Source organism: Corythoichthys intestinalis, chromosome 1 (assembly GCF_030265065.1).
Source record: "Corythoichthys intestinalis isolate RoL2023-P3 chromosome 1, ASM3026506v1, whole genome shotgun sequence".
In the NCBI taxonomy this organism is placed as follows: Eukaryota; Metazoa; Chordata; class Actinopteri; order Syngnathiformes; family Syngnathidae; genus Corythoichthys; species Corythoichthys intestinalis.
Window position 1 is genome coordinate 49,717,798 of NC_080395.1, and position 71,930 is coordinate 49,789,727.

Consider the following 71,930-nt stretch of genomic DNA (forward strand, 5'->3'; position numbering starts at 1 on the left):
ATAATTTACAGAAAATATGGCATATTTTATAGATGGTTTGAATTCCGATTAATTACAATTAATTAATTTTTAAGCTGTAATTAACTCGATTAAAATTTTTAATCGTTTGACAGCCTTAACATATATATATATATATATATATACAGTGGGGCAAATAAGTATTTAGTCAAGTAGAGAGGCCTGTAATTGTCAACATGGGTAAACCTCAACCATGAGAGACATAATGTGGGGGAAAAAAACCAGAAAATCACATTTTTTGATTTTTAAATAGCTTATTTCCAAACTTGAGTGGAAAATAAGTATTTGGTCACCTACAAACAGGCAAGATTTCTGGCTGTCAAAGAGGTCTAACGTCTTCAAACGAGGTCTAATGAGGCTCCACTCATTACCTGTATTAATGGCACCTGTTTTAACTCATTATTGATATAAAAGACACCTGTCTACAACCTCAGTCAGTCACACTCCAAACTCCACTATGGCCAAGACAAAAGAGCTGTCGAAGGACACCAGAGGCAAAATTGTAGACTTGCACCAGGCTGGGAAGACTGAATCTTCAATGGGTAAAACACTTGGTGTAAAGAAATCAACTGTGGGAGCAATTATTAGAAAATGGAAGACATACAAGACCACTGATAATCCCCCTCGATCTGGGGCTCCATGCAAGATCTCACCCCGTGGCGTCAAAATGATAAGAACGGTGAGCAAAAATCCCAGAACCACACTGGGGGACCTAATGAATGACCTACAGAGAGCTGGGACCACAATAGCAAAGGCTACTGTCAGTAACACAATGCGCCGCCAGGGACTCAAATCCTGCACTGCCAGACGTGTCCCCCTGAAGCCAGTACACGTCCAGGCCAGTCTGCGGTTTGCTAGAGAGCATTTGGATGATCCAGAAGAGGACTGGGAGAATGTGTTATGTAGGAGTGGGAACCTCAGGGCACCTCACGATACGATACGATTCGCGATACAAGGCTCACGATAACAATTATACAGTGCCTTGCAAAAGTATTCGGTCCCCTTGAACCTTGCAACCTTTCGCCACATTTCAGGCTTCAAACATAAAGATATAAAATTTTAATTTTCTGTCAAGAATCAACAACAAGTGGGACACAATCGTGAAGTGGAGCATGGAAAATGAATGAATGAATGAATTTAAATTTTTTTAACAAATAAAAAACTGAAAAGTGGGGCGTGCAATATTATTCGGCCCCCTTGCGTTAATACTTTGTAGCGCCACCTTTTGCTCCAATTACAGATGCAAGTCGCTTGGGGTATGTTTCTATCAGTTTTGCACATCGAGAGACTGACATTCTTGGCCATTCCTCCTTGCAAAACAGCTCGAGCTCAGTGAGGTTGGATGGAGAGTGTTTGTGAACAGCAGTCTTCAGCTCTTTCCACAGATTCTCGATTGGATTCAGGTCTGGACTTTGACTTGGCCATTCTAACACCTAGATACGTTTATTTTTGAACCATTCCATTGTAGATTTGGCTTTATGTTTTGGATCATTGTCCTGTTGGAAGATAAATCTCCGTCCCAGTCTCAGGTCTTGTGCAGATACCAACAGGTTTTCTTCCAGAATGTTCCTGTATTTGGGTGCATCCATCTTCCCGTCAATTTTAACCATCTTCCCTGTCCCTGCTGAAGAAAAGCAGGCCCAAACCATGATGCCGCCACCACCATGTTTGACAGTGGGGATGGTGTGTTCAGGGTGATGAGCTGTGTTGCTTTTACGCCAAACATATCGTTTTGCATTGTGGCAAAAAAGTTCAATTTTGGTTTCATCTGACCAGAGCACCTTCTTCCACATGTTTGGTGTGTCTCCCAGGTGGCTTGTGGCAAACTTTAAACGAGACTTTTTATGGATATCTTTGAGAAATGGCTTTCTTCTTGCCACTCTTCCATAAAGGCCAGATTTGTGCAGTGTACGACTGATTGTTGTCCTATGGACAGACTCTCCCACCTCAGCTGTAGATCTCTGCAGTTCATCCAGAGTGATCATGGGCCTCTTGGCTGCATCTCTGATCAGTTTTCTCCTTGTTTGAGAAGAAAGTTTGGAAGGACGGCCGGGTCTTGGTAGATTTGCAGTGGTCTGATGCTCCTTCCATTTCAATATGATGGCTTGCACAGTGCTCCTTGAGATGTTTAAAGCTTGGGAAATCTTTTTGTATCCAAATCCAGCTTTAAACTTCTCCACAACAGTATCTCGGACCTGCCTGGTGTGTTCCTTGGTTTTCATAATGCTCTCTGCACTTTAAACAGAACCCTGAGACTATCACAGAGCAGGTGCATTTATACGGAGACTTGATTACACACAGTTGGATTCTATTTATCATCATCAGTCATTTAGGACAACATTGGATCATTCAGAGATCCTCACTGAACTTCTGGAGTGAGTTTGCTGCACTGAAAGTAAAGGGGCCGAATAATATTGCACGCCCCACTTTTCAGTTTTTTATTTGTTAAAAAAGTTTAAATTATCCAATAAATGTTGTTCCACTTCACAATTGTGTCCCACTTGTTGTTGATTCTTGACAAAAAAATTAAATTTCATATCTTCATGTTTGAAGCCTGAAATGTGGCGAAACGTTGCAAGATTCAAGGGGGCCGAATACTTTTGCAAGGCACTGTATCACGATACAGTGATTATCGATATATTGGTCAGCAATTGGATACATGACATTCTACGATACAACTGTTGAAACGAAAAAAAAAAAAAATTAAAATAGAAAAAATACTGTTTAAGTCATTTATTGAACAGTGACACCTTTTCTGTGCAACATTGCTGTAAAATATAAATCTACTGCAAATTGTGCCCCTGCACATATAGAGGAAACAAACCACGACCACTGATATCGCTTGGAGAGATCATGATGAACGGCACCCTTAATTTCTTTAAAGTTTTAAATCTTTAAAAAAATAAAAAGTGCCCTAGGTGTCAGCAGTTGAGCTTGGAGTGGGGCAATGATAAAATTGGTGGGTCTTTTCTTCGTATATGACCTTTGTTGCTTGGTTTGAGCACTTCCGCTATCTGCTTCAGCATTTAAGATGTCAGACTTGCTCAGTCACAGTCTTCCTCACCTTAAAAACAACAAAATAAAACAAAAAATATTAGCTACTTCATAGCGTTTGAGTTGAAATCCTGATTTTTTTTGTGTTGGAAGTATTGAATTTTAAAAAATTATGAATTGAATGTATAGAAATTAAAAATTCAATAATTACCAATTTTTTATATTAAGGCTACATTAATTATCATGCACATCACTTTATATATCTTGGAACCTATTCAAACCATTTTTTATAGCTTATTGTATCAAAATGACAGTAATAGCAGTTTGTGTAGTAAACTAGATGGAAAGTGGTTCTCAAATAATATCAAATAAATCGGTAAATTCATGTGGGCTTCGATATTCATTTTGATCCAGTTTAGGGTCCTGGTTTATTTTATATCATTCAACACCAAATGTCATCAAAATAATGCATGTAAATTAAAAAGTCAATTACATTGCAAAACTTTCTTACCTCAAGTGATGAAAGCGAAGCTCACAAACTCCGGTGTCCACTACGTCACCAGCTCCCAGTGAAACTTATTTTTCTTAGACAATTCTTGCATACAGCAAAGTCCTTGTTCACCTTACTTCCTTTCTTATTGGTGTAAAATCTAAAATGTGTCCCCATGTGTGATCTGTAGCAATATTTTTCTAATTTTTTCCTCCACCGTACTCACGGAGCTTTTTTATTTTTTCAACCCACTTGGAGCTTCCTTTCTTCTTCTCTAGACAACTTGTGCGCACTTTACCCTCACCGCCACTCCCGAGCGCCCCTAGTGGACCGCCAAGGAATTGTTCAACAAACATTGAGCAGTTTACAGCATCCATACTCCATTGTATGGCCAATATGTTAAATAAAAGTATCGATACTTGGCGGGAGCATATCGATAACTCATCGGGTTGCAAAATATCGCAATATATCGCTGTATCGAGATATTGTCACACTCTTAGTGTTATGGTCAGCTGAAACCAAAATAGAACTTTTTGGTAGAAACACAGGTTCTCGTGTTTGGAAGAGAAAGAATACTGAATTGCATCCGAAGAACACCATACCCACTGTGAAGCATGGGGGTGGAAACATCATGCTTTGGGGCTGTTTTTCTGCAAAGGGACCAGGACGACTGATCTGTGTAAAGGAAAGAATGAATGGGGCCATGTATCGAGAGATTTTGAGTGAAAACCTCCTTCCATCAGCAAGGGCATTGAAGATGAGACGTGGCTGCGTCTTTCAGCATGAGAGTGATCCCAAACACACAGCCAGGGCAACAAAGGAGTAGCTTCCTAAGAAGCATTTCAAGGTCCTGGAGTGGTCTAGCCAGTCTCCAGATCTCAAACCCATATAAAATCTGTGGAGGGAGTTGAAAGTCCGTGTTGCCCAACGACAACCCCAAAACATCACTGCTCTAGAGGAGATCTGCATGGAGGAATGGGCCAGAATACCAGCAACGGTGTGTGAAAAGCTTGTGAAGAGTTACAGAAAACAATCAAACAATGTGATTTTCTGGGTTTCTTTTCCACATTATGTTTCTCATTGTTGAGATTTACCCATGTTGACAATTACAGGCCTCTCTAATATTTTCAAGTGGGAGAACTTGCACAATTTATATATATATGTATATATATATCAATAACATTCTAAAATTGAAGAAAAAAAAAACAATTATCACAACAATTATCATAACAAAAACATTATTTAACTAATTTACAATGAGATTCATTTCAATTGGGTTGTGAATGCTCATGTTCCAGTGCCATTGACAACACTAGATGTCCAATCCGTTTTGACTGTGAGAGCAATTATTTGCTGCCAGCCTCTCACAGTGTTAGGGCCTCCATCCCCTGAGCCCTGCTCCTCCTCCTTGTTTGTGTGTGTGCGTGCGTGTCTTGATTGCAGGATTGGGCAGATGGGTGAGCCTGGGACCAGGTGCGGTCGATCATCGTTAGCAGCCTACTTAAGCCCGTCCCTGGCATCACTTCATCGCCAGATCAACTACTCTACTTGACGAGTTTGTGACTCTAGCATTTGCTTTGTTCCAAGTGTCGTTGATATTCTACTCACTTTGCCTTGCTTACAGATTCTGTGTTGCTCGCCTGCCTTGACAACTTACCTGGTCACTCAACAACTGCCGCCTGACTTTTTGGACACAGACCATCTTTATATTCTGCAATAAACATTTGTTATCTCTGCCAACTTGCCTCCCTGTCTGCATCTGGGTCCCCCGCTCACTCAGAAACGTAACACACAGTCAAAATGCGTTGTACATTTACCACCGTCGATGGCGGGCAGTGAGTTGAATGGAAGGGTTGAAAGAGTAAAATAATAATAATAAAACAAAATTCCAGACGATGAATGAGAAAAGATTTTTTTTTTTCCAATCACAACCTGTCTTTTTCCAGGACACCTCATTAGAATACAATTCATTCAAATTCTTTTGACATTTGTTTGTTGAGCAATCTTACTGAAGGGTTTCTTTGTATGCAACTCAGTGTAATAACATATCAATCACTGTTATCAATGCACACAAAAAAAAGCTCTACAAAGTACTTTCACTTTGAAGTCACAAGGGGGCACTTGAAGCCTGAACTACGCAATTATATGTGGGGGGGGAGCTTTCATCAGGGTAAGACTTTCAGACATGAGGGAACAAATGAAGGACAATAGGTGCATTGTGTTCTGCCCCATGACATTATTCCTCTCAGGTTTTATGTGTTTTATTTCTCTCACATTTGACATTCAAGGATATTCCGCCACCAATTAAATCAAACGTCTACATGACACTCATAAGGTTAAAGCCAGATTAATTTCAAAGATCACATTCATCACGTTTTGGAGGAATATATATGTGGGATTAAACTCATGACAAATATAGATCTTCATCTATATTACCCTTAAGACTACATGCTGTTCATTTTAAGTGGGATCACTGAGAACATAAAACTATAATAGGGGAAGCACAATGTCAACAACTGAGTGTGTGGACAGCCCAGGTGCTGCTTAGTCTTTTGTGGAAATGAAAAAAGGCAAAGATGAGCTAATACAGGATCGTTTGCGCACACCATTTTCCTGACTTTTAATGTGTGTTGATTCATTGTTCACCAAATATAATTTATTATTTTGTTTGCCCGAAGTCATCATCCTACCACCCTACTGTCGTTTTAAATGCACTGGAACCCAGCCAAAGGCTGAAAATACTTTTTTGAAATCTTTTTTTCCCCTGATGTTAACACTGTTGATTGATAACGGTCGGGAATCCAGTGCTAATTGCTAACTTTTAATACAACCTGTCACTACACAAAGTAATAAAATGTTGACTGCATTACCGCTAAATTAACAAAGTTGGATTAACATTTTGTATCAAATTGCACTCAATGACTGATGTCATGAAAGGATGTTTGTTGTGTGAAGCGCGTCACCACTTTGGGCGTGCTCCAACCAACAGCATCTATATAGATGTGAGGTGATCTCCAGAACTCAACACAGCCAGTTTTTTTTGCAGACCATTCAAGAGCAATCCCACCTCCAGTACACAACCATGCAGGCTGAGGAATATAACCGACGAGGTAATACGTTGTACGTACTTTGTCATATACAGCTGCTAAATCAGTGATATGTAATTTTCCTAACCAGGTAAGGAGTTGGTGGACTACATCACAAAGTATTTGGGCTCCATCCGGGAGAGACGGGTGATTCCAGATGTGAAGCCGGGTTATATGAGGGCGCTACTCCCAGACACTGCCCCCACAGAGCCGGAGAACTGGGAGAGCATATTTGATGACATCGAGAAGGTCATCATGCCAGGAGTAAGTTTCGATTCTGTCGATACTGAAACCTGTAATCGGTGCATGTTATTAAAGCGGGATTGTATTCACACGTGGTGCAGGTGGTCCACTGGCAGAGTCCTTTCATGCATGCCTACTACCCCAGTCTGACTTCGTGGCCTTCCATGCTGGGGGACATGTTGGCGGATGCCATCAACTGTGTTGGTTTTACTTGGGTGAGGAAAGAAAAAGAGGAAGTGTCCCTATTCATTGGTCATTTCAGAATTGGCAAAAAAAAGCCCTGACACTTATGGGTTGTGGTGCAAAATTTGGAGAAGAAAATGCCCAACAATTGTGGAGCAACCCTCTAATATAGCGGCGTTAAATTCATCTTTGTCACGGACCAAATTGTACTTATGGTTTCCTTCATGTCTCTAAGGCTGATCTGGCCCTCAGAGCTTGAGGACCTGTTCTCTAATAGATCAGATCTAATCAATAGATCTAATGGATCTGTTTTTTTTTTTGTTTTTTTTTCACCAAACAGGCCTCCAGTCCCGCATGCACAGAATTGGAAATGAATGTGATGGATTGGCTTTGTAAAGCATTGGGGCTTCCAAATTTCTTCCTCCATTACCACAGTGAGAGCCGGGGAGGAGGTATAATACAGGTAGACCTCGCCTAAGCATCTGGTGACGTCGTAGGCGTCACCAAATGCCAGCATTTTGCAACTCTCCGTATAGAGCACAGTAAGCGAGAGCACACTGGTTGCTCTGCTGGCAGCCAGGAAAGACAAAATTCTGCAGCTGCGAGCCGATTTGGACCATGATATGGATGACTCCGTCTTGAATTCAACACTGGTGGCTTATGCTTCAGATCAGGTCAGTACTCGGACACTAATACTCGGATGCAATTCCAGTAAAATGGTACTGTGTTCTCAGGCACACTCTTCAGTGGAGAAGGCAGGTCAGATCTCGCTGGTGAAGATTCGGTTTCTTCCCACGGATGAGCATCTCTCTCTGAGAGGAGACATGTTGAAAAAGGCGATACAAGAGGACAGGAGGAGAGGACTGGTTCCTTTTCTGGTACTTAAATAAACAGACTGCAGATAATGTGTTGCACTACATTGGTACTTATGTTTTTTATATCCTCAGCTATGTGCCACATTGGGAACCACGGGGGTGTGCGCCTTTGATACTCTCTCCGAATTGGGACCAGTGTGTACGTCTTCATATTTGTCCTCACACATTCTATTAACTCTGTATACACCAGCTATTATGACAAAAGACAACCCCTAGAGCAGTGGTCTCGACCCAGTCCTCCAAGGCCCGCTGTGGGTTGTGGTTTTTGTTCCTGCTGATCCAGCACAGATAGTTGAACCAATGAGATTTCTGCTAAAATAAGCAGAACCTGACTGGAATCAACTGATTGCACTTGTAAAACACCAGATTGCTTTAAAATGTTGGCATTTGTCTGGTTGGAATGAAATCCTGCAACCACAGCGGGCCTTTGAGGACCGAGTTGGAGACCACTGCTCTAGAGTGCTGGCTGATTTAGAGCATTCTGAGTGATATTTTAAGGTCTGTACAATAATGTTTTTCTTTGCTATGTTGACAAATTGAATACAAAATAAAAGACCAAAGGCTCTTCTTTCATCCAAAACAATAAGTTTGTCATTGTTGCTACCTTATTCCATTCTTTCGTAAACAGCAGTAGAACATTAGTTGCTTTCGCAAAAATCCCCTTTTTTGGATAGAAAACCTGAGAAATTTTCTTTTAGCAAATATGTATTTTTTTTTTGCACAACAGTGACTCTAATACTATTTTAATTTAGTTGCAGTCCAGATGCTTGACGAAACATCTGAACAGTGCGTTTCTACCCATCACAAAAAAAAAATGTACCTGAAGACAAGTCATCAATGGGACACAACTTTTCATTCCTGTTGACAACCTTTGGCATCTCTGGTGTTGAACGCGTTAATGATGATCTTTGCAAAGTCAAGCACTGTGTGTTTTTTGGGACACCTTTTACAGGTGCAGAAGAGGGACTTTGGCTCCATGTGGATGCTGCGTATGCTGGCTCAGCATACTTCTGTCCAGAGCTGCGCTGGTCTCTTGAAGGAATTGAATTCGCACACTCGTTTGTCTTCAACCCATCAAAATGGATGATGGTTCATTTTGATTGCACAGCTTTTTGGTGAATTGACATAGTCAATGTGCTGCAGTTATTTTTGGTACTTATCCATTGTTATTTTTTTCCATGTTTGAGTGAAGGGTCAAGGACAAACTGAAACTCCAACAGACATTCAGTGTTGACCCTGTTTATCTCAGACACGAAAATTCCCAAGCAGCCACAGACTTCATGGTACGACCACTTTATGAACATTATGTACAGGTTTCTGGCTGCTCAATTTTGTCTTTTTCATTGCAGCACTGGCAGATTCCACTCAGTCGTCGCTTCCGCTCTCTGAAGCTTTGGTTTGTCATGCGTTCCTTTGGACTGAAAAACCTCCAGGGACACATCAGACATGTAAGCCCAAGTTGATGTTCTTCACAGGACTTAGGATTTTTAATGACAATATTTCTATTAAATCCCCTATCCTTCCAGGGTATTGAGATGGCAAAGCTGCTGGAGTCTTTGATAAGAAGTGACCCGAACTTTGAGGTTCCTGCAAAGAGATATCTTGGTCTGGTTGTTTTCTGTCTCAAGGTGGGTATATCCGTTTTGATTTTAAAGTAGTAAACTATAAACTTTATTAGTTAACTGGAGTTGTTCAACAAGTTCTACAACGGCTAATCATTGTTGAGATGTACAAACTTCCCAGGCGCACCTTGTTCAAAGGTAGGGCAATGTGTTCTTTTTATCACATAAAGGTGAAGGACAGCGTGATTATGATCAAAAACCTTTAACCGCTGAAGAAATTCATTCATTCATTTATATTTCTCCTCCAGGGAGGTAATGCTTTAACCCAAGAACTGCTACGGAGGCTGACACGCTCTGGTGCCATGTACCTCATTCCAGCAGACATTTACACCAAGCGCATCATCCGATTCACCGTGACCTCACAGTACACCACGGCAGATGACATCCGCAGAGACTGGAACTTAATATCCAAAATAGCTTCCAATTTAGTTGCTGAAACACATGCTCCTAATAGTTCTAACATGTCAGGAGGCAGGGGGAAAGGTGATGAGGAGAACGCTGGCGTCAGGCCTCAGGAGACTGAGGAGACGGCACCAAGAATGGACAAAGCCCAAGTAGAGCTTTGGATAGATAAGGCTTGGAATCAATCCAGGAGGCCGATGCGTTCTCTGAGCTGCAACAGCGAGCCGCTGCCATATAGTTACTTCGGTCCAAGAACCGGTTACGCCTTCGAAACAAAGCTGAGCCCTCATGATGAAGTCATCCCCGCGACGACAGAGGTTGCCCTTTCGGGAAAGACGGCAGAGATGCCCTCCAAGCAAATCGTGAAAAAGCTGACCAAGTTTAACAGTGTTCCGAGTTTCTGCAATCAATGGGTGCAGGGGAGCCGTCACCAACTGTGTTGTTCAATAAGAGTGTCACAGGCACCAAAACACTTGAGCTCTACTTGTAGAAGGATAAACTGTACACCTTCAGCCAATGAAAACACAACAGCATCTCTTACTCCAATGGAAACTACTACTGCTCCCAAACTGTGAAAGAATCACTGTGTAAATGTTCCTATTATGTGTAACGTTGCTGTGGCTTAAACCTTTCTTTTCACAATCCAGTGCAGTACCTTTGTGAAATGCAGTTCAGTTCAACTATCAACTGTCAGTCAGTGTAGCTTTTTTTAGATGTAGTACGGGGATTTCCAAATGACTGAATGTAAGGACAGCCTGACACTACAAGATAATCTGGGCATTGAAATCTGGTCGCATGACACATTTCAAGAGAATCGTTTCAGATTATTTTGCAAAATAATCTAAACACTACATGATTAAAATTTGGGGTACTGCACATGATTTTATTCAGATTGAGTCAAACTCAAATTCAGCACGATGAGAGTGACAAATGGGTAAAAGGAACAGAAAGGACAGTTGAGTGGCTGACCTGGTGTGAGTTGAGGCCGACAGCAAATTGTAACGCGTTTGTGTTTTATTGAATTGCTGCATGTTCAATAAAGCGAGTGAATAGCATTGCTGACTCCAGTCCTTCTTGTCCTCTTGCAAGAGCAATACAGCAAAAAATCAAGTACACCATGAAATGACTCCAAAACACTTATGTGGACAACTAGTGGGTTGTGCAGTCATCTTGCTGAGAAAAAAAATCTAATATTACATGACAGTTGTTTTTAAATGGAATGCCCTGAACTATTTTCTTTCACAACATGGAATAACTCTGCCGACACCTACTGTATCAAAGATGTCTGTCAGCATCGGCAATACCCATGCCTTGCATCAAAATAATAACTGTCTAAAAATAAATTTTAAAAAAATAGCCCTCTTTCTCCCAGTCGCCATCTGCTGTGCTTCAAACGTAGCCCGATCCAGATCAATATCAAACATTTTTTAAATTGCTTGGGACGGTTCTGATTGCTTCCGAGCAAATCGGCAGGATTTAGGTCAACTTTTTGAACGCTTACATTGGAAAATACTTCCAGACTATCACTGCCGAACTAGAGGCAGCCCCCCCAATTCTTGGGAGAGTCTATACATAGCCAGAGTAGTAGTAGCTAACACTGATGTAAATCAAATACCAGAACATCACATCCCCAAATTTGAGCCTTGATAATATTGCCACTCAAAGTCCCTGGCGTGATGGCGGTTCAGGAGAGATGAAGGCTGTATTGCCTACCAAATTATGTGTCTGCCTCTCCTGGTAAAGCCACTCCTCCCTACAAATAATTGCTGCAACATCATTCTAGAACCGCCTATGCACTGGCTTGTCACCGGGATTTCTATACACCGTAACGATAGGGCGTAGCTACCATACTCATGACCTGTAGAGAAGTACAGTATTTTCCACACTATAAGGCGCACTTAAAAGCCTTAAATTTTCTCAAAAGCCGACAGTGTACCTTATAATCTGGTGCACCTTATATATGAATCAATATTGAGCCGCAACAGTTTTTTTTTTACAACAGATTTTTATAAATTTGCAAACTAAAAACGGGCTTACAAAATTGCACCATTATAATAAGAAAACCATAAATAACACTCTCCATCATAATATACAAAATCTTACTTACAAATAGACAAAAAATTCCCCCCAAAATTTGAATAAATAGTTTTATATTTGATAATTCAACATAAGCAGCAGGTATAGTCATAGCCGTTTTTGGCCTTTATACATGCTCTGGTCAAATACAGTGCATACATTGCAAAACAGTGGAAAAATTGTAACCCATCTAACACAAAAAGGGTGACTGTGGAAAAGAAAAAAGTTCCCCTCCACTATGTGATATAAATGTTGCACTACATGTTTTACCTTGCTGTTGTGTTGTTTTGTTGACATTCCCTTTAGCGCAGCACCGTCTAATGGATGCATAAAATAACCCCAGCCTCTACTGTAGCGTTTATTCTATGCACCTTATAATGTGGTGCGCCTTATATATGGAAAAAGTTTTAAAATATGTCATTCATTGAAGGTGCGCCTTATAATCCGGTGTGCCTTATAGTGCGGAAAATACAGTACATATTTGCAATTACATGGCGTAATTAAAAAATCAAAATAAAAACTCAGCATCAGTTTCTTTTAAAAGAAGATTTTATCTAAAACAAACAGTACCTTATTTAAAAATGTTCAAGAAAAATATACTACAACAAAACATATTGTTTTTTATGCTTTAAAATGAATTAATATGCTCTGCTGCATGTGTTCACAATCACTGTGTGGCTCATTCTATACATTTCATTTAAGGACACTAAAGTTTGATTCTTCCCTCTGCTATGGAGTTGAATATCTGCTGGGTCATGGGGACGTAACCTTGATTGTCCTCCAGGAAAAGCAAACGATCCTGAATGGCCTCAGGGTTAAAGCCCTCTTCAGCCAGCTTGACTTTCATCTGCTTGTATGTCCCAGTCACCTGCAGCGCATTCTGCGGAACAATAAATAAGGACATTGTCAATTACTTTTGAGCAAGTTTACGTTTTTCAATTGCATTTCATGTGTGGAGGGAAGTAACGAATATTTCATAAGTACTGTCAGTAGGCGCAACATGTACCTGAATGCGGATAAAGCGTGGTCTCGCGTAACTTGGAAGGTAGCTTTTGACATGGTGATACACAGCTTTGCCATCAAAGTCCATGTTTTCTTTCAGGGTCAGTGCTGCCATTCCAATTCTTCCCTCGTGTCCTAATAGGAAGAGCAGAAGATCAAGGTCATATAGAAAGTAACAAAGGTGATTAAAAAGGTTGTACGTGTAACAATGTACAGTATTTCAAATGGTATTTCTGGTTATTTTTGTCTTGAATATCCAAGGCTGACAAGGTTCACAGCTATGTTTGTCAATGATTGATGAAGGCTGAATCGAGATTGAGAGGGTATGCAGCACTAGAACGATTCAAAATGGATTCATCATGGTCATGATGATGATGACAACTTCATTTTACCTGGCACCTTCACACCGTAGACATTAACCTCTTCAATGCATTCCAGCATGAGCAAATGATCAGCTATTTCGGTGGTTGCTACATTTTCTCCTTTCCATCTGTGATTCATTGTAAAAGAAAGAACAGACCAATTGCATTTGCGTTTCTTTCACTGGGAAGAAATAATTGATAGATAATTGAATGATAATACATTTTTCATTAACATTGTGGTCCCACCTTCCCGCTAATTAAACCCCAACTGGATAAGACATAAGAATTAGGGGTGTTAGGGTTCACGTGGATGTATTGAACCGTTTTGGATTTGCAAGTTCGTTTTGCATACCCGTTTCAGTTCTATGCATTTTTTTCCCCATAAAATGTATTATTAGCATGAACTAGTGAGCGAGTAGCTTGAAAACATGACAAATTATATCATGACGAATGGAATGCAAGGCAAATTTACGTATTTGTAAAACACATTTCAACACAAAGCAAAACAATTTGCCTCAGCTCATATTAAAATCATCAAGAAACAATTTAAACAAAAACAATCATTTAAGAAATAAAAATAAAAACACAAATCAAAAGATGTGAAACTGTTATTTAAAAGCTAGTAGACCTTCCTAATTGACCACTGTTGGGCCAGCCAACTTCGAGCAGCAGGTGGTGCGACGGCCGGCAGATTCTACCACCGGAACACTTTTTGATATTCCCATTAAACTTTCCAATGGACAAAGGCAAGTGGATAAATCCAAAATTGTATTGACATTGCTGCACAGATATGTTCATCCACTTAAAACAGTACCATCCATCAATCGATGTTGCATCTACAGTAAACGTAAGAAAATCAGCTACATATTGTCACTGCAACCAGATCTGTGCTTTCTGCAGAAAATGTTCAGGCTGCTACTGCTAAGTGTTCAAAATTTATAGTTTCCCTTGTTAATTTATAATTTAATTTTTATAACTGTTACTATTTAATCTTTGTATTATTCTTTTTTAAAATATTATTAATTTTTTAAAACTGTATTTTATTCGAAGTATCCCCAAACGGGTCGCTTTATATTTATTAACACAAGTTCTATTATTTACATTAAAAAAAAAAAAAAAAATTTTTTAATCAAGGATTTTCTCCCCCCTTTTTTCATACTGAAAATTACAAGCACTTCAAGTAACCGGATGGAAAAAATATTTTGGTGTACCTTTACTCCCCCCTAACCCAGTAATAAACTAGGCATGTCTGTGGCATATCGTTGCTAGAGCGTCAACGCACCACTGACGCCGACCCCAATAGCGTACCGCACAACGTGACAACGGCATCATAATGCGGAATTGCGTCAACAAAGACACGCCCTTGCATAAAATCCATGTTATTTCTGCTTGTTTTCTCCGGTAATCTTTCAAAAAAGAACATGCCGAGTAAACACTGCTGCTATGGACCTTGTAAAAACGACTCCAGACAGTATGACAAAAGCGCTTTGAGCGCCTTGAAAGGTGGAAAAGCGCTATATAAGTATAACACCATTTACCATATGAAGAATGTTTTCTACATACGTTTCCCGAAACCAAAAACTCGGGAGGAAAAAATGTGAAGAATGGATCAACTTGCGCAGACGTCCAAAAGACGAGTTTAATGCCAGCAAGGTGAAGCCATTCACATTTCATAAGCAGTAAACATTTTGTTGGGGGCCATGGTCCTACAGAGTACGAAAAGATAAGTCATTTTTATATTTTTACTTATTTTTTAGCGTGGTGTATTGCCGTGCTGCTCCTGTCTGACAATGAATGACCTGAAAAAAATTAAAATGGTATCTGATTGCCACTGTTGTGACTTTTCTGTTGTAAAAAAAACAACTTTATTAAGAAGGAAGTGTAAATAAATTATAGAATTAAGATTTGTCTCTAAATTAAAAGTGTTTGTTGGCTGTCACTAAGTAGCATTTGCGATCGCTACACAAAAATAGCAATGTAAATTACCCCCAAGAACGGTCAGACACTTAAGACAACCAGAGGATATTATATATAAGAAAGACAGGGCATATGGTGGTAAAGGATAGATTGTTTAAACAAGAGACTTTCATTGTCAGTGGCGATAAAAAAGCTACCTCTAGATCAGGTCGGCTCTATTTCCCGTCTTTTTCAGCCCTCGACACTCAAGCCATCTCTTCTACTGTTCTCCCACATCTTTACCAGTGAATTTGGCAACAGAGACAGAATTGGTAGGGTTACCTCAGTAAACATCTAGTTCGTACGCTATTTCCATGCATTTATTATTAGGGCCAAACAGGAGGTGGACAAGCCTAGCAACAATTGCAAACGTCATAAATGTTAATGAGCAAAAGTGACGTGTTGCTTGCGGTACACCATTGCCACAGGACGCATTATACGAGCAGAGTGTCTGTGGAGCGGCTCGATCGGTTCACGTGAGGATTAGCAGGTATTTAAAGTTAATAATACAACAGCCTTTCAGACCCTGCGTATTGGTCAGCTTTACTTCTGAAAGAAATAAGAAAAAAAGAAATCCTGTGCTAAAGAGAAAAACAATGGCAATGACAAAGATTTTAACATGTATTTTATAAATAAAATGCCTCAAAGAATCATTTTTTCCCCTAATGAACTATTTTCAAAAGCTTTATTGATGGATTTTCTCAAGTTAGAGTCCCACCAGAAATTAATAAAATTGCATATTATTTTGAAAAACTCCCGGATCCACCGTATTTTTACACGAGTGACTTCTGGTCTTCAAATCCTACCTAGTAGAATTGACACAGAAGGGTCGCGTCTCGTGTCAAATAATAAACTCGGCCGCGTTTCACTGCGTTGACGCGGGGGCAACGCTGATGCGCAGTGTGTATTCCGGCCTTGATAAGATCCAGCGTTAGTTTCAATCACTGACCTGAAAGTGTCTCCGATGCGGTCTTGAAAGTAAATAAACCCCTCGTTATCTATCCTTAGCAGATCCCCGCTGTTAAAGTACATGTCTCCTTTCACAAACACATCCTTCAGCTTCTTCTTTTCAGTCTGCTGCTTGTTCTTGGCATAGCCCGAGAATGGGGTTCTCACTCCAATTTTGGACACCAACAGACCTGTTTCGCCTTTGGTTGAAAGTGAAATGTTGTTGGTTTTTTGTGGAAAGGAAGAAAGAAAGGTAATTGGAAGGACTTTCACTTTCTGTACACATAATTCACCTCTGGGCACTTCAATGCAAAACCCTCTGGAGTCTCTGACTGGCTCCTCTTTCTCTGTGTCGTACCTTATGAGGGCATAGGGACATCCAATCTGGATTTTTTTAAAAAGCATTTATTTATGACCATTTCTTACTTGATTTATTACAAGTGATTCACTTCTTACTTTGTGAAGGAAATTCTCTTTTCCAATGGCTCCAATTTTCCCGATGTAGTTGACAAAGCCAACATTTCCTTCGGTGGCTCCGTAGCACTCACAAATGCAAATATTCCCAAACCTTTGCAGAAAGTCGGCCCAGGTATCTGATCGGATCCCGTTTCCCATTGCAACTCTTACTTTATGATGCTTGTCATTGTCACTCTAGGGGGGAGAGAACGAGATAGGATTTGTGAAAATAACATATTTTCAGCAACAACATAGCATTTGAGTACTACCTGTGGTGTGTTGCAGAGGTATCGCATGATCTCTCCTATATACTGAATTACGGTAATATTGTACTTCCTGCAGTCATTCCAGAAACTCGATGCAGAGAATTTACGTTTTAATACAACGGTAATACCTAGAGATGAAGAAGTACATGTTGAAGTAACATACAGACCAGTCAAGTAATGGTTGTAAAGTAAGGAAGTTTGGGACTTTGAAATACAAACAGTAGCCTAGAGGCCAACACTTGTTGTTTAAGGTCATAAACCTCTTAGTTAAGCCGATAATAAACCTAGTGTCACTGTTGGAATTTAGCAAGTGTGTTGTCAAAACAAAACTGTGTTTAACTAAAGATCTCCACTGTATCTATTGTGTTTTTTATGCCTTTTGAGACTCTTATGATGAACGGCAATAGAAATAAAGTTGACATGAGTTAACCTTTTTCTATGGCTCCGCACAATCCCATGAGAAAGCCAGAACTGTGGTAAAGAGGCAGGTAGATGTAGATGATGTCATCTGAGCGTACGCCAGCAAATGATTGCAGAAAGCTTGCCATCCATATCCTCTCGTGATTAATTACTGCTGCCTTGGGAAGACCTATATTATGACATTGCAAATACAGTTACATTTGGGATGTAAAGGTTAATAAGAAAAAACAGTTTACCTGTGGTCCCTGAGGTGTAAATATACAACGCAGGGCTCTTGAGGTTAACGTCAGCCCTCAAATGAGGTGAAGCAGGCTGGTCGGAGGCCTGACGAATTTTGTCCGACAGACACTCAATGCCCTCTGACTCGTCGCCTTCACCGAGGATGAAAACGCGGACCCCCTGTTCCTTCAGGCTGGGTAACACCTCTTCGACAGCCTCTCGTAGTTCTGTAACAATATTTGAAATCCTGATGTAATTTTTTTAATTTGTTATCGGGACTAAACAAACTAATAAAATATCGTAGAACCACTCTAACATTTGTAATGATTTACAACGCTGTTAATGTAATAAAAAAAAGAAAAAACATTTAAATAAAAAATGCTGGCTTTATTTATAACTCGATGAATCTGAAATCATTTTTGAAAATGTTTTTCAGGTCTATGAGTATCTCTAAAAGACTTGGTACAAACAGCAAAATATAGATGACGAATACAATTACTCTCAGGAAGAGACTTAAAACTTGACTGAATTTATCACAGCTAAATTTACACTAGTTAGCATACTATCATGTACTTGATTTATAATCTTACTGCTGTAATTAGATTTATTGTGAAAATTGAATTAGTATTAATTTGGGGGGGTGACAATATATCACTACGGAAATATAACACAATAATTTGTATCCCAATAAGACATCTATATACTTCCACCAAAAATCTGTAAATTTTAATTAAAAAAGGGCACTGTTTAGTAAGGGAACCAACAGGTTGCTACCAAAATTTTCCACTAGACCAAATGTTTCCATATGAAATGTGTCTATAGCCCTTTTTCAGATATACGCTGAACTCTGGTTAAATCCCGGGATTTAAACGGGTAGCCCTTATGTCTGAAAGCAATTTCAGGGTTAACTGACACGTAGATGACACGGACATTAACCGGGTCGCGTTCTAATAAAATATCCGGGACTTACCCAGGATGCAGCATGTGTGGAAGCTAGCCGATTTAGAGAGATATGAGTCTTAAAGGGGCTTATAGCCGCTTTTGCACTGTAGGAACTATCCGCAGTTCCTCGAACTTTTGGGGGGCGGATGACGTAATTTTGCGTGTTCGGATATGTAGGAACTAGGGACGAGGAACTCAAATTCCGAGAACCATTTTAGCCCTTACTCTGAAGTAGGGACTTTCAGTGGGGCCGCAGGAACTATATTACGTAGCTCTTTGGTGATTTGCTGAAATCAGCAGCTACGCCCCTTACATACTCACGCATCTCTCTCATGGAGCCACCATTTTTTAATTAAAAAAAAAACTACCCTGCTGTAATTCAGTGCTGTTACTGTGTTGTTACAAGTCGCAAAAATCATGGCGCCAGGAAATTCTCTGTCGAGCGACGAAGAGGTAAAAGCCCTCCTTGCTATTTATTCAACTGCAAGCATCCAAAGAGGACTTGAGGGGTCACAACGGAACATAAAAATATTTGTCGAGATAAGCTCATATCTCGAAAAGGCAGGGATTTATCTGAGTGCAAAACAATGAAAGGATAAGCTGAAGAAACTGAAATACGTAGAATCTCTGAAACAGATCTCCTCGAGAGCAGTGATGTTTTGGGGCTGTGGTTGGGCAACACGGACTTTCAACTCCCTCCACAGATTTTCTATGGGGTTGAGATCTAAAGACTGGCTAGGCCACTCCAGGACCTTGAAATGCTTCTTACGAAGCCACTCCTTTGTTGCCCTGGCTGTGTGTTTGGGATCATTGTCATGCTGAAAGACCCAGGCACGTCTCATCTTCAATGCCCTTGCTGATGGAAGGAGATTTTCACTCAAAATCTCTCGATACATCGCCCCATTCATTCTTTCCTTTACACAGATCGGTCGTCCTGGTCCCTTTGCAGAAAAACAGCCTCAAAGCATGATCTTTCCACCCCCATGCTTCACAGTGGGTGTGGTGTTCTTCGGATGCATTCAGTATTCTTTCTCCTCCAAACACAAGAAACTGTGTTTCTACCAAAAAGTTTTATTTTGGTTTCATCTGACTATAAGACATTCTCCCAGTCCTCTTCTGGATCATCCAAATGCTCTCTAGCGAACCGCAGATGGGCCTGGACGTGTACTTTCTTCAGCAGGGGGACACGTCTGGCAGTGCAGGATTTGAGTCCCTGACTTGCATTGTGTTACTGATAGTAGCCTTTGTTACTGTGGTCCCAGCTCTCTGTAGGTAATTCACTAGGTCCCCCAGTGTGGTTCTGGGAGTTTTGCTCACTGTTCTTGTTATCATTTTGACGCCACGGGGTGAGATCTTGCATGGAGCCCCAGATCGAGGGAAATTATCAGTGGTCTTGTATGTCTTCCATTTTCTAATAATTGCTCCCACAGTTGAATTCTTTACACCAATCGTTTTACCTATTGCAGATTCAGTCTTCCCAGCCTGAGGCAGGTCTACAATTTTGTCTTTGGTGTCCTTCGACAGCTCTTTGGTCTTGGCCATAGTGGAGTTTGGAGTGTGACTGACTGAAATTGTGGACAGATGGCTTTTATACCGATAATGAGTTAAAACAGGTGCCATTAAAACAGGTAACGAGTTTCGTTAGAAGAAGTTAGACACAACATGTTGATGACCCTGAAACACAGTGTCAGCTATAAAAGTAGCTTACAAGAATATTTATAGTAATATGCTTAGGACAGTTATACTTTTCGCCAAGATCGTCATCCATTGAATATTGTACGCCCGCTGTTGGGTTGCCAATGTAGTTACCCTTGTCAAAAATTGTAACCCCTGGGCAGATTCCCGGCGCTGCACTGATTTGCTTGATTTCCATGTTAAGTTGATGTATATACAAAGTTTTAAAACATGGCCCATCCTTAAAAAAAAAAAAAAAAATCTTCTGTCGTATAACGGAACATGCGTACTGAACGTAAAAATATGTCATTGTTTTATTGTAAACATGTTTTACTGTTTTACTCGTAGGATGACCTATAACTGTTATTATTATTATTCAAGTCCTGTATGGAGTTTCTCCAGTTTAATAAACGTCAAAGTCCAAAATATATAACTGTGGTTCTTTTCTGGCTTCAATTAATTGTTTAAATCTACATAACTCATAACTAATGTGTGTGGGTCCTTGCTCCCGCGGCCAGGGTATACAATTTCTGACGGGGGGGGGGGGGGGGGGGGTCCATTTGTAAGACACCGGTGGTGGCTCTGTTGTACAAATAGCCTCTTTAGTGGGGCAAATAGAAACTCTGCTCACTATTTTGGCGGTGCTCTCTGGCGGATATGTATCATGCCTCTTCGGTCCTCAGGTGGTTTTGGCCAAGCAAAGCAAATGACCGTCTGAGGTGCTCGTCACATGATCAGTTCGAAAAATAATTTTGGGATGATGTGCGCCCAGTGCAGTTGTAGAAGTCCATTTCTCTTAACCAATAGTTTATTTTGGTAGCGTCTTGTAACTTAACTGAAATGCTCTTTATCCAAGTAAAAGTAACAAACCAAAAGACTCAAAAACGTATTCACAATGGAACAAACAAAATTAGTACACTTCTTTAGAGCACAATGCACTAAGCCACAGTCAAAAACTGTTCTGCCCTCCTAACTACCAGCCCGTTTCATGATTAATTGTTATTTTAAGTGTACCGGGGCTGACTCAAGGTCAGTGGAAAGAAACGTTTGACAGCCCCTAGTGACAAGGAGTAACATTACAATAATACCAAAAATCAGGAATATGTCTGATAATTTTGACCCATGACAAAAATATCTTTTTTGTTCATTTCATTCATTTTAGCTGTTTGTGTTATTGCTTTGCAACTTTATTAGACAACATTTTACAGGAAAACTCTATAATTTAAAATCATATACAGGTACAGTGATACCTCGACATACGATCGCTTCGACATACGATCGCTTCGACACACAATCTTTTCGACATTCGACGTAAAATTTGACTCGCCATTTGTTTCTACATCCGACAACATGCTCGAAATACGACGATATATGAAAGCACCCCAGTTACTTTTATTTTCCCGCAAGACTGACACACACTGGATTTTCTTGTGACAGAAATCAACATGGCTTCCAAGAATGTTAGTGCAGGTGGTGGAAAGAAAAGGAAAAGGTGATGCTTACCATTTACATGTAGATGGATATAATACAAAAATATGAGTGTGGGGTGCGAATCCGTGATATGGCTCAACAATACAGCCGTAGACCGTCTATCAAGGCGGTCCTCCTCCGTTTGCCAGTCTTTATAAGTTAAGGAGGCAATTATTATTTTGCTAACATCGCCTAAGAAATCGCCAGCTTCGTCAGGTTTCTAATCATTTATTCCACCAACTTGTGCAACACAACAGCCTAGTGTCCCCCGCAGTACCTAAACAAAGTGAAAGTTAAGCCTGAGTTATACTCCCGCGTTGCAGTGACGGCGTAGCGACTACGGCGTCATTCGACATTCGATAGTTCTGCGGTGAGGGAACGCGTTGTTCTGTAATCCACCGCCAAGCCACTAGAGGGATGTGGCGTTATGTTTGTACGGTTTTGGGGCATGCTTGTTTACTTCCGCTAGTCGGAGAAAAAATAAACAATGCAAGATGGAACTCTTGAAAGTAAATATTCTGCTCATCAACACTGAATAAATATTGAACATACAAATGTTGACGGGCAGGCGACGCAGAAGACGGTTTCGAGGCGGTCTGGCCGACTTTTGATGCCGCACAGAGAGTTTTAAAGACTTGGGTGGAGAGAGCTAGCTGTGGCGGCTAGCTTCAAACTGGCGTCAAGCACTGCGTTCAAGGTCTGCAAAGCCCTCCAGCCTGATTTGTTTGCCGTGTCCTACAACCAGCCACTGGGAAGCCATAGCAGATTTCTGGCGTCTAGGGAACTTCCCAAACTGTGTTGGGAGGCTTGCTCATAAAAAGCACCGAGGCACTCTCAATCAGTGATGATGTATTGTGTGTGTGAACTGTCTGTTATTGAAAATTAAAGATCAAAACAACTCTTTTGACACCAAATCTGTGCTTTATTCTTCATATACTTGAAACATATGTACACATTAAATGATGAAGTGCACCAACCAAAAATACGACATAAAGTGATAAAAAGTTGGCAGTTTTTGGCCGACTGGGTCACCGCTTCGTGTGGCCACTCGATTCCGAACACCCACGTCTCGGTGGTTCTTCCATTTTTTTTTTTCCGATCGCCGACCTTGCCATTTGGCAATCACAATAATAATGTCTTGACGAGACTTGCTCTTCGATGATACTCCCGTCGGCTTGGTGCATTTTTGCTTGTAGAAAATAATGTTTGATTCTATTCTACAATGGCGGTGTTTTCGCGGTAAACCAGAAACAACAGTCTGAGCGGACCAATCACAGTCCGTTTTCGCTACGTCATACGCGTCTACGCGACGCGAAGGTTAGAAAAATCGAGAGGCGCGCGTCAGGCTACGGCGTAGGGTCGTAACTCGATTCTTCCTTGACGGCGTAGGTCTGACGCGGAAGTATAACTCGGCCTTAAGGCTCACTCCGTTGAGTCAGCCTCGCGATGCGTTCAGGTACACCATGAAAACACATTCGCCACATTAGAACCCGGTTTGTTATATTATTACAGGTTTTATTATTATTATTACTCTTATTATTCCAATTTTTATTCAAAATGTATTTGGTTTTTCGCTTTGTAATTGATATTTGCAATAGTAACATCAGTATTCATTAAGAATTTAGAATAGGTTTTATAGCTGTGGAACAAATTAATGGAATTATAATGCATTCTACATACGACCATTTCGACTTACAAACAAGGTCCTGGAACGAATTAACTTCGTATGCAGAGGTACCACTGTATAGACCCTACTCACCTACGTCACAAAATGGGCGTGTCGCTGTTTCCGGCCGCCATATTGTACCTCTTTTTCAGACCTAATCTCATTGTTTTCTATTAGTCGAGCAAGTTATAGAGCAATTCATGGAAGCCCCGGTGTTATCTGACGCTGTAAACTCATTGGATCCGTTGCATAAAAGGCGTTACGTGGAAAAGCTTCAGTTTATCCATTCGCCAGATCCGTATTTGATGCCTAAATCGATGTTTTTCGACCCGCTGGCTTCGCCTGACATCTGATACCCACACAAAATCAGCCTATTCTCACGAAAGTTTGAAAAACTTTAAGAGCTTGGAGGCTTATAAATGCTACGTTGCTGGTTAGGTGAAACACGTCCTCGTACACGAAAATTCGGCAGGAATCTTGTGCTCGGAAGGTGAGTTACGAAATTTTCAATTGAAAATCTTTTGTTCTTGCTAACATCCACTGTCAAGTCTAATGTATTTCATGTCATTTGTCAATGGAGCTAGGGCTTTTAATGTTTATATGGTTTAGCGATAGCACTAACTACATACATACGTGTATGTTGTCGGCGATTAGCCTAGCAATGATCTTAATTGTGGTTGTCAGCCCGAAACCCTCTAAATATATATTAAATGCATCTTACCAGATATAAAATGACTACTACATAATCTGTGGTAGTCGTTTGGAGCCCAGTTGTCTCGTCGAATTGCAGCAGTCAATCGCGGCCTCCTCTTCGTGTCTCTCGGAATACGGTAAAAATTCAAGTCTCTCCGTCTATCTTCTCTGTTTTTGCAACCGACCGCCACACACGACTTCACCATTTTGAGTATTAATGTTGACGAGCAGTAAAACGTGCAATAATAGGAAGAATTTACGAAGCGCTAATGCATTTCTATGGCGAGTATGCGGACATCATGGCGCGGGGGCGTGGCTGTGACGTCACGTGAGTAGGGTCTATAGGAAAGTCAATTACATGCAATGATACGTTTTGGCCACCATGGGGGGCCTGCCCTCACCAACAAATCCGCTTATGTCGCCATATTGTGAGGTAATCGTTATCGTGAGCCTTTTATCGCACATTTTATCAGGAGGTACACAGAGGTTCCCGACCCTAGATTAATAAACATTTCTAATTCGATTATGACTTCATACAACATTTTGGAAATATTTTAAGTGCCTAAGCACACCTTTAAAAGCACGAACACTTTTGTGACTTTGTGCCGGTACAGTCTGTGGCTTGTAGTCTTGCTAATGTTGTGAAACTTACCAGCCACTGCGAGCAGAACCTTGGCGTCACAGCACGAGAAGCAGTGCAGTAGTGACTTGGAGCGTATGTTGTAGTTAAGAAGAGCAGCAGTACATCCCAGCTTGGCCAGGCCGAGCCAGAGCCATACGAAAAGTGGCTCGTTGCCCACAAACACGGCCGCCGTGTCGCCTGGCTTCAGAAAACTGGAAAGTGCCGCGGCCACACGGTTGCTCTCCTGGTCGGCTTGCTTGTACGTGTAGCAGTTCTCCTCGAACACGATGAACTTCTTGTGCGGCTGTTTGGCCACATTGTCCAAGAAACGGTCGAGAATGCTGTAGAAGGGTTTCCTCGAGGTGAATTTGGAGAGCAGGGTGGAGATTTTAATGCCGATGATTGCATAACGCAGATCGTGCAAAATGTAAGGATTTCTCCAGTAAAGAAAGAAGGGAACAATGGCCAAGCCTGACAATGCGGTGTATAAAATATAGGCAAGCATGTTGGAAAAATGGAGAGTGTTTTTTTTTTTGCAGTGACAACGGGCATTATAGACTCGATTGTTTACGCCCATTGAACTTTGTTTTGAGGACATTTTCTTCTTCTGCGGCTGAATGATGGCAGACCGCACAGACTAGTAAAAATCTTTCATGCACGTAAGGTTTTTTTTTTTTTGTGGAAAGGGGCACTACTTCTCTAGGTAATATTGTAGAATGAAACTAAATACACGCACGCAGATATTTAACTATTCATTGTTTTAGTGCTTTTTTGTACAATTTATTCTTTAGGATGGACGGCAAAATTCACAGCTTTTTTTCCCAAACAAACAGTGACCCAATTTAAAATATAATCCCACAGATAGGAAATCGAGATTTCCACTGTCTCTTTTTTGCAATCTGGTGATGACGTTTGCTTGCTCAAAGTATAATCATTTTTGACGATATATATATATTTTTTAAATCCCAAATTGCCCCACATACTGGCTTGTAGCGTGATAAAATTATTAAAAACTAAAAATTATTTTAAATGTATTCGTTTTTTTTTTTTTTTTTTTTGTAAGGACAAACGTAAAGCAGCATTGTAACTTTTCAGTTTTGGTCGATTTTAGCGATGCCGGTGGACAAAAGCGGTAGTGTTTTGCCTTTAGGAAGACTGTTTCCCATGAGGACCAGCGCACACCCGAAGAGTGTCGTAAAATTATCAATGAGTCAAAAATCAATCTCCCGGGCGCCCGCAGATGGATTAAAAAACATTTCTGTTCTCAGCGGCTGTGTGAAGGACGAATAGTATCAATGTAATGAATCCAGTTGTGGCTAAACAATAGCGTATGACGGTTAGCAACTGTGTGGCTTTGTGCGGCTAACCCGCCCACCCCATTCGAACTCGTCAACGCTGACGAGGGGGCGTCACGCCAATGAGTGACAGCCGGGCCAATGTTCATTCTGTACATCCAGGTAGCTGGTCTTTTTCCCCCTCCTCAGACAAAACTTTTTGTCTCATTCGTTGCTCTGCCATCTTTGTGGAATTTGCGCAAAAGCATTCGCATCGACTTCCGTCTTTATAATGAGTGGTGAAACTGACGTATGCTGTAAAGCAGTCAGCACATTTGTAGTTTTGTTTCGTGTAGCAGGGTTCCTGCCATCCTCCTCAAAGTTAATTAGTGCTAGTGAAAGCGATACAGACCCCCTCAAGATATAAAAGAGGTGTCATTCAAATAGTTGTCAGTTGACATATCACAAATGTTATAAAAATATTTTATTAAGGTTGAAAAGTTAGTTAGTGTTGCTTTAAATCCCAGCAATTAACACTCACTGGAAGGCTGTTAACCCTGTTTCCTGTGTATTTGTCTGCATCTAGTGGATTTATTTTTCCACGCTACAATTCAAAGATACTCAAAACTCAAGTCTCTAAAAACACATGCCAAGTATTTATTTTGTTACATATTTCCATATCCTATATAAAACAATACATACATTCAGAAACCAATGCTTCAATATACACATACTGTATGCTGCATGTACACACATTGTTGGTGCATCTCTGGAACAGAATCATTGAAATACATTGAAACTGACTGAAATGACAAAACATTGGTAGTATGGAAAAGCAGCCTCAGTTCCAAAGTAGGCACAGCGTTTTTGTTTAGTTGGAATCCTTAATTTTTGCAAAGGAAAACAGAGATGAAAAGCTCCCGTTTTGTATCACCTTTAGTCGACTTTTAGACTCAATACATTTAGTCCACTTTGTATTCCAATAAATGATGCAATCTGACCTGAACTTTTGCATTCCTCCCAACCTCTTTGTTTACCATTCATTACATCTGTCTCTTCAATGTGTCATCCGTTTTCAGGAATGTACTGTACTTTCAACTTGCTTGTTCAAATGTTCCTTTATCATCTGTTGAGACAACTGTAGACCTTATTTTCAGTGTCAGAAGTTGCCAGTCTTTAAACAGGGGGAATGACATTTAGTTTAGCCAGTTTCAAGTTATTTCAGTGGCTGTTTGGGATTCTTTTATTGACCAACATTTTGTTCCACGTGTAGATTTTTTTCCTTCACTCTGCACTATTAAATCAAAATTACGGGTACAGCGGCACGTTGAGATAAGAGTAAGTTTTTTTTTTTTTCCAGGACTGTGCTTGTAACTAAAGACACTCGTATCCCAAATAAATTTCCTACTGAAATTAATGGAAATGCCACAAATACTGTACTTTGACTATTATTTTAAATGTCAAAAATAGCACTGATATGTTATAAAAATATACAGTAAACACAAATGCAATTTATTTTTGTCAGTTTCTCCAATTCAACTCACATAGCACTAACCTACAGTATGTACAGTGCCTTGCAAAAGTATTCGGCCCCCTTGAACCTTGCAACCTTTCGCCACATTTCAGGCTTCAAACATAATGATATAAAATTTTAATTTTTTGTCAAGAATCAACAACAAGTGGGACACAATCGTGAAGTGGAACAAAATTTATTGGATAATTTAAACTTTTTTAACAAATAAAAAACTGAAAAGTGGGGTGTGCAATATTATTCGGCCCCCTTGCGTTAATACTTTGTAGCGCCACCTTTTGCTCCAGTTACAGCTGCAAGTCGCTTGGGGTATGTTTCTATCAGTTTTGCACATCGAGAGACTGACATTCTTGCCCATTCTTCCTTGCAAAACAGCTCGAGCTCAGTGAGGTTGGATGGAGAGTGTTTGTGAACAGCAGTCTTCAGCTCTTTCCACAGATTCTCGATTGGATTCAGGTCTGGACTTTGACTTGGCCATTCTAACACCTGGATATATTTATTTTTTAACCATTCCACTGTAGATTTGGCTTTATGTTTTGGATCATTGTCCTGTTGGAAGATAAATCTCCGTCCCAGTCTCAGGTCTTGTGCAGATACCAACAGGTTTTCTTCCAGAATGTTCCTGCATTTGGCTGCATCCATCTTCCCGTCAATTTTAACCATCTTCCCTGTCCCTGCTGAAGAAAAGCAGGCCCAAACCATGATGCTGCCACCACCATGTTTGACAGTGGGGATGGTGTGTTCAGGGTGATGAGCTGTGTTGCTTTTACGCCAAACATATCGTTTTGCATTGTGGCAAAAAAGTTCAATTTTGGTTTCATCTGACCAGAGCACCTTCTTCCACATGTTTGGTGTGTCTCCCAGGTGGCTTGTGGCAAACTTTAAACGAGACTTTTTATGGATATCTTTGAGAAATGGCTTTCTTCTTGCCACTCTTCCATAAAGGCCAGATTTGTGCAGTGTACGACTGATTGTTGTCCTATGGACAGACTCTCCCACCTCAGCTGTAGATCTCTGCAGTTCATCCAGAGTGATCATGGGCCTCTTGGCTGCATCTCTGATCAGTTCTCTCCTTGTTTGAGAAGAAAGTTTGGAAGGACGGCCGGGTCTTGGTAGATTGGCAGTGGTCTGATGCTCCTTCCATTTCAATATGATGGCTTGCACAGTGCTCCTTGAGATGTTTAAAGCTTGGGGAATCTTTTTGTATCCAAATCCGGCTTTAAACTTCTCCACAACAGTATCTCGGACCTGCCTGGTGTGTTGCTTGGTTTTCATAATGCTCTCTGCACTTTAAACAGAACCCTGAGACTATCACAGAGCAGGTGCAATTATACAAAGACTTGATTACACACAGGTGGATTCTATTTATCATCATCGTTCATTTAGGACAACATTGGATCATTCAGAGATCCTCACTGAACTTCTCGAGTGAGTTTGCTGCACTGAAAGTAAAGGGGCCGAATAATATTGCACGCCCCACTTTTCAGTTTTTTATTTGTTAAAAAAAGTTTAAATTATCCAATAAATGTTGTTCCACTTCACGACTGTGTCCCACTTGTTGTTGATTCTTGACAAAAAAATTAAATTTCATATCTTTATGTTTGAAGCCTGAAATGTGGCGAAAGGTTGCAAGATTCAAGGGGGCCGAACACTTTTGCAAGGCACTGTAGTTATTTCAAATATTGTAACAATGCATAATTGTCAATAGCCACGTTTACATGCTGACTTTTATTCATACCGATTCAAATCATTCCGAATGGAAATTTCAGATCAGCTGTTTACATGTCACTTCATCTATTCCGATCCAGCGTTTACATGTGTCTGCCTTTATTCCGAAAGGACGTTTGACAACTGCCGTCTGACATGCGCAGATTAATCAAAACAAAGCGTCACGTTGCAAAACATGGAGATCGATCGTCAGAGTGCTGCTGTTTTAACTTTAACCCACTTGTTGTGTTTGTGGGGTCGTATCCGCTTCTGCTGTTTTGCTCTTTTGCCTTGTAGTAGCCGGTTGTCAGCGTTTTCCACCATTTCTAATCTGGTCAATGCTCCGGTCTATTCCGGCTTCGTGTAACCTCTCGTGAAGTTTTTTAAATAGTTCACTGTTCCTCGTTTTACGCCCGTCTAAGCGAGTAATTATATTCAATTCTTTTAAAGTTTGAATTAAATACAATCTTTCCGCCGGACTCCAATTAGGTGCGCTGTGCTTGGAAGCCATGTTGCAAGTGACGTTACTTACGTCACCAAGTGACGTCACCACGTCAGTACGGAGCATGTGCAGAAAGAACGCAACCAGACACCATTCCGCTTCCCTGTTTACATGATATAATTTTACTTCTAATCGGTTTGGGAAAAGGAATATTCCACCCCTGTGAATCGGAATGAAATTCCATTCGGTTTGGGCCTGTTCATTCCGAATGAGGTGTTTATATGGAACACACTTATTCGGTTTGAACATCTAAACCGATTGTAATTGGAATATTTGGCTCCATGTAAACGTGGCAAATGTTTAACGATCAATTTGATAGTACATTTCAAATATACTAGTAGTGGTAATACAGTGATCCCTCGTTTTTCTCGGTTAATGGGAGCAAAACCCGCAGCGTTAAGTGAAAAACCACCAAGGCAAGTAGCCCAAAAAAAAAAAAAGTTATTTTCTTTGTGTGTTCAGTGTATTTATTCAGATTTATCAGTGGAAAGATATACAATAAGACATGTTTTTTTTTTCACCTTTTCCCCCCTAAGTATAAATGTTAAAAAAGCATGTATATATACGTTTGAATAAAAAAATTCTAAGCACTTCAAATGTAATGATTATGATACGTTTTAAACATGTTACTGTCCTAGCAAATTATCTTTAAAAAAGAATAAAGTAGAAAAATGCTTGTCTTTATTGAGTGGGTCCATTCAAATCCGCTCAAGCTGCTCACTTACACACAAAGAGTTGCCACAGCAACTGTTTAACAAGTTAATTGATGACTGACGCATGCAGCGCTTTGAAGTGTCTGCTTCCAAGCATTTCTGGCTAGATCAAACCTTAACGTCTGTCAATCATCGTTAAGTTTGATAAGCAACCCCAGTGCACTGCCTGACCAAGAAAAGCAGTGGGTGCGAGAGTGAGAGACTTTGTAATTGGATGGGGATAGATTTATAAATTAATGCATTTATTTATTAATTGGGGAAAAAATTCTGCGATGGACTGAGGGCGCGAAGTTTGAAGCGCGAAGTAGCGAGGGATCACCGTATGCACCAAGAAGCAACTTTTGTTGTAAGAATATTTACTCATTCTTTCTCCCAAACTGCTGCTTGCTGCAAGTGAGTTAAGTCACTGCCATCAATCAGCGCTTGTGTTAAATTTGCATTCACAAGGGTGGACGACGGCTTACAACCAGTAAACCGGGTCACTCTTGAAGTACCTCAAGGCACCACTAAATACAGTAACATATGCACAGCCATTTTACAATCTATCTTGTTCCAATTTATTTGATCCATGTTGTGTTGGTCACCACCATGGTCCATAGAATTCATCCAAACTTAATCTGCTAAAACCATCAGGCTTCACTTTTTCTGTAAACGTTTGACTTTTCATGAGAACTTGCTGGTATACTATACACTGTATACTATATACAAATTTTATTTGAATAATTTCACTTTCAAGAGTGAGTCAATTCCTATTCCCACGCCCAGCTTGTAATAAGCGGTACTCTATATTGTTTCACATACTTGATTGTTAAGACGCAGGTAGGGACTCCTGAGCTGGATGTTTAATAAACTGCAAGAACCTCCACGGTCATACTGCACAGCAAGTAAAAATTGATTTAGAGCTTCATGCTTCCTGATACAATGGCACTGTGGATCTGAACTGTGAGAGGTACATAACTCTTTTGCTTGTCATCCAGGATGTACAGCGGGTCCTGGATTCGTCCCGGATCAAAATTCTCCTCCACTAATTTGAGTTTCATTTGCTTGAACGTGCCTGTCAACTCCACCACATCCTACAAACAAAAAAACAGACATTACGTCATGAGCAATTTATTAACATTCAGGTTTAGGTTTATGAGCTAACTTACTTTAATCCTTATAAAGCGCGGTCTCGCATATGCAGGCAGGTAGCTAACCACATGATTGTATATTTTACTTCCATCGAACAGGGCGCCTTCCTTTACCGTGACAGCGGCCATTCCTATGCGTCCCTCGTGCCCTGATCAGAACATACAAACACCACGAAAAGGTCATGTGAAAAGTCATAAAAATATGTAGAGAGCCTTTCATAATAGGTTTGCGTACTATGACTTGAACTGAAACCATACTGCCAGATATACACCAAATCTTTCAATAATAAATCAAAATGTCCTATTCAGTACCTGGCACTTGGACCCCGTAAACATTGGCTTCTTTGAGACAATCAGTCAATGTCAGAATGTCAGAAACTTCCGTTGTAGCCACATTTTCTCCTTTCCATCTGTACACTCGCGAAAAGAACATTAGTTAAGCCCAGCATTTGATTGCTGAACAAGGTCATGCTTTTACTTTATCACATTTAAATGACAAATTGCTATACCTGAATGTGTCCCCTACACGATCCTGAAAGTAAATGAAGTTGTCCTTGTCAATCCGCATAAGGTCTCCGCTGTTGAAGTACAAATCTCCCTTTTTCAAAACGTTACGGAGTCTTTTGCGCTCCGTTTGCTCTTCATTTTGAGCGTAGCCAACAAAAGGAGCTATGTCGGTAATTTTTGACACCAGCAGCCCTGTCTCTCCTTTGAAAAACCCGGCATATGGTATAGCATTAAATACCGTTTGCACTAAGGTATTAACTCCACTGATAGTTTTTCCTCACCTTTGAGTGCCTCTATGCAGAGACCGTTGCTGTCTCGAATCACCTCATCACGCTCTGTATCATACTTGACAAGACTGTAGGGAAACAGTTTCTAGAAAAACACGACAAGAAAGGCAGGTTTTTCAAACGCTGTGATTCGCAGACGTTTTACACCAAGTGCTCTCTATACACGCAATGCAATTGTTTGCTTACCCTGTGTAAAAAGTTGACCCTTCCAAGGGCCCCAATTTTGCCCGCGTAGTTGACAAATCCTACATTTCCCTCAGTCGAGGCATAAAACTCTTTGATCTGAATGTTCCCAAAGCGCTTCAGAAACTCCCGCCATATATCCGCCCGGATTCCATTTCCAATGGCTAGTCGTACCTTGTGGTCCTTGTCATTTTCTTTCTGGAATTTGAAGGATAGACTTTAATTCGGAAGGCTTTCAACAGAAATTTGAATACATTTTCAAGTGAAAACCGTTACTGCTATGATTGTGTATAGTTACATTGCATCTTTACAATTATATATACTCGTATATAAAACCATTTTTAAAAATTACTTTATTAGCAGTGGTTTGGGACATGGCCTTAAACAGTACTTATCCTGTGGCAGTGATTCCATCATCTACCACCAGGAGGAGCCTTTACCGCACTTCGAAAGCCACTAGGTTGGCCTCGTCCCTAAAACTGTAATTTTGAAAAATCCTGACCTCTAACCTTAGTCCTTTACTTTACGACTTTCACATTTTGACGGAGGATATGGGGTAAAAAATAGGCTTCTTTATCATATACACCGGTAATCCTCAAAAACTAACCTTACGATTAAAAAAAATAAACAAAAACTGGCACTGGTTGAAGATTACAACTCTGAGTGGGGTGTGCTGGCAGGGGAACATACATAGTGGCTCAGAACTAAATACACTACAGTGCAGCCCCATCGCTTGGACTACACACAACTTTTTTATTGACCAATCTGACAGGAGCCAGAACAGGCCAGTAAAAATCTTTCAACTTCACTGAATGGACAGAAAATAGCCCCAAAATATTTCGCCATATGACTGCTCGCATTGCTTGGGAGAGAAGACATGATTGCCAAGTTACTGGATATGGTCTTTGAGGGTAAAGGGCAGCATCTATTCCGAGTGCTGACCAGATACGAGTGATACGGGGTCATGTGCTAAGTTGAAACCCGAGTGCATGTGACGCAATTAGATACTCTGAATGAGCAGCTTCCAGCATGCTTGAATACAGTGAATTCATCTTAAAGTGTTTAAAAAAAAAAACAAAAGAAGGAGCTGACATTGTATGGGCACTTGATAGTTACAGTGTATCTGGAAGGAAACACACCGATGAAACCCATGCTGATTCTGACGCAGGGGGCACGAACCCGATAGTCGAGATTTAACGATTTCTATTTTGGTTAGCCAGCTGTGATGAGCTGCGGGAGTGGGAATAAGCAGATTTGGAAACTTATCTCCGACAGGGTCCGTAATAAAAGGCAGTTCGGAGCGGGTCATTCTAAGAATTTAGGAGGCGAATTCGTCTTGAATGAAAACACGATACAGTACTTCAAGCAGTGTGGCAGCACAGTGCGCACAAAGCCCTGCCAACTAAATAACCCGTGTCAGTTTCTTACTTCCACTATGTGAGAACTGTATGACCACATTGAAGGTTCCTACAGCTCAGGGCAAGTTAAAATCTTTTTTTATTGCCATTTTATAATCGATTTAAGAGCGACTCGACAACAAACCAAAATTGAAAGAAAAAAAAAACAACGCCATTGTACGTCAATTAGTGTATTCCAAGCGTTGCTATAAGTCACGCTAACCGCATGACATACCCAGATGTGAAGCCATGTGAACAACACAGAAAATCAAGAAGTATTGTATCATTTCGAGTCTTACTGCAACATAAAAAAAATTGATAAAAACCGGTTTAATCAGGATTATTGCTGAATTTCATCATTTTGTAACTAAACAGACTGTTTAGTCTTGTAAATAAACAGTGCCATACTCTTCATAATATACATACATACACACTGGCTGTCAAAATTATCGCGTTAACGCGCGGTAATTAATTTTTTAAAATTAATCACGTTAAAATATTTCACGCAATTAACGCACATGTCCCGCTCAGACAGTATTCTGCCTTTTGGTAAGTTTTACAGCAGGCTTTTTGTGCTGTCTAACAGCGAACTCTTGTGGTCACTTTGCGACATGTTTTTTTTTTTTTCTTGCTAGTTCAATATGGCTGCACGACGTCTCGGGCTGACGCCTACGTTGTAAGGTTGTGCTTATATGATCCTTGGACAAGATTTGTCCGTAAGTATGGTTGTTGTAAAGAATGTACATATTATGTTAGTAAGCGAAATGTTCTATTTTTTGTATGAGACGCTTTTTGTTTATGTTTAGTGAACCTGTATAGCGTGCTAAGCTAACGTTGTTGCTAATGCAATGCTTGTGTACCTTTTTTTGTTGTAGTTTTACGACGGTCTAAAGAGGACAATGGTTTGAGGCTATTTTATTAATAAATCAGATGAAAAAGGGAGAAGTCTGATTATTAAGGCGTCGTTCACTAGCTGTCTAGCTTTGGAAAAAGTAGACGCTTCGGAGTGAGGACAGCATAGACAGATTTAAATGACAGTAGAGTGAAATGCCCACTACAGTCCTTATGTACCGTATGTTGAACGTACAGTGGGGAGAACAAGTATTTGATACACTGCCAACATTGGCAGTGTATCAAATACTTGTTCTCCCCACTGTATATATCCATCTTGTGTCTTATCTTTCCATTCCAACAATTTATTTTACAGAATATATATATAATTTACAGAAAAATATGGCATAGTTTATAGATGGTTTGAATTGCGATTAATTGCGATTAATTACGATTAATTAATTTTTAAGCTGTAATTAACTCGATTAAAAATTTTAATCGTTTGACAGCCCTAATATATATATATATATATATACATATATATATATACATATATATATATACATATACATATATATATAATGAAGTCTATGACAGTGCCATTGTTTAGTTCCATGAGCGTGAAATCTCTCGAGAATTACCGAGATCGGCACCACATTGCTCCACATATGCGCAGCCCATCCCTCCTCCCGCAGCCCAGCAAAGGAGCCATCGTCCCCCCCCCCGGGACCCAGGGTGGTCCCCCGGGCCACCCGCGCACCCATCAACCGGCCTTCTGGGATGGCAGGAGGGGACGCATCACCAACCCCACGCCTACCCGGGCCACGAGCCACAGCCGCAGCCCCCCAACCGGCACGACACGCCACGGGACCCCCAGCGGCCCACCAAGCCCCAGGCAAGGCAGGGTCCCCTGCCGGTGCAGGCGACACCCCGCCGATACACCGGCGCCCAGCCAGCGACCCGTGACGGAGCGCAGGGCGGATGCCCAGCCAGAGAAGAGAGGGGAAGGCAGAGGCAGGAGAACGCCCAGGAACTGCCACGGGGCGATGCAAGATCGGAGACCCGACCCCCCAACCTACTCCCGCGGCCGGCAGCCGAGGCAGAGGGGAGGCCACACCCCAGGAGCCACGCCATATAGAAAAAGTGTGGGGCCCACCTACCACCCTATTACTGTGGCTGCCAGGTTCCCGACTGGCAGCCATCACCCAGCACCGTGATGGGGGTGTGAGGGGAGGGTAGTGCAATGTATGCATTAAAATAGGAGAGCTTGGCTTGGGGCAGTGGGACCGCAGCATGGAGCTTCTGCCCAGCCGCCCGTCCCACCGCCCTTTGCCAGAGCCCTCCTGTGGAGTATGATGTGTGGTGCATTTAAAAAAGGTGCAGAGATGGCGGGGCCTGTGGTGAGGAGGCAGCCGTGAGGTGCCCCCACCCCCAACAGGTCCCAACCATCCCACAACCTTGGTGTGTGGTGCATTAAAAACAGGGGGGAGCCGGGCCGGGACTGTAAAGCCCCGTCCCAACTCTCCCCGGAGAAATGTATGAGCATGTAAGTGCCAGGGTGAAAAATATTTACAGTGCCGAAGTGAGAAGTGCGTGAGTTAAGAGGCAGGCTCCCGCGGGCGTGGCCCCGTCCACCAGAACCACCGGCCGCAGGGCAGAAGAGGCGTCAGGGCCTCGATCAATCTCCGCCCCAGACCACCCACGGCGCCTCCGCGACCGCCCCCCCCCCCACCCACCCACCGAGCACCCACCCCGCACCCCGAGCAGGCGCCACACCAAGCGCCGGCGACCAGGGGAGGTCCACCCCACCGGCAAGGGACAGCAAGCCTCACCCAAGGCCCCGCGGGCCCCAAGAGGCCCCGCCAACGACCCCGCCGGCCGGGGGGCAGCAGCGGCCGCCGCGACCCAGGGAGGCGGACAGGGCCGGAAGCAGACCAAGGGGACGGAAGCGCGCCCCCCACAACCCACCCCCGGGCCATGAGGGGCGCGCGGCATGACACCAGAGGGCACCTCCCCGGCACCCGGTACAGGGAGACGCGGCTCCGGCCGGGCGGACCTGGGAGGGAACCATGGCTGCCGCATGAACCCCCCGGCCCCCACCCCAACTCCACCCCACCCCACCCCGGCCGGGGAAGGGCCGCGGCCCCGGACCGGCACCCGCGCGGCCCCCCCACCCGCCCACGACACCAGCGCGCGCCCGACGGGACCCCCGATTAAGGCCTTTTTAAAATTGTGAATTCAATACCTTTTAAGACATTCACTTGTTACAAGGTTACTGCTTTTTAAGACATTTTTAAGACCTTAAATATATAATGTAAAACCAAACCATGTCGCATCAATTTCTGATGGAGAAAAAAAAATTTCAATCTAACTCGGGTTTTTCTCCTCTCATGTGCGACTTGAAAGCTTTGACCCCCACTGTCCCAAACGAAAAAGTCTTTGCACTAGGGGTGGGAACCTCTGAATATATCACAATCTGATTTGCGATACAAGGCTAACAATAACGATGATCTCATGATATGGCGATACAACAATTATCGATCATTCTAGGATATTCTACAAAGCAACTAATAAACAGAAAAACAAGCTGTTTATCCTTCTGCTATGAATTGGAATGAATGAGTTAATTTTGGGGCATTTGACGTCATTTCCTTTTGATTTTCGATCACTTTCTTTTCATGTTGAAGCATTTACGGGTCACTTCCAGGTGATTTTGGGTTACTGAAAAGGAAGTGACTCAAGAATGTCCACAAATGAATAGGAAGTGACTCAAAATTAACAAGAAGTCACCTCTAAAGGCCCTAAAATGAACAGGAAGCGACCTGTAAATGCCCACAAGACATGCTCTGGTTTTAGTGCCATTGACGGGCTAAACGTCCGATCTAGTCAAAATGAATTGAATGTCTGGCGCCGTCAATGGCAGCCTGTGAGCTAACACTATTTTAATGGAAGATTTTGATAGCAACCCTATCATTAAACGCATCTTTTGAAAATTTAATACCGACTGCAATTTTCCATTCTATCTAAAATGATCTGGATTTTAAATCTAAGACATTTTAAGACCTTTTAAGGATCCACGGGCACCCAGTGTTAATAGGATAATATGGTCAAAAATTCGTATCATGGTTTAAATTGAACTTGAAGTGTAATTAATTTACTGCTGTGGAGGTGAGGGTTGAGGGAAGCTTCTTTAGGTGAGTTCAGTCATTAGAAATTAAATTTAATGACCATGTGAGAACAAGCAATAATATGTTACCTGGGGTGTGCTGCACAGATAGCGCATGACTTCTCCTATGTACTGCACAACTGTAACGTTGTATTTCCTGCAGTCATCCCAGAACTGAGAGGCTGAAAACTTCCTCTTCAGAATGATTGTGGACCCTCAAGACACAAGACCATAAACATCAGACAGCGAACCAAACTGTCATGGTGATACTGAGAGGATCAAGTGTCAATATACTGTGGTTTCATCCTAAAATGCCCTTTTGCGTTGTGTTCTAAGCCAAAATTTCTCCATGCTTGCTTGCCTTTCAAATCTCAATTCATCATATTCCCTTGATTTCTTATCATTATGAAATATAAAAAAACCGACGAGGGTCCCATTACGGATTAGGCCTTAATTCCTTTGTAAAAGACGTTACCTGTATGTTACACTGCACGTGTACCTCTATAAGCACAGCGTGACCTTTAGCCTATTAAAGGGGGAAGAAAAGCTTTTGAAGGTCCAGGTAATCCAGTGTCGATTAAGATTCTTTCTACTTTTACAAAGACTCCTTTATTTGGATTCTACTAGCAGAAAATGTAAAACTTCACAGAGGAAGTATAAGAGGGAAGGTAGGAAGTATTGCATGACTAATTTTGACAAAAAAAAGATTCCAGAGTTGCCAATCTGCTTATATACAGTAGATTGTATTCACCAATTCTGATAAATCATTTCAGTATCAACACAATATCAGTCATTGAGTTAGCTACAGTACTCACAAAAACTTACTGAAATTGGATTTTAGGTTCATCTAGAATTTTATCCCAAGATATTTGTGAGCAGCTTTGTATTCATTTTTCATATAAACTGTGTATTCCTGCAAACTCATTTACTCATATTAGGGAAAACAGTCACAGCTTATGAACTTGGAAACTGATTTGCTATTCCTAAAGTAGTTTGACTACTGCACAAAGAAAACGGACTCAATTTGCACAAAATTTGGGATTGAAGCAATTTATGTGTAGTAGTGTAGCACCAGTGTTAGATGATTCAATGTTCCGTGGAATGTCAGCGAACACAGATGCTCGTCTGTTCGTAGGTCAAAATTGGGTTTTGTAGTCTCAAGGAATGTGGCAGTGAATTTTTAAACTAAGTTTGAATTTACATTACAAGACATCCATACTCACCTGTCTCAATAGAGCCGATAAAGCCTATAATGAATCCTGCAGTGTGGTAAAGAGGCAAATTGAGATAAATGACGTCACTTGACGACACACCATTTGCAGATAAAACCGCTAAAGCTATAAGGAGGCGGTTTTGGTTGACCACAGCTGCTTTGGGCAGACCTGCAACAGTTAAAAGACGTGCAACATATAAGTATTCTAAAATAAGGAGTAGGAAGTAGGCATGCGCTGATTACCAGTTTGATAGTTTATCATGGTTTGTTAAGTCACAGTAAGCAAAACTGTTCAATTTTGCCAAACCGGTGAGCCCCATGCACCCCCCCCCCCCCCCCCCCATTGCAGCCTGTACAAGCTTTGTGTTGTTAACTTGGATATTTACTTGGATTTTTTATATACCATAAGTTTCAGACTATAAGGCACACCTGACTAAATAAGCCGCCACCCACCAAATTTGACACGAAAACGACATTTGTTCATAGATAAGCTGCAGCTGTTCTCACTGTATTATGGGATATTTACACCAAAAGATATTAACCGGTAACACTTCATTTGACAGCGGCCTTCATAAGACTCTCATAAGACCAAATGAACCCCCATGAAGCTTTGAACAAATTGGCTGCAAAGCTTCATTGCATGAAGAAGCTTCATTTGGCCATCACTGCTCTCTGGGGACAGACCTCTCCTGCCACCTTTTGTCAACACTGTTGTCGTTTAACATGCCTCCTAGCTTGCATTGCAGCGCTAAAGATGTAAATATCAAAATTCATGCTCAATGCTAATTATCTTTTCAGTTACTGTTCCAGTTGTTTCATTAATTGTGAGTTATGGTATTCGGTAACACTTTATTTGACAGTGAAGTCATAAAACTGTCATAACACAATCATAATTATGATATGACACTGTCATTAGCATTAATGAATGCTTTTAACAGCTCACTTTTGAATGGATGTAAAAGATCCGAGCTGGACATAAATGGAGTTAGTGACATAATTTGCCGGATGGCACTTCATGACATCTGTTATAAGCATTCATTAATGATGAAAATTACAATATACAGTGATACCTCAGCTCACGAACATAATTGGTTCCCAGAAAGTGTGTGTAAGGCGAAAAGTTTGTCTTCCGAACATTTATTTCCCATAAGAAACCATTAAAATGAGAATAATCTGTTCCCAGGTCCCCATAAAACATAATTTTCTACTAAATAAGCCTTAAAACTACACAAAAATATACCTTATTTTCTTTAATGTCTTCTTAGGCTTAACACTAGCCTGTGGTGGGGTCTTTTTCGGTCCCATAATAGCCAAAGTACACTCAATATGGTCCAAAATGTCTATCAAACACAAACCACATCCGCACTCAACGAAAAGGAGGGGACGAACTGGGATGCCGTGAGCGTGCGTCAGCTTCTCGTGGCGCTGTTCGACCGCGTGGTTTGGTTCGTCCGCCGAAAACTAGTTCGTCAGCAGAGACTATATGCTTGCGAATTTAACGTTCTTGAGGCGAAAAGTTCGTGAGCTTAAGAGTTCGTGAGCTGAGGTATCACTGTACATTTATTTATATTTATTCATTTAGCCTACTTTTGCAGATCAACTATTTTTTGGGAAAAAATGGTTAAACGGATTTTCCTTATTATATAAAAATAACACATTTTAGAGCTGCAATCACAATGCTGTGATGCCCCGACATTTTTGCTCAAGGTTATCGTGCCATCACAATATACCATTCCATGCCCTGTAGGAATTAGTGATGGTACTTTTCAATTGCCCTGTCGTTTATTAAGGTGATGAAAAATGCAGTACCTGTGGTTCCAGATGTGTAAATATAAACTGCAGGGCTTTTGTATGTGATGTGTTCTCTAAGCGAGAGCGGAAGTGCAGCGTCGGATGCTTGATCAACTTTATCGGAGAAGCTCTCAATGCCGGGTGTGTCACAGCTTTGGACCATTAAGAGCACGATAACACCCTGTTCTTGAAGAGACGGCAGGACTTCTTCCACCGCTTGCTTCAGCTCTGTGGAACACATCACAGATCAGGAAAGTGCATATGACAGTGACTTAAAATTATTATAGAACAGTATTTGTCGACTAGAGGTCAATTGTATTAACTTTTAAGGACGATAAATTTGCATTTAATATTGTGGAAGTCAAATGCCTATCAAGGTTTCATTAACTCTACAGGATTATTTAAAGGCAAATGTGAATAACTTCACATCACATAAAACATTTCAATTATAACTGCTTAGTTGTAACTCGCTATTTCAGACATCTTTATTAGTATTTGTTATGACAATTGGGCAAAAAACAATTGAGCTCCAGTCAGCACCGCAAGTTAAAAAGGAAATGGACAGTTCACAGGGTTGTTAAGTAAGTTGAGAAATACAATATCAAACAGTAACATGTTGTTACTTGAAAATTCAGAGAATAGATAATCACTGCAATTGACACACATACTTGTCAACACCTTGTTTTTTTTTTTTTTAATGAACAGGGGTCGAAGAGGGTCTGGGGCAGCACCACACAAATAAAGGATGGATTCAATTGTAATGATGCAAAACGAACAATTTTAGATTTGAACTATGTCCTGTTTGTGAATATACGAGGGATTAGAAGATGGAAAATTGCGATATTCGCCCAGAGGCTGAAAATTGAAGCATTTCACATTCGACCGGAGAATGTAGTATTTGCAGAGTATGTGCTGTGGTAGTTAGCACTAGTGTGTGAGTTCTTGAATTTATGAGGTTTCTGTTACTATGGGAACACATTGAGTCGAAAGCACTGTTTACAGTTTCATCGATCACAAGAGCAAAAAAATATATACAGTGATCCCTCACTACTTCGTGGTTAAAACTTCGCGCCCTCAGTCCGTCGCAGATTTTTTTTCCATTAAAAAATACATAAATGCAGTATTTTCTAAGCTATCCCGATCCGATCACGTAGTCTCTCACTCTCGCTCCTGCCGCTTTTCTTGGTCAGGCAGTGCACTGGAGTTGCTTATTAAAGTTAACGATGATTGACAGACGTTAAGGTTTGGTCTTGCCAGGGACGCTTATAAGTCGAAATTTCAAAGCATTGCACACGTTAATCATTGTTTAACTTGTTAAACAGTTGCTGTGGCAACTCATTGTGTGTATGTGAGCAGCTTGAGCAGATTTGAGTGGACTCACTCATTGAAGCATTTAATAAAGAAAAGCATTTTTTACTTTATTTTTGTTTAAAAATAATTCGGTGGGACAGTAACATGTTTAACACTTATCATAATTATTACAGTTGAAGTGCTTGAAAACCATTTATTAAATAGTTGTTTTTTTTTACTTTGGGAAAAAAAGTGAAGAAAAAAAAACACGTCTTATATGTATCTCTTTCCAATGTTAAATCTGAATAAACAAATTGAACATTTTTTTGGGGGGGGGGGTACTTTGCAGTTTTTCACTTATTGCGGTGGGTTCTGGTCCCCATTAAACGCGAAAAATGAGGGATCACTGTACACCCATTTGCAACTAAATACTTGACATGTTCGCACTTGAACTGCATTCTCATACTTCCAGTAACATTTGAGAATGAATTTTCTTTCTTCAAAGTTTAGTCTGGCTGTTGCCATAATTGATTCAAAAATCCATGGACATTTTGGTTACCAACTGCAAAAGAGTGTATACATTCTTTTGGGACATTTTTCCAACGATTCCAACACGGCTGTGTGGTATCAGCCAATGCCAATACTGTACTGATACCTCGGCCTGTCGCAATAACAAATGTTAGTAGGGGATATATGGTCTCCTAAATTATTGTCGATATGCGATATTATTGTCAATTTTTTTTTTAACCAATTCAACCACTAATGCAGTGACAATACTGTACATCCTAATGACTCCCTAATTTAAATGCAAAAAATTGTTATTTTTAAATAAAACACAAACTACATTAAAAATAATATTTAAAAAAAACGAGCGTAACTAGTCATTTGAAAGCTAGTTAAATGCAGAATATGAGATAGGTGAGAAACCCAATGCTCATTAGAGCCCTTCAAAAGTGTTTTCATCCTAAATGACTGTCATCTTGTCCTGCAAAGTGCACGTTAGCAAATTTGAAGCCAAGTTATTCTTTGCCAATCAGATTTTTCATAATGGGTGCATAGGCGGAGTTTTAGGCGGAGTTTGACTTTTAGGGCTGGGGAGGCACAACATGTTGATGACCCCGAAATGCAGTGTCAGCAATAAAATTAACTCACAAGAATAATAAGTTGAAAATGAGTGTTTTTTTGTTTCCCATTATTCTTGAGGGGAATTTTAAATTAGGCTGCATAGGACAGCTATACTAGTACTTTTCGCCATGATCGTCATCCATTGAATATACTAGTAGTATGCCCGCCGGTCTCGTGCCAATGTAGTTACCCTCGTCAAAAATTGTACCCCCTGGGTGGAGCCACTGCTCTGCGCTGATTCTACGAGGTTTTAAAACATGGCCCATCCATTAAAAAAAAAAAAAAAAAAAAAAAAAAAAAAAAAACTTTTTCCTTCTGTTGTGTAGCGTAACATACGTACTGAACGTAAAAAAGGCAATGTTTTACTGTTTTACTTGTAGAATGACCTATAACTGTTATTACTGTAATTCAAGTCCTGTATGGAGTTTCTCCAGTTTGAGAAATGTCGATGTCAAAAATTTATAACTGTGTTTTTTTTCTGGCTTCAGTTTGATAAACGTCGATCTCAAAAATGTATAACTGTGGTTCCTTTCTGGCTTCACTTAAATGTTTAAATCGACATTAACTCATAACTAATGTGTGTGTGTGCGCGCTCCCACGGCCAGGGCATACAATTTTTGACGGGGGTTACTACATTGGCAAGACACCGGTGGTGGCTCTGCTGTACAATTAGCATCTTTAGTGGGGCAAAACTCCATTCTCTGATGGTTTATGGTCCACATTTTTATTCCTTGGTTCTTGCTCAGTATTTGTTGTCGCTTTTGAAAGCTTAGGTTTGAAAAAATTACATGTATCCATCTTGCCTCTTTGGTCCTCGGGTGGTTTTGGCCAAGCAAAGAAAATGACCGTCTACAGGGTGACCCAAAAAAAAGTTTACACTGCCATAATACAACTTAAATGCCATGTTTATTCAGCTTAGAATTTGAATTTAATCACAAATTATACATTATTGTAAAGAACATGTACAGTACACTCTATTTTTCAATGTGTCCTCCCTTAAGTGTCACAACAGCCTCCAGGCGCCTGCGGAACGCTTGACAGGTCTTCTTTATGTAGGATGCTGTCATCTTTTCCCAAGATCTAACAATGGACCTCTCCAAGGCTGCCACAGAAGTTTGTGGCTTCTTACAGGCACTGTCCTCCACAGTTGCCCATATGCTATAATCCAGGGGATCGAGATCTGGACTCTGGGGTGGTCACATATCACCTTGTCAATAAACTTTTTGGTCCGCACAGATCGGGTTTTCCAGACCCAGGTTTTCGTGAGGCTGTTCCAGTATCTTTCAGCTTCTTTTTAACTTTGTAGACTGCACATCTGGATATTCTCAGATTTGCTGCAATCTCAGTAGGTGTCATACCGGCACGCAGCAATTCAGGTACAGCTAAAGTTTTCTTCATTTTTAGCAGAAGCACAGGAATTGTAGAGACGAGAGATTACCAGCTGCATTGAGTGACCTTAATGAATCACTTAAGCATGACAACCTATTTAGATATGTTTCAATGGCTTTTAAACAAGCAGTCAACTGAGTGTAAACTTTTTTTTGGGTCACCCTGTAAGGTGCTAGTGACATGATCAGTTCGAAAAATAATTATGTGATGATGTGCGTCCAGTGCAGTTGAAAAAGCGATGCATACACAGCGAGTCCATTTCTCTTATCTAATAGTTTATTTTGGCGTCTAAACTCCGCTTATGAATGGGTGTCATTTTAATGCTAGAAATCTCTATTTGAGCATGACCTGATTTTATTTTGAAATGTTCACCGTATGTTCGCTGAGCCGCTAACCGTAAGCTTTACACTCTTTCTCTTTTTGTCATGCAAGTGGTGTCACTAATAGATTTTGTTCTTTTTTTGCATTGTTTGCAAATGCTGTAAGCCATGGAGTTTTCATGTTTATAGTGTCACCTTTTAACTGCAATTTTGCATTTTGGAGAAGGCTACCAATGTTTTATAGCAGGCTAAAATGTTGTAATAATACATATAATACGTATATATAACATAAAATATAGCTGTGTTTCCGTGTTTTGTATGTCTGAACTCTATATCTATGGTAAGTTGATGACCAATAAACATTTGTGAAAGGAACTGGAGTCTCATACGTAATCAACATGCGCGTGTGCCGAGTGCACGCAGCACATGCAAACACACGCACGCACAAATGTTTGGGCGCTCACACGAACAAAGCGAGGGCAGCCAGGAAAATTACCGCCCTCATTTTTGTTTACTGTGCAATAAATTGCTTTATTGCATATCGCGACACACGTAGGAGTGGGAACCTCTTGGTACCTCACAATACGATACGATTCGCCATACACAGCTCACGATAACGATGATCTGACGATATTGCGATACAACGATTATTGATACATTGGTCAGGAAATCATTCTAGGATATTCGACAAACAATTAATAAACAGAAAAACAAGCTTCTGCTGTGAATTGGAATGAGTTTATCACTAGTAGACGTTCAATCCATTTGAACTGGGAGGGTTGACGAATGTTCATTCGCTGCCACCCTCCCACTTCAAACGGACTGAACTTCAATGGCCGTCAGTGGCAGCCAATGCCAGGCATTGAGGTAATTTTGGGCCATTTAAGGTCATTTACCTGTTGATTTTCAGTTAATTTCTGTTGATTTTCTGGTATTTTATGGGTCACTTCCTGTTTATATTGAGTTACAGAACAGGAAGTGACTTGGGAATCACCCAAAATGAATAGGCAGTGACTCAAACTCAACAGGAAATGACCTTTAAATGCCCTAAAATGAAAAGCAAGTGACTTGTAAATGGCCTGAAAATCAGACAGAATGACTGTGAATGCTCTGGTTTCGAATGAACGAACGTTCCCAATCTAAATGGATTGCGCGTCGAGCACCGTCAATGCAGCCTTAGAGTTAACTGAGACACTATTATGGCGGAAGATTTTGGAAACAACTTGTTGGTTCCTTTTTATTTTACTTTTTTTAGACATTGACATCTTTATAAAAAGATATCTCCATTTTTGGCAGGCGCATATCATCACCTTTTGGGATTCAAAGTATCACGATATATCACCATTTTGATATTTTGTCACACTCCTATGCGACAAGCTTAGTGATAACAATTTTTTTTTTTTTTTTTTGGGGGGGGGGGGGTGACTCAAATGATTTGGGATGTCCACTAGTGATAGTCATTTAAATTCACAGCAGAAGGATGAGTTGATGGCACACAATTGGGTGCTTGGGAAGAGCCAAAAGCGCTCTTCTTTTTACAGCAGCATGTGTAGCTGGCAGCCATCTTGAGTAGGGGGACCAGCAGTTGGAAACTAGATCTAGAAAAGTACATATTGCACAGATTGGCACATTATTTCTTGGTTCTCACCGATGACCTCATTTTTGTGCCATATCGTTACCGATACTATTATTGGTGAAACACCAATATCATGTGACTGATATTAACTTACTGGCTGCCATTGACGGTAATAGACGTCCAATCCAAGGCTGGAAAATAAATTATCCCTGCAAGCCCTGCCAGTCAAAATGGATTTGGCATCTAGCACCGTCAATGGCATTCACAGCCAGCCCTCTCAGTTTTAATGAATTGGACGTCTATCCTTGCCAATACTAGGTTAAAACTTGTAGGTCAGCAGCAGAGAACGCCTTACTTGGCTTCAATTTTACCTGCTGCTGCGATGATAACCTTGGCCTTGCTGCAGTTAAAGCAGTGCAGCAGAGACTTGCTGCGAATGTTGTAGTTGAGCAGAGCCACCGGAGATCCCAGTTTGGCCATGGCCAACCAGGTAAACATGAAGGCGGGTTCGTTGGGCATAAACAGGGCCACGGCGTCCCCCGCCGAGTACCGCGGGTGGGCGAGGAGCGCGTTGGCAATCCGGTTGCTCCTCCGGTCAGTCGACGCGAACGTGTACACGTCATTTTCGAATACAACGAAAGGTTTCTCCGGGCGGGCCGCGGTCTGCTCCAAAAAGCGGTCCAATGCGAAGAAGACAGGTCTGCCCCTCCTTCGTCTCCACACGAACTTGAGCAGAATCCTCACAAGATCTGCGATATATAAGATATCCGCCCAAACGTACGGGAAGAATCGTTTAAAAGTTAAAGCTACGAGGGGGAGAGCAGCAACCAGAGCAGAACACAAGTAAAGCCACATGCTTGTTTGATAAGTACACAAATACGCTAAAGGCTACCAAAAAAGTGCCTCGCCCCTCAGCGAAGTGGGGAATGTAGTAAAGGAGGATTTTGGCTCGATGGGGCGGAGCATTTGAACTCCGAAATAACCTCACATGTACAGTACGTACACTCTGGTAAACACTGACGTATAGGGAGCCCCCCACCAAAAAAAAAAAAAAAAAAAAAAAAGTGGAAAAACAATCCGGTAAAAGTATAAGTACTGATTTAACTACTAATCAAAAGTAAAACCAAATACCAACCTCAAAAAGCAGAGGTGTCAAAAGTATTCACAAAAATGTACATGACGGCACAAGACCTCTATACCAATACCTAATACTTTGCTTAGCACACTAAAAAAACACAGAATAAGTGTACTTTTAACACTAAATTGTGTTAGCTTTTCACTATGAGTGTTATTTTTATTTTAAATATTGAAGTGTTAATTTTAAATATTCATTATTTGTTCACCAGTGGTGTTACCAGGATGCCAGGTGCGGGTGGGCATTAGTCTGACCTGGGGGCAAAAAACAAAACAAAACAAAAAAACAAAACACCATACTCAAGTAGGTCGAAATCCAGCGTAAGGCTACGGCACCTTAAAACATGTTTTGTTTTCTCCTTGATATAACTGATGTTGTGATTTGGTCTAAACCAGACATGTCCAAAGTCCGGCCCGGGGGCCAAATGCGGCCCGTGGCAAATTTCATCTGGCACCCAGCCTCTGTCATAAAATCAATAACGTCTGGCTCGCACACAATAAATAATCGATAATACAATACAATAAATAAATAAATAAATAAATACTTAATAAATTGGTCAGCAGTACTGCAACCAGCATATGAAGTAGCTTACACACGAAATACTGCTCCTCATATACCCACTAAAAGGCAGCAGCACTTTGACCCTTTATTGCCAAATGTATCACATTCGATACACCTAAAATTTCATGATTTTGGGACTAATTTAGAATTTTGAAATTTCTTTTTGGAAAAAAAAAAAAAAAAAGATGGCTGCAAGTCAACACATGCATCTGCAGGTTCCATGAGAAAAAAACATGATTTAACATAGGTTATACTGTAGATATTTGAGTGCTGATTACAAATATTCATTTTGACTTTTCTTTTCACAAATTTGGAAAAAAGGTTTCATTAGGACCTTATTTTTCAAATTTGGGGATGCTCTGATAATTGCTTCATGTTGCAGGTATTTAAGGGCTAAGTAACATTTCTCCGTGTGACCCAGTACTTCCTTTTTCTAAAATGGTGACAATCAACAACAAAAAAAGTTGACTGTGACGGCCGACGCTTCAAGGATAGGTGGAAATTGGACTATTTCTTCACTAATTTGCCTGATTTGCAAAGAGATAGTCGCTGTTTTTAAAGATTTCAATGTGAGGCGATATTACCAAACAAGGCACGCTGACATGTACGACAAGATTACAGGGAAGACTTGTACGCAGCGATAAATTGAAGCAACTTGAAGCTAGTTTAATTTCACAGCAGCAGTATTTTGCAAGAGCCTGAGAGTCGAAAGAGAACGCCACAAAGGCTAGTTGCGAGATTGTTGAAATTATTCATTAAAAAAATAATAAAGCAAATGTGACACACTGAATGGCTAGCTAAATGTTGCTTAAATATATTGTTGTACGTAAAGGACGTCAGCCAAGGTCGGCCCCCCACATTTTTACCACGCCAAAACTGGCCCCCTTTGCAAAAAGTTTGGACACCCCTGGTCTAAACAAATAAAAGTTTATTTGATTTTATCTGACTTAGAACACATCCATAACTGAACAGTATGGACATGCAGGTGACAATGTTTTTTTAGGTAAACTATTGTGGTTCCTCAGTTTTATTATTATTATTATAGTTATTCTTTGTTCCGCAGCCCCTTTGAGCTCAATTTGAATGCTTCAAAATGCATTAAAATCGGCAGGCAGGTCAAGACAGGTGCAATCTTTGATACCGTGTAGAGACACATTCCAAATACACTATGTAGCGCCCCCTAGCAGTCATTCTTTGTACCGCCGACGCTTTGAGCCCTACTTTGACCCCCTCACAATGCTTCAAAACTCACCAAACTCAACAGCCAGGTAAACACTGGTGAAAACTTTGATAAAATGTAAAAAAAAAAAAAAAAAAATCAAAATGAGTGTAAAATGTGTGTAGCGCCCCCTAGGAACAAAACCAGCATTTCATTAATTTTTTTTAATTTTTTTTTTAACCCTATATAAATGGGATACCATACGCGGTGCCCAGACTGCTGTTCGTACTACATCCAGTTTTCTTTGGGTGGGCAGTGCGTGTCCGTGGGCTCCCCCTGGTAACGCCCCTGGTGTTCACTGTAAAAAAACAAAACAAAAAAACTCAAATTTATAGTGAAATACTAGCAGCTGTGGTTGCCATAATTTTACCATTAAAAAAAAACGGTCAAACCAGAAGATAAAGGTAAACCCGGTGTAATGGTTCGTTAACAGCAAATTTAAAGCGACACTAGGTAACTTTTCAGTTTTGGTCGATTTCAGAGACACCGGTGGACAAAACCAGAAGTGTTTTGTAGATTTTTGTCCATTTTTGAATACTAAAAATAATTATAGTAAAAATGTAATATTATATATTATACTGTAATTGATATGTAACCTATCAATGCATGCAACCGTGGTGATGACAACATGCCACAGCTTTCCTAATTGTCCCCCTCTGAAGGATTCAAATCCACACAATTATCTTGGCAGTTAAACGTTCCAACTTTTGAGCTACTGCAGCCCAGTTGGAGGAAGCGCTGTGCATAAAGAATGTGGAGAAAACAATACTCCTTGAGACCATTAAAGCGGACTGAAGCTGAACTGTGCAATTGGCTCAGTAGTCAGCACACTTGACTGCCAGAGTTACAATGTGGGTTCAAAGTCCAGTTAGAGAAGGGGCAGAACAAGAAAGGGAATAATGTGACATTACCACCATCAGACCTACACGTACATACTTCTGATCGCTGTTTTACAGTGGGGAGAACAAGTATTTGATACACTGCCGATTCTGCTGGTTTTCCCACTTGCAAGCCATGTAGAGGTCTGTAATTTGTATCATAAGTTCTCTTCAACTGTGAGGGACAGAATCTAATACAAAAATCCAGAAAATCACATTGTATGATTTTTAAATAATAAATTTGTATTTAACAGCATGAAATATGTATTTGATACATTACCAACTAGTAAATATTTCGGCTCTTAGTTCTTTTTTAAGAACCCCTCCTGTTCTCCACTCATTACTGGAAGTAACTGCACCTGTTTGAACTTGTTACCTGTATGAAAGACACCTGTTCACATGCTCAAACAAACAAACTCCAACCTCTCCACAATGGCCAAGACCAAAGAGCTGTGTAAGGACATCAGGGATAAAATAATAGACCTGCACAAGGCTGGGATGGGCTACAGGAAAATAAGCAAGCAGCTTGGTGAGAAGGTAACAACTGTTGGAGCGATTATTAGAAAATGGAAGAAGTTCAAGTTGACGGTCAATCTGCCTCGTTCTGGGGCTCCATGCAAGATCTCACCTCATGGGGCATCACTGATCATGAGGAAGGTGAGGGATCAGCCCAGAACTACACGGCAGGACCTGGTCAATGATCTGAAGAGAGCTGGAACCACAGTCTCGAAGAAAACCATCGGAAACACATTACGCCGTCATGGATTAAAATCCTACAGCGCACGCAAGGTCCCGCTGCTGAAGCCAGTGCATGTCCAGACACGTCTGAAGTTTGCCACTGACCATCTGGATGATCCAGAGGAGCAATGGGAGAAGGTCATGTGGTCGGATGAGACCAAAATTGAACTTTTTGGTCTAAACTCTGCTCGTCGTGTTTGGAGGAAAAAGAAGGATGAGTACAACCCCAAGAACACAATCCCAACCGTGAAACATGGAGGAGGAAACATCTTTTTTTGGGCCTGCTTCTCTGCCAAGGGTACAGGACGACTGCACCATATTGAGGGGAGGATGGATGGGGCTATGTATTGCCAGATCTTGGCTGACAACCTCCTTCCCTCAGTGAGAGCCCTGAAGATGGGTCGTGGCTGGGTCTTCCAGCATGACAACGACCCAAAGTACACAGCCAAGGCAACTAAAGAGTGGCTCCGTAAGAAGCATCTTAAGGTCCTGGAGTGGCCTAACCAGTCACCAGATCTGAACCCGATAGAAAATCTATGGAGGGAGCTGAAAGTCCGTGTTGCCCGGCAGCAGCCCCGAAACCTGAAGGCTATGGAGAAGATCTGCATAGCCTTCTCAGCAGGGAGTGGGCCAAAATCCCTGCCAAAATCCCTGCTGCAGTGTGAGCAAACCTTGTCAAGGACTACAGGAAACGTTTGGTATCTGTAATATCAAACAAAGGTTTCTGTACCAAATATTAAGTTCGATTTTTGTGATGTATCAAATACTTATTTCATGCAATTAAATGCAAATTTATTATTTAAAAATCATACAACGTGATTTTCTGTTTTTTTGTATTAGATTCCGTCCCTCACAGTTGAAGAGAACTTATGATACAGATTACAGACCTCTACATGCTTTGCAAGTGGGAAAACCAGCAAAATCGGTAGTGTATCAAATACTTTTTCTCCCCACTGTATATAAAACAACAGTTATATAGTATATAAACATATATAATAATAATAATCCAGCACCTCCGCGACCCTCGTGAGGAAAAGCGGCATGGAAAATGAATGAATGAATGAATACATATACAAGTAATAATAATGATTGGTTAGCATGACACTTTTAAAGCTCTGGAATCAAGGATTCAATCCTGGCTGCTGCCTTCCTGTGTGGACTTTGCATGTTCTACCTGTGCCTACATGCAAGGGCGTAGGTTTGCATAGGGACGGTAGGGACATAACACTACCAACAGGATGCTCAAAGTGTCCCCACCAACTTTTAAGCAACCTTATTTGCATTACATCATTATATCATGAGTTCAGTTATAGAAATTTAGATTGTCTTACCATATGTTGTAAGGATAGAATTAACCCTACCATTATTAAGTGAATTATTTTCATCACGTTCAGACTTACATTTACCCCTTTTCACATGCTGAATGTACCGGTCCATTTTCCCCCTCCAACGCAAGTTTGATTGGCTGATGACTTGCATTTATTTAAAATGTATTGATTTATTTTTTTACATTATTTATTAAAAAAATATTTTTATTTGCAGCCTAAGCAGACATTTTTTCAGATACTCATAATCGAGGTAAAAAGGTTTCTTTTTTTTTGTTGTTGCTGAGTTTGGCTGGGCTTGTGGACAAAAGCAGTAATGTTTTACCTGCAGGAAGGCTCAATTTTTATTTATTTTTGTTATACCCTGACTAATACTAGTTTTTTCAGTTATATTTATTTAACTAGACAGGCAATGCTAAGTGTTCTTATTGCAATTTAAATTTGCTAATAAAATCCTGACATTTATTCTGGAAGTTTTCAAAATGTTTCTTTAGTAGTTTTTGAAAACAAAGTTTTTAATCGAACAATGTATCACCTGAACCAATACATGTGAAAGTTAATATAATTCAATATATATTTATTTTGCATTGATCATTTCGCCTATCAATTAATTAGGTTCATAGTCATGAGAAAAGTAGCCCTGACCCAGGTTCACCCAATTTGTTTGGTCTGATTAATGTCCCGTACCCAGCAAAAAGTACATTATACATGCAGGTTATGCTGTTATATCGTCCCTACCGATGTTGAGACCAAACCTATACCCTTGCCTACATGGTTTCCTCCGAGTATTCCAGTTTCCTCTCACATCCCATAATACATGCATGATAGGTTGATTGAGCACTTCAAAATCTCTGTAGGTGTTGTTATGTGTGTGAAAGGGTTTTTGCCAATTTATGCCTTGTGGTTGGATGACAACCAGTTCAGGGTATACGCCGTCCCTTGTCCAAAGTCAGCTGGGATAGACTCCAGCACCTCCGCGACCCTCGTGAGGATAAGCTGTATGGCAAATGAACGAATTGATGAATTAAGTGAAACATTTTGAAAAATATAGGCTGAATGTTTTGGAGTACAAAAGAGAGTACTGTACTCCCTCTCTGCATTTAAGTGCATACAGATACATGCATTACAAAGACTCGATAAAGATCATGCAGGTTGCAAGTGAACATCGATAAACAATTTGACACAACTGCTAAGGATATGCAATCAGGTTTCAAAAGCGTGGAAAATAAGACTGGCCTGTCAGATCTCAGGAGCTGCAGACATGTCCACTGACTGTCCTTAAACACACCCTGCTGAAGTGCCGAATGTCTATTAACTACCTCTACTTGCTACAATGTGGAAAAGGATGCTACAAAATAATTTGGCTAAGTGTTCACCATGATGGATCAGGTTATAGAGGGTATTTCACACCTAAATGGCGAACCTGGCCAAAGAGGCATTTATGCAGTGTTTATGACCCCTCCTCCCCAGTGCTGCAAGCCAAGCATTTGCAGAGAGTAGACATCTGAGAAAAGGAGGCAGATGCACATATGTTCCGCCACCCATTATAACAGAATGAGTTTTTTAATAGAGGTGTTTAAAAAATCAAACAGTTGGTATATAAAGACCTTTATGAGCACAATCAACATACGGGTCGAGAAAACTGATCAGTAAAAGTCACTTTTTTGAGCAAATTCACAGGACATTGGACATTTGAAAGTCCTTTGGCAAATAAAACACACTCATTAATAAACATGCTTCACTTTGCTATTATACCTCAGGGCATTACTCAAAACTGCTGCCCATACTTTGATTGCTAATTGTATGATATAAGTGATTGACACTTGATAAATGGGTGAAATACAGAAAACTTGCAATTCCGCTGACTATCCTCTGTCCCTACCGTAAATAGCAGGAGGGGCAAGCCAGAAACCCAGGGTTTTGCTGTTGTCACATTGCCACACATTTAGGTCCTGCTGGCTGAATGCTATGGTCTGCGGAAAAAAAAAAAAAGTATTCCCATAACTCAGCAATTCTTTGCAAATATTCAGTACTTACGGTATCTTCTAATATTTTTTGTATTTAGGAAAAAAACATGTAAATGGATTTACAGTGTCTTTAAAATTGATGCGTTGATTAAAAATAAAGGCACACACACTCCAGTATGTATTTAAGTACAACACAGAATAAGTATGCTCAAGTACTCATTACTTGAGCAGAAATAGGCCTGCAGATACTGTAATGGTCTAAAAATAATACTGGTAAAAGTGCCAATTCAATTCCTTTACTCAAATAAACATTAAAAGACAATTAAAGAACAAAATCAATAGTGGCAAAAGCACTCCTTGAAGTTGAAGTACAATTAATTAGGTGAAAAACAAAGCATTACTGTCAGGCCGAGACGACGAGGCGGACTCAGCTGTGGAGGTTCAGACAAAACTTTTATTTAGAAAACAGAGGTTCTTCCGCTGACATGCGGGGATGAGAAAAAGTACAAACAAAAAGCGCTCTAACAGATGAATGAGTCATGATGACTAGAATCAAAAAAAGTTCGAACACAAAGCACTCCAAAAGTGAGGAAAGATAAAAACGTAAAACGCTCCAAAAGGAGGAAAAAGTCAGGATTACTAGGATCAAAATTTACAAACACAAAGCACTCCAAATGGAGGATAATATACAGGATTACTATGAAAGCTATGACGAGGTGCTGACATGATTAACCTCAGTAGCAAGACACTTCTGCGTAAGACAAGGGAAACTAGGGCATTATATACACACAAGGTAATGGGGAACAGGTGGAAACAATAGGTCATTAGGTGACAAGAGGAAGGGCAAGTACGTGACTATGTTGAGGGTGAAGCCTTCAAAATAAAACAGGAAGCAACGTGGCATGACAATTACTTTGTAGTAATTCCATTCTTTTTCTTCAGCAAAAGTGAAAAATGACATACTCTGAAAAACACTTGAGTAAAAAAGCAAGAAAACAGAAGTGCTACAAATGTAAGTGTATGGTGCTTTTTATCAAGTTATTTCAAAATGTTGGGCAGTTGAGAGTCTATGTCATATTCAATTGAATTAATTGAATATGGAAGTTAGCATTGCTTTGGTATTGGCCATATACTGGTGAATGTGATAAATGATGTGCAATTGGATTGCATTTACGAATGATTGTATCATTATTATTTTTCATTGTCTTTTGTGATTTATTTTACTTTGTGACTGCTGGAAGTAGAAATACTGCCGAGTTGAAGCAACTGCAGTTGTTTGAATTGAAGGAATGCAATTAGTATAAAATAGCACCAGACAAGATGAGCCAGGCAGTGTCACTACTCTGTAGTGGGAACAGCTAGACAGTGCCAATCACTCCTCTGAAGAATTTGGGTGCACAAAAGGACAGTTAAGGAAAATAAAGCAAATTCAGGAGTGGCCCTGCTTTAGGAATTCTGTGTTTTCATCTGTGGTGGTCGCAATTCTTCCGCTGTGTGCTTTGTCGACAACTTATCCTGTTTCAAGAAACTTGCCGTGGATAGCGTAAATTTGATTACGTGCTGGAGCCGCGTGAGGGCCATAAAGCTTCTAAAAGTGGTGGTGAACTGCAGTCGGGGACAGAAAAAAACATTTTGCCAGGTGGCAATTTTTGTGACTCTGCTCGAATGTCAAAGGGAGCCACAGGCAACGGAATGCTATGATTGTAAAAATTGCAAAGCCGAAGCTGTCAAATACTGAATGATATGTGAAAGTTTGTGAAACTTAAGGTTAATAAGGTTAGAGAGAAAATGCACCCGCTGCCACTGGTAGTGCTCTCTCCTTTGGTTTCAGTTGGCGTAATCTGAGACCTTATCATAAAACCATAAAACCTATAGCAGACCACATCATCTTAACGTGTATGAAATTCCATTTTAAAGTAGGATGGATTGTTTCTTGGTCTCTATCAGTAAATAAGTATGTGTATGCTGTAATTATACAGTAATTAAAAACTATCAGAATGCTGGACGTCCCATAAAAATAATGTTGATCTAATCCTTGTCATATCAAAACTTATACATAACCACCCTCCCATAGATAAACGCAATGCACACTGATAATTAATGTTAACTCATCCACTGCCATTGACAGCGATAGGCGTCCAATTCAGTTTAATTGAGGGCTAGCTGGCACTGAATGGTCACTGCCAGCCCTACCATTTCAAATGGATTCAACATCTTCTGTCGTTAATAGCAGTGAATGAGTTATAGTAACTTTTCCCACTTTTTTCCTTATTACAATTTTGCTAGTCTGCACTCTCCTAAAAGAAATTCTCATTTTGCCGCGTGACCACTGGACCAAAAGATGCTATTGGAATCTAAGGGCCTCAGTTGACCTTTGGGCATCTGCAAAAGATTTTCCTATTTTGAAAAGGCTAAAGTGATATCAGCAGTGTGGAGGTTGTGAAACACAGGAGCACAGTCCAGTCAGTGCCTGCATGGCAGAGTTATCTCCGCCACTTTGATTATGTCTACTCCCTTTTTTTCACCTTTTGTTGCACTCTTCACATGGTTATGTGGAAAAACTCACAATAATTGTCAATAAATGTTTGGAGCTTTTTGAACGCAGGCTGCGCTCGCTTTTGTTGACAAAGTTAATGTTATCTATCCCCTTTAAATCGACAACATTGCCTATGTTTCTGTAAGAGAACAAACAATGTTTGTTATTGTACAGTATGTTGTGTGAACCGCTTTTACTTTCTTTTCCTTAGTTTACTAGAATTTGCTAATGAGTTTTATGTGTAAAAAGATATATGATTACCGCCAAGGGGATTTGTCTGACAATTTTTTAAACTGAAATGTAAAATACAAATCGTTTACTGTAAAATACTGGCAGCTGTGGTTGCCAAAAATTTACCGTAAACCATAAATACACGTGAAAACAGTGTAGTGCTTCAGGAACTATACATTAAATTATGAATTTTTAATCAAATAAAAGATATAATCAAATTTACTGAAAATCATGGCAGTCAACATAAAATGTTTTTACATTTCATACGCAGCAAATTCATGATCGTCATGATTTAACTAATTTAGTTAAAATCAATTCTTTTATTTTATTTTTTTAGTTTATAGTATATATAATTCTCACAGATTTGAGTTAAAGTACCGTAATTATTTTAGCTCTTTCATTGTGTCAAATATCTGACACTGTCAATGTTGTTTACCACATGAAAGTGTATTTTTAGCGCTAAAGGTGTTATATTTAAATATTAAAGTGTTCGTTTCTAAATACTTGACATGTATTTTTACCACATATGAAAGTATATTTTTAAGTGTTTATCACAACATCTGTTGTGATATGTAGGTAGGAGCAAAAGTCTGCAAATGTGGCAAGTCAGAGGATACAGGAAATGCTAGCACAATGTTTATTGAAAATGACTTGCAGAGTCAAGAGGTGGCCTTCCTGAAGGTGAGGTCGTGAATCACTTCACAATTAGGTAGGTACAGACAAGGAGTTGTGACAGGAAAAATCCCATAAGCCATAGGTGCTGTATTTAGGGTGTTTTATTGCAGTATTTGTATAGTTTTGATAATGGTTTTGCTGGTATAGAACAAATTTAATTTGTGACCGCCCTGGGATCGACTTTAATATGCATATGACTTGGGAAAAAAAAAAAATCTTAAATAGCATTATTATTGGAATTAAAATCATATTTTGAGACAATTCAACTATATACAACAATTTGGCCAAAATGCAGATGACAAGAAATGCATCTTTAAATCCGCCGTTTAACTCCTCCTATCATTATAGCGCTATGGTGACTCCATCTTGGTGATGATGTCACACAATGAGCGACTTCAGCGGATTTAGCATTGAGCCCAATGGAGGAGGAAGCATTTTTTCAGCGATTCTGATTCAATATTTTTTTTGAACGATACTGTATTGTCGATCCAGAGGAAGTATGTGACATACAGCCATATATGCTCGAGTTATATTAGAAGGAGGAGGAAGATTCAGAATGTGAAAAAGGTGACAGACAACAAACACGTGGCTGATGTCTAGAGCAGACTGCATGGGCAACACAAAATGTCATCATTGTTTTTTTTCTCTCTTCTTCAATATTTTAACAGGATATTCTTTGTATCTAAAGGTAGGTTCAGACCGCAGGTCTTAATGCACAAATCAGATTTTTTGCATGTTTTTCCGACCCGAGCGAGGCATTAACTTGACAGTCTGAAAGTGAGAAGTTGCATAAAAGTGGACCATATCAAATACAATCTGGGTCACTTTTGTATGTGATTTAAATCCGATCTGGGCCACAATTTTCCAGAATGTGGCGGTGCTCTGAACTGTGAAGTCTCCCAAATTGGAATTCATGAAGCAAATACGTCAGCAAAGAGTGAGAGCAGCAGGCAGGACAGTAGGGATGTAGCTGTTGGTGCCTAGCTTGAACTCGGCTTTTAAGCAGGAGGCAGGCTTGACCACAGTCATAAAAAAATAAAATGAAGGAAATGATAAGCCTGATAATGCTCTTTATTTTTATGCCAAATAATATAAAATAATAAATAATAAAAATAAAATTATAAAATAAAATTTGTGCCAAATAAGCAATATTTCAGTTTTGCTTACATGGCCGAGTCAGGGCAAACTGACGCACACACATAAGACTTGTGTGTGTGCATCATGCACGCACTATCAATCCATATAAACTTTAAATATAAGACAAAAGGGGGATTTTTAAAGTCTGTTTTTTGTGTGCTCTTTTTGGAAATCAAAACATGATCACCTTGGAATGATTTACAGCCAGCATGTGTAGTCATTTGTTTTGATGCTTCTGCGCATACGGGTCAGTTTGCTCAGCGCGTGTCGGACTGCGAATTAGTGCGCATGCGTAATACTCAAACAGGCTCAATAGACAAAGGCAGTCTGAACGGGCACGCCACACAAAAAATCGGAATTGTGCATTAAGACCTGCAGTATGAACTTAGCAGTGTTGTGCTAAATGGAATATGAAATATTGGAAATGCATTTATTCAGTACAACAGGGCTAAATTAATGCATAATGGTCATAACTGCTGACTTCTTAAACCTGCCGAATAGTATTCTATGCAACTGAATTAGTCCGGCTCTTGTCATTTCCCTGTTGTGGACTCAGAGACGGAGGTAAGAGAGTAAACAAAACAGGAGGCATGAGAGGTAGGCTACATGCTAACTTAAACCGAGCGGCTCTTCCAAGTCTCTTCCTCGCCTTTCAAACACAAAAAAACACACAAAACTACCCCGACTCATGTCACACAGGGCGGGGAAAGTGATTACCTTCACCAATTGGCCAGCCTCTGGCAGAGAGCAACTTTCAGCAAACTATTATATATTATAGCTTGTCATTCCCCGGCTGCGGCCCCGGCAAGCAGTCCTGCGGGAGTTCTCGTTGCCGAAGACGCAGCAGGGGAATGAATGCCAAAAATGGCTCATTCTCGGCGGACAAACTGGCCGACATCGTGCAGCTTGTCACACGCTTCGGTCGCCGGTCGATGAAGGCAAGCACGCCCTGCTTCACTGGCCGATGACCGGCGGCTTGTAACACACCATGGTTGCCGGCCAATGAATACAAACACGCCCTGCTTCACTGGCCGACGGTAAGCATTGTCACCCACAAAATACAAGCCACCTCCTTATTAAAACGTGTGCCATGATACCAGTATTTGACATAATGTAAAACACGTAGCTTACTCAGTTCCTCGTCTGCCCAATGGTCCCTTGATTGTCGGACGTGTTTTGCCCATTTTTTGCGGTGAACAGGATCATAAGGAAACCAAAAAAAGCTCACACCACTCTCCCATGTGTAGCACCAAAAACCTGTAGCACATTGGGCTGGCGAGACACGAAAAAAAAAAACGAATTAATCCACAAATCAGCTGAATCCGCAATCCTTCTGCATACAATAGTATGGCTGTTTAGTGTAGATGATCTCTTTCACTCATTTTCATGGAGTGGATTTCAAAAAGTTGAATAAATATATTGCTTCCATACACAACCAAGCAGTCCGTTTCATTCAGGAGCATAAAATACCACGTGTAGTATGAAATAAACATACTCTCTGGTGTCATATGCACTTTATCACTGTAAGTGTTAAAAGAAGATATAGTGAAGATGGTGTACTGCTGACCTCGACTTAGGACGTCGTGAGTCGGTGGGGAGAATACTTCGAAGCCCTCCTCAATTCCACCGACACGCCTTCCTATGAGGAAGTAGAGGCTAAAGACCCCAAGGTGGGCTCGTCGATATCTGGGGTTGAAGTCACTGAGTTGGTTGGAAAGCTCCTCGGTGGCAAGGCCCCGGGGGTCGATGAGATCCGCCCGGAGTTCCTAAAGGCTCTGGATGTTGTGGGGCTGTCGTGGCTGATACACTTCTACAACATCGCGTGGACATCGGGGACAGCGCCTCTGGAATGGCAGACCGGGGTGGTGGTCCCCCTTTTTAAGAAGGGGGACCGGAGGGTGTGTTCCAATTATAGAGAGATCACACTCGTCAGCCTCCCTGGTAAAGTCTATTCAGGGGTGCTGGAGAGGAGGGTCCGTCGGGAAGTCGAATCTCGAATTCAGGAGGAGCAGTGTGGTTTTCGTCCCGGCCGTGGAACAGTGGACCAGCTCTACACCCTCGGCAGGGTCCTCGAGGGTGCATGGGAGTTCGCCCAACCAGTCTACATGTGTTTTGTAGATCTGGAGAAGGCGTTCGACCGTGTGCCTCGGGGTATCCTGTGGGGGGTGCTCTGGGAGTACGGGGTACCAAGGCCCTTGGTAATGGCTGTTCGGTCCCTGTACGACCGGTGTCAGAGTTTGGTCCACATTGCCGGCAGTAAGTCGAATTCGTTCCCAGTGAGGGTTGGACTCCACCAAGGCTGCCCTTTGTCACCGATTCTGTTCGTTATTTTTATGGACAGAATTTCTAGGCGCGGCCGAAGTGTTGAGGGGGTCCGGTTTGGTGACCTCAGCATTGAATCTCTGCTTTTTGCAGATGATGTAGTGCTGTTGGCGTCATCAAGCCGCAACCTCCAACTCTCACTGGAGCGGTTCGCAGCCGAGTGTGAAGCGGTTGGGATGAAGATCAGCACCTCCAAATCCGAGACCATGGTCCTCAGTTGGAAAAGGGTGGAGTGCCCTCTCCGGGTCGGGGATGAGATCCTGCCCCAAGTGGAGGAGTTTAAGTATCTTGGGGTCTTGTTCACGAGTGACGGTAGGAGGGAGCGGGAGATCGACAGGCGGATCTGTGCAGCGTCTGCAGTAATGCGTACTCTGCACCAGTCCGTAGTGGTGAAGAAGGAGCTGAGCCGAAAGGCGAAGCTCTCGATTTACCAGTCGATCTACGTTCTTACCCTCACCTATGGCCACGAGCTGTGGGTCGTGACCGAAAGAACAAGATCTCGGATACAAGCGGCCGAAATGAGTTTCCTCCGCAGGGTGTCCGGGCTCTCCCTTAGAGATAGGGTGAGAAGCTCGGTCATCCGGGAGGGACTCGGCGTCGAGCCACTACTTCTCCGCGTAGAGAGGAGCCAACTGAGGTGGCTCGGGCATCTGGTTTGGATGCCTCCTGGACGCCTCCCCGGAGAGGTGTTTCGGGCATGTTCCACCTGCGGGAGGCCCCGGGGAAGAACCAGGACACGCTGGAGAGACTATGTCTCCCAGCTGGCCTGGGAACGCCTTGGGATCCCGTCGGAGGAGCTGGTTGAAGTGGCTGGGGAGAGGGAAGTCTGGGCTTCCCTGTTAAAGCTGCTGCCCCCGCGACCCGACCCCGGAACAAGCGGAAGATGATGGATGGATGGATGGATGGATGGATGGATGGATGGATGGATGGATGGATGGATGGATGGATGGATGGATGGATGGATGGATGGATGGATGGATGGATGGATGGATGGTGTTAAAAGAACACCCAAATCAACACGTCAAGTCAAAAATAACTTTCACTGGTAAATCAAGTCTACAGATTTTGCTGTGTGTATTTCAATTTATTGCAATGAGGGATGAATATTACGAGCATGGTCATCGAATAAATTAAACTTGTATTTTAAGACACTATGGGATGTGTTACGTGTGTGTGTGTACAGTATAAATTGGGTGTCAAACCTATTTTTTTGTCACAGGTCACCTGTTAGGGTTTCCTTCTCGAGCCATTATGACTGCGAACCAATATACACTGTACTGTAAATGTATGAACAGCTCATCTTATTCAAATACGCAACACCAGGTAACTCTTCATCCTTTATAAAATATTTTCATAACATTTGTAATATCTTGACTGACAACTAGTTGAATGACATCCCTTTTGCATCTTGTGGGGGTCTGTATCGCTTTCACCGGCAATTAACTTTGAGGAGGGTGGCAGGGACCCCCTACACACCAAAAAACTACAAATGTGCTGACTACTTTACAGCGTACGTCACTTCCCCCATTCCCTATTCATTATAAATACAGAAGTTGATGCGAACGCTTTCTCGCGAATTCTGCAAAGTTGGCAGAGCAACAAAAGGTGTTGTCTGAGGAGGGGGAAAAGGCAGGCTACCAGGATATGGACAAGTTTCCTGAGCGAAACATGGACGGCACCATGTTTGACATTTTCTGCTACGGACATCTGGTTTAGATAGTTTTAAAGTAGTTTTAAACTGCCAAATCAAACCAGAGGAACCCAGGGATTCTCAAAAAATTGATTCAGCACGGCATAAATGACACTACGGGATTTTCTGTGCTGTGCTTGGTTGTGTGAACTCCTGGAAGTGCCTAAATATATGCTTGGAAGTGAAATGTTTTGAACAGCGTCCAGCTTCAAAGCGCCAGTGTGGATCTACCTCGCCATATAGCCTATATCAGGGTTCACCAAATCTGGACCTCGATGCCATCTATCCTGTCATATTTTCTTTGTCTCTCTCCCCTAACACACCTGAATCAAATGATTATGTCATCAGCAACCTCTCCAGAAGCCTGATAATGATCCTGATTATTTGATTCAGGTGTGTTGGAGGAGGGAGACATGGAAAACACGACAGGAAAAGTGGCTCCGAGGTCCGGATTTAGTGAACCCTGCCCTAAATCGAAACCAGCAGCAGATTAAGTATTTGGCTCATAGTTTTTACCCGAAAAGATCCACCTCAAAGATTGCATGTTTGTTCTTATCACTTCATTGATTGTTCATGGACAAAATTCTTACAATCTGTGCAGCCTGTGTTAACATGGGCTGTAGATTGATACGCTGGCCACTTGAGTGACCAAAATAAGGCGATATTACAGTTGCCGGATGCAGAAGGGCTGACACGGGTTTTGCTGTTACAAGGAAATACTATAAGGTAATTTTCATCTAGTTAGGTTATAGTTATGGTATTATGAAGTCATCGCACATGTACATATAAACACAAATAGTATGTCACTATTTTTTATTGCAGCTATTGATCGCAATAAAACTTCTTGAAAACCTGATTCCATTTCTTGTTTTATTTCAAACAATTGGTGCATGTGCATAATCGGGTCAATAAATCACAATTTATAAAATTATTAGAAAAATATTAACCAAGGTGGAGCATGAATCGAGCCTTCCATCATCAAGGTGGAACGCAAGAAGTCTCGATATATGTCCATCAACGTAAGTGCTGCTGTGAGGCACATCAAGTTGTCTTCCCTTGCCTAATAGCGTTTTCCACCCGTAAACAAACGAACAAAAAATGTGTAACACTTGAATTGATGAATTTAGGGGAAAAAGCCAGTGTATGACTTGTAGTAGATGAGTGTTTGGTTTCCATTCTTTGTTGTTAAAGTTAATGTAAAGCTAATGACGTCTCAGTTGTGACGCAACATAGAATTGTAGTCAAAGTGAACATAATAGTACCTGCTATTGCTTTGTGGTGGCACTGTCTTGGTTCCACATCTGCCTTCATGAACACAAAATTCCCATATTTCTGTATTACAACACATTTAACTGGATGCTTCGGAGCTTTTCTGGTCCCTGATTGGGTTACGATCCACTGCCATTAAATCAATAAAATACAAAACTATTTGGGCTCTGGCAACTGTTAACCGTTTCTTCATGTTATACTCCCACGCCGTGATGATGGCAGATGGATGCAGCATTTCCAAATTGTCTTTTTTGAGGGGTTTTGATAAGTAATGCGACTCCAGCTCCACTGTTGTTTTGGTTAGAAAAAGTGTAAAACGTAAAAAGTAAAGCGGAAGTCCCTCGGAAACTTACAGGGTATACAAAATAAACATTGGCCCGGCTTTCACTCGCTGGCGTGATGTCATCCCCTCAAATGAACTCGTCAGCGCTGACTTACTAAGACACACGGTTGCTAACCATCATGTTAGTGTTTATTCATGTGTACTCATTACCTTATTACTATCCATTCTTCGCACAGCCACTGGATACAGAAATGTTGTTTAATCCATCTGAATGCGGCCGTCGGATTGATTTTTGATTGATGATTTTACAACACAGTGTGGGTATGCACTGGTTCTCATGGTAAACGCAGTGTTCCTTAAGGCAAAACACTACCGCTTTTGTCCACTGGTGTCACCAAAATCGACCAAAACCTGAAAATTACAAAGTGTTGGTTTAAGGGCCATATTATACAATTTGTCTGTTATTTATCAAAGGGTATTTATTTCAAAGACAAACGCTCTACCACTGAGATATACCCCCCTATTTCAAAGTGTTGTTTTTATTTATTTAATTTAGACCTCTTTGGGGTTCCATAGCCTGATAGTCTAGTGCAGTGTTTTCCAACCGGTGTGCCGTGAGAGATTGTCAAGTGTGCCGCGAGAAATGATCCGATATCACTTTTTTTGGGTGTTTTGTGTTTTTTTTTTTTTTTTTACGTCGCCGGGCGGAATATTTACATCATCGGGTGTATTTGCAGAAGGAAGGAAGGACAAGGTAGAAGGTTTTGGTTGTGTGCAAATGAGAAAGGTCTTGCTTGTGTCGCATTCAAGAATTGCTCGGATTTCTAGCCACCTTGCTGTCCGCGACAATGTGGACCCCAGCACATCTACTTTACGTCATTGGATTTGACTCGTCAAGTGTCGATGTACACAAAAGTGTTCTATTTTATCCATATGTGACGACCGTCAATCCTCCCCCTGTGTTTTATTACAACACATTGTCGAGGACAGCAAGGTGGCCGATGGCTAGAAATCAGAGCAGTACTTGAATACGTTACGAGCATCTATCCAACAGCGTCATGGTGCCAAACAAGCTTAAACGTCATCTCCAAACGAAACACCCGTCGTTTCAAATCATGTCGATGGACTATTTTGTTCGCCTTTGTGAAAACAGAAACAGGCAACTTTTTTGAGAAAAACTACAAAGGTAAATGAGAAAGCTCTCAAAGCCAGTTACCTTGTTGCTGAACTTGTTGCTAAATTCAAAAAGTCCCACACTGTGGCTGAGAAATTAATACTACCTGCCTGCAAAGTAATTGTCAGCGAGATGCTCGGCCCTGATGCGGTTAAAGACATTGCTAAAGTCCCTGTCTGATAAGTCTGAGCTTTTCAAGCTTTTCAAAAAAAAAAACACAAAAAAAAAACAGAGAGACAGCTGTTGAAGAAGAGCTTGGTGTGCGTCTTTCTTCAACTCCAGCGAGGATATCGGCTTTGTGTTCATCTTAACAGGCTCAAGTCACACTGAGCTATAATAAATATTGAGAAATTATTGGGTAAATAAATATACTGTACAGGAAGTAATTTTGGAACACTTTTGGTTTGTGTTGTTGCGCGACATTATTTCCTGTAAAAACGTGCCGTGACTGAGAAAAGGTTGACAAACACTGGTCTAGTGCCATCAATGGCACTGAAACATTTGCATTAACAGTCTTCCCGGTTTAAATGAATTGGACGTCTTTCGCTATCGATCGCATGCAATGAATTAAATACTACTGTATATATATGTTTAAAAAATCAACTCAAAGAGTGTTACTTGAGAATGTAACCAGTGTTTTTAATGCCAGTTTACTCAGTTCTCATTAATATTGTCACGCCTGGGTGTGGGTTGTCATGTCTTGGTATATTGTTGTCTCTTCCTACTTTATTTTGAAGGCTCAACCTCCTGTTTGCACCACTCACCCTTCCTGCTGTCTCACCGGTCTCTGATTATGATTAGCTATTGTTCCCACCTGTGCCCCATTCCTCATGTGCTTAAATTGTTTGTCACTCCCTAGTCTTGTGCCAAAGTGTCTTCGCCCTTCGTTGCCACCAAAGCCAGTCCATAGCCAAAGCTATTTTAAGTAGTAAGTTGTTCATAGTATTCTGCCATAGCTCTTTGTCTTTTGTGCCTCATGCATAGTCCTTTGTTGTAATTGTATACTCCAGTGCATTTTGCCTGGCTCTCTTGTTTCTCGTTTTTATTATTTTTGTTTCATAGCCCGTTATTTCTAGAGTGCCCTCAGTTTGTACTTGCCTCTGACCATTTTATGTTATTAAAAGACTGAGATCTTCATCTGAGTCCGCTCATCTTGTCTAAGTGTGACAAACATTCTATAAATTAAATATGTATAAAATTGTATAAAATAAGATTTTAAAATGGCTAATATTTTTAATTTTTTTAATGACCAAAAATAGCCACTTGCCCTATAAAGGGTTAAAGGTCTTAAGTGTCAAGTTTTGAATAGCCCTCCATTGTAGTGACCACTATCCTTGAAAGTGTTAAAAGGGTATCACTAATAAAAATGCTTGCAATATAGACAGTTTTGTCATTTATAGCAAGAAACATGAATTAGATACGTGATTTGCTTTTGCAGCCCATGAAATCATGTGACGGGCCAAATCTGGCTACTCCTGACTCCTACAGAGATGCCTTGAGATGCGAGTTTTGCTCAATTATATCCCATATACTGGTCCTTCTCAAAAAATTTGAATATTGTGATTAAGTTCATTATTTTCTGTAATGTACTGATAAACATTAGACTTTCATATATTTTTGATTCATTACACACAACTGAAGTAGCTCAAGCCTTTGTTAGGGTCCGCGAACGTGGAAACAAGGTTGGACCTCACAACAGACAACAGACGACTGAAGGAAGCGTACAAGGGTTTATTAAATACAAAACAAAAAACACGCGATCGCGGCAAAAAGGGGAAATAACAAAACGGGTCCGTGACAGGAGGTCGACGGGGATCAATATACAAACGCGAAGGTAAACCAAGGTGCTAGGCAGAGCCAATAAAACAACCAAAATACACTCACATACCTGCACAAGGTAGAGGCATACAAAACTAAAGTCACAGGCGACCAAAACCCACGGAGGGGGCGAAATTACCAAAATAGTAAGTTACTCGAAATGCAAGGAAGTCTAATGGCGACAAGCAAGAGTAATATCTCGGCAGCCTTCTCAGAGATCACCAGCGCTTAAATGCCGTGTTGATGAGCCGGCATTGGATTCAGGTGAGACGTCGGACACGCCCACCATGACCAGGTCTGCAACAAAAACACAATCCAACCAGCAGCAGAACATGACAGCCTTTTATTGTTTTAATATTGATGATTGTGGCAAAAAAGTCAAGATAAACCAAAAATCCATATCTCAAAGAATTAGCATATCATGAAAAGGTACTCTAAAGAAGCTACTAACCTAATCATCTGAAACAACGAATTAACTCAAAACCCCTGCGAAACATTCCTGAGGCTTTTAAAACTCCCAGCCTTGTTCATTACTCAAAACCGCAATCATGGGCAAGACTGCCGACCTGACTGCTGTCCAGAAGGCCATCATTGACACCCCCAAGCAAGAGGCTAAGACACAGAAATTTCTGAGCAAATAGGCTGTTCCCAGAGTGCTGTATCAAGGCACGGCAGTGGGAAGTCTGTGGGAAGGAAAAAGTGTGGCAGGAAATGCTGCACCACCAGAAGAGGTGACTGCAACCTGAGAAAGATTGTGGAAAAGGGCCGATTCCAGACCTTGGGAGACCTGCAAAAACAGAAGACTGAGTCTGGAGTAGAAACATCCAGAGCCACCTTGCACAGGCGTGTGCCGGAAATGGGCTACAGGTGCTGCATTCCCCAGGTCAAGCCACTTTTGAACCTGAAACAGCAGCAGAAGCACCTGACCTGGGCTACAGAGAAGCAGCACTGGACTGTTGCTCAGTGGTTCAAAGTACTTTTTTCAGATGAAAGCAAACTTTTCATGTCATTCGGAAATCAAGGTGCCAAGAGTTTGGAGGAAGACTGGGGAGAAGGAAATGCCAACATTGCTGAAGTCCAGTGTCAAGTACCCACCGTCAGTGATGGTCTGGGGTGCCATGTCAGCTGCTGGTGTTGGTCTACTGTGTTTTATCAAGGGCATGGTCAATGCAGCTAGCTATCAGGAGATTTTGGAGCACTTCATGCTTCCATCTGCGGAAAAGCTTTATGGAGCACGACCTGGCACCTGCTCACAGTGCCAAAACCACTGGTAAATGGTTTACTGACCATGGCATTACTGTGCTCAATTGGCATGCCAACTCTCCTGACCTGAACCCCATAGAGAATATGTGGGATTGTGAAGAGGAAGTTGAGAGACACCAGACCCAACACTGTGGATGAGCTTAATGCCGCTATCAAAGCATCCTGGGCCCCCATAATACCTCAGCAGTGCCACAGGCTGATTGCCTCCATGCCACGCCGCATTGAAACAGTCATTTCTGCAAAAGAATTCCTGACCAAGTATTGAGTGCATAGCTGATATAATTAATTGAAGGCTGAGTTTTTTTGTATTGAAAAAACCCTTTTTTGTATTGGTCGGATGAATTATGCAAATTTTTTTAGATAGGGATTTTTTGTTTTTCTTGACTTTTTTGCCAAAATCATCAATATTAAATTGATGATTGAAATTAAATATTGAATCTAAAATATATGAAAGTCTAATGTTTATCAGTACATTACAGAAAATAATAAACTTTATCACAATATGTAATTTTTTTTGAGAAGGACTAGTAAGTGCTGGTGTTACTTGTTAAAATAATTATAATCATTGAAAGCAGTGCTTTGTATTTAGCTTGGTTGTATTCAAATGACAAAGTAAACATTTAGTTGTATCCAATACAGCAAAACAATCATCATTCAACGTTGTGATACTTACAACATTTTCAGCCGCTCTCCTTGGAAACCTTCAGCGCCAGTAGGCCACCAGATAAGAATTTGCTGGTGTAAGGGATTGTGTTTCAGAAATGCTTCTTTCCTTAAGTCACGTTGCCGCACAACCTGCAGCCGACCAATAGTTTCACAGACACGTCGACGTGATGCTATAAAGCCCACGGAGGAGTGCGGCGTTGTCACTCTTAAAAAGGGAGCTACAGGAGCACCGCGAGGCAACTTTGACATAACCGCCAAATCAACCATTGGGCTATAATGCTGCGAGTGAGGTGTCTGAGAGGAGGGAGCAGGGGGGCCGAGGCTGCCCATCTGATCGGAGCCATGGTGTGTATTTTGTTTCTTTAAAAAACAAACAAACAAAAAAACAACAAAAACGTCAACTTTCGATGTAGGAGCGTGCATTTTTTGGGGGGAGGGGGCTTGTGCGTCCCTGAGTGACACGCCAACTGCGGTGCGCAGATGCGCTCCTTTAAACTCGTTGACACTTGAGTTGCTCCAGCCAGCAAGACTAGATTGCGATCTTAACGATGTCGATAAGGACACTTTTCTAACGCGTGTACTTTGGCTCGGGACCAATCTTTATTTGCCTTGATAGCCAGTCTGAAGGACAGATAGACCAACAGGAAATTCTGCCAATTTCGACTGTGATTCTCATAGTGAAACACTGAGATTTTTATGTTTATTTATTTTTTCATATGCTTTTAAAATTCAGAATGCATTTTAATCATTCAAAAAGATGTCATGTCAAATTTTTTGCTCTTGACAGATAAATTTCATTGTACAACCAGCACCAACGTTGCAGAAATTATAACTCTTGAATAAAATATTTTCAAAGAAACTGCAGCAACAAGTGGAGACTGACAAAATAGCTCGCGAGTATATACTTTGTCCTTAGTCTAAAAAAGACTAATATGATTTCGCCGTACTGAGCTTGTACTTTAACTCATGCACGTTGACAATGATAGAGGTCCAGTCCATTTTATCTGGGAGGGCTGGCAATGATTCATCACTCCCAGTTAAAATGGATTTGCCATCTATCACCGTCATTGATAGCCATTGAGTTAAGAGACTGTTGCTTCCTGGTGGGAAAGTTGTGCATATCAGAAAAAGTGTCACAGAGGCTTTTGAATGATCATGACGCACAAAGTGTTTCATTTTAGACATTCCATTTATGTTTATATATAAATTATATACAAAGGACAGCACAGGAGAGTGCTCATTCTTATTTAAATTTAAAAAAAAAAAAAAAATCCCCAAATTAGTTGGTGCTGAATTGGACTGCTGGAATCAAGTTTCATTCATTTTATACACTGTAAAAAAAAAAAGCTCCCCATTAAAGCAAACACTGTACTTTCAAGTAAACTGAACTGCAAAGTGAGACGAATAGAAAAAACATAATGTTGAAAATTTGTGAAAGTCCTTTTAAAATCTGTATCTATTTTGAAAATGTGGATAAAATTTTGATACATGTGTTATTTTTTTGGTGTGGTACTTGATGTAAAAAGTTTGGGAACACATTCCATTGTATCCAAGTAAATGTGCCTTTAGTGATCGGCCATATGTGCCCTCCCCAGGTGGGCCGTGCAGCAACTGCTTGGGTGCAACGGGCCTTCCAGAGCACCTCAAGTGCAGCAGCTGCTCAAACACAGCCGACGGTTGATGACGACCATGTTACTGAGCCCGCACGGCAGGAGTGTCCTGTTAGCAGCTACAATGAATGGGACCCTCTGGAGGAGGTCATCGTGGGCCGCGCTGAAAACGCCCGCGTGCCTCCTTTCACCGTGGAAGTGAAAGTAAGGGGGTTTGGATTTTTACTGTCAAGTATTTGGGACCTTGTGAAAAATAAGCCATCAATTTGGATCCTGTGGTTATCACTTAACAAAATACGACTGATTTCTTTCTTTGACATGTCCTTCAAGGCCAACACATATGAGAAGTACTGGTCCTTCTATCAGAAGTATGGGGGCCAACCTTTTCCTGAGGACCACTTAAAAAAAGCTGTTTCTGAGATTGAAGAAATGTGCAATATTCTCCGTCACGAGGGTGTGACCGTGAGGAGGCCAGAACCTATCGACTGGTCCCTGGAATACAAAACTCCGGACTTCAAATCATCAGGTACTACTGATCTCCAGGTTTCATCTTGCCTTTATTTAAAAAAAAAATCTTTTAATTGTTTTACATTTGATTTGGGTATTTGTGTACTTTACCAATGTTTCACTTTTTTTGTTTTTTTTTTGTTTTTTTCATAGGCATGTATGCCGCCATGCCTCGAGATATCCTGATGGTGGTGGGAAACGAGATCATCGAGGCGCCAATGGCATGGAGGGCTCGCTTCTTTGAGTACCGGGCATACCGACCTTTGATCAAGGAGTATTTCAGAAAAGGTGCTAAATGGACCACTGCTC

At 41.0% G+C, this 71,930-nt stretch overlaps 4 protein-coding genes across 4 annotated transcripts in view; 2 read left to right on the forward strand and 2 right to left on the reverse strand.

The window, feature by feature from the left end:
* The first annotated feature begins 6,548 nt into the window (after positions 1 to 6,548).
* On the forward strand, positions 6,549 to 10,549 carry hdc (histidine decarboxylase). Its single transcript, XM_057843819.1, has 12 exons — positions 6,549 to 6,612; positions 6,680 to 6,852; positions 6,933 to 7,046; positions 7,355 to 7,477; positions 7,551 to 7,688; positions 7,749 to 7,892; positions 7,962 to 8,028; positions 8,842 to 9,004; positions 9,082 to 9,172; positions 9,239 to 9,337; positions 9,416 to 9,517; positions 9,760 to 10,549. The coding sequence occupies exons 1-12, from the start codon at positions 6,585 to 6,587 to the stop codon at positions 10,486 to 10,488; spliced, it is 1,971 nt and encodes a 656-aa protein (XP_057699802.1). The 5' UTR covers positions 6,549 to 6,584; the 3' UTR covers positions 10,489 to 10,549.
* A 1,609-nt stretch (positions 10,550 to 12,158) lies between these two features.
* On the reverse strand, positions 12,159 to 25,261 carry LOC130927799 (long-chain fatty acid transport protein 2-like). Its single transcript, XM_057853828.1, has 10 exons — positions 24,716 to 25,261; positions 17,636 to 17,845; positions 17,410 to 17,568; positions 16,983 to 17,107; positions 16,714 to 16,908; positions 16,551 to 16,641; positions 16,259 to 16,457; positions 13,384 to 13,481; positions 12,996 to 13,126; positions 12,159 to 12,869 (listed from the first exon to the last, which is right to left on the reverse strand). The coding sequence occupies exons 1-10, from the start codon at positions 25,188 to 25,190 to the stop codon at positions 12,696 to 12,698; spliced, it is 1,857 nt and encodes a 618-aa protein (XP_057709811.1). The 5' UTR covers positions 25,191 to 25,261; the 3' UTR covers positions 12,159 to 12,695.
* A 3,842-nt stretch (positions 25,262 to 29,103) lies between these two features.
* Positions 29,104 to 47,521, reverse strand: zgc:158482. The gene is made up of 10 exons (XM_057853122.1): positions 46,989 to 47,521; positions 40,936 to 41,145; positions 39,137 to 39,295; positions 38,004 to 38,128; positions 32,523 to 32,717; positions 32,331 to 32,421; positions 32,052 to 32,250; positions 31,855 to 31,952; positions 31,561 to 31,691; positions 29,104 to 31,485 (listed from the first exon to the last, which is right to left on the reverse strand). Exons 1-10 carry the CDS (start codon positions 47,470 to 47,472, stop codon positions 31,309 to 31,311), a joined length of 1,869 nt encoding a protein of 622 aa, XP_057709105.1. The 5' UTR covers positions 47,473 to 47,521; the 3' UTR covers positions 29,104 to 31,308.
* A 22,198-nt stretch (positions 47,522 to 69,719) lies between these two features.
* The window catches only part of gatm (glycine amidinotransferase (L-arginine:glycine amidinotransferase)), a 9,669-nt gene continuing 7,458 nt past the window's right edge, over positions 69,720 to 71,930 (forward strand). Inside the window, exons 1-4 of the mRNA XM_057843928.1 lie at positions 69,720 to 69,849; positions 71,100 to 71,318; positions 71,445 to 71,640; positions 71,775 to 71,930. The exon at positions 71,775 to 71,930 is cut by the window's right edge and continues 35 nt beyond it. Coding sequence (XP_057699911.1) covers positions 69,781 to 69,849; positions 71,100 to 71,318; positions 71,445 to 71,640; positions 71,775 to 71,930 — 640 coding nt within the window. The 5' untranslated portion in view covers positions 69,720 to 69,780. The remainder of the gene's footprint in view (positions 69,850 to 71,099; positions 71,319 to 71,444; positions 71,641 to 71,774) is intronic.

Bases quoted from the DNA above. Each gene is read 5' to 3' on its own strand.
- LOC130927799 (XM_057853828.1), bottom strand. From the start codon at position 25,190: ATGCTTGCCTATATTTTATACACCGCATTGTCAGGCTTGGCCATTGTT. The intron at 17,108-17,409 runs GTTAACTCATGT...CTTCATCTCTAG, and splicing joins GTGCGGAGCCATAGAAAAAG to GTATTACCGTTGTATTAAAA. The intron at 12,870-12,995 runs GTACATGTTGCG...ATTGTTCCGCAG, and splicing joins CACGCTTTATCCGCATTCAG to AATGCGCTGCAGGTGACTGG.
- zgc:158482 (XM_057853122.1), bottom strand. From the start codon at position 47,472: ATGTGGCTTTACTTGTGTTCTGCTCTGGTTGCTGCTCTCCCCCTCGTA. The intron at 32,251-32,330 runs GTGAGGAAAAAC...GGTTTTTCAAAG, and splicing joins CTGCATAGAGGCACTCAAAG to GAGAGACAGGGCTGCTGGTG. The intron at 31,953-32,051 runs GTATAGCAATTT...GCGAGTGTACAG, and splicing joins CGTGTAGGGGACACATTCAG to ATGGAAAGGAGAAAATGTGG.
- hdc (XM_057843819.1), top strand. From the start codon at position 6,585: ATGCAGGCTGAGGAATATAACCGACGAG. The intron at 7,689-7,748 runs GTCAGTACTCGG...CTGTGTTCTCAG, and splicing joins TGGCTTATGCTTCAGATCAG to GCACACTCTTCAGTGGAGAA. The intron at 7,893-7,961 runs GTACTTAAATAA...TTATATCCTCAG, and splicing joins GAGGACTGGTTCCTTTTCTG to CTATGTGCCACATTGGGAAC.